The sequence below is a fragment of the Azolla caroliniana genome, unplaced genomic scaffold (genome assembly GCF_043228905.1).
Source record: "Azolla caroliniana isolate FFs.n. ecotype wild unplaced genomic scaffold, voAzoCaro1.0.p SCAF_170, whole genome shotgun sequence".
NCBI classification, from domain to species: Eukaryota; Viridiplantae; Streptophyta; class Polypodiopsida; order Salviniales; family Salviniaceae; genus Azolla; species Azolla caroliniana.
The window spans coordinates 1-61,897 of NW_028230605.1; the positions used below are offsets into that span (position 1 = coordinate 1).

The following is a 61,897-nucleotide window of genomic DNA, read 5'->3' on the forward strand; positions in this document are numbered from 1 at the left end:
AGTCGAAAAAGCCAATCCCAACACGCGCACATTTAATGTTGACAATTCGTTCAAGTCCTATTTCATCAACGGAGAGAGAAGATCTTTCTCCGTCCATTTCTTGGGTTGACGAGATGTATCCAAGTCTTTGTTTTCCGATGCTTTCACAATTACGAGTAATTATGTGCTTGTCTCATACTATGGACAATTGAGGCAGTAATAGTCATCCACTTGATTGAAACGTGTTAGATAATTGTTAGGACCAAGGAAATTTGATGTTGGACAAATAGTTTTCTTGCAAACTAACAACACCAATTGTTATTGCAGTGATTACGATACTCATCAAAGATCTAGGCTTGCCCATTATCCCTTAGAGGAAATACATCCTAAAGTACAAAGTGAAAGCAACACCTTTATACATCATATCATAGACTCCAACGAATCAAAATTCGCAAATGATTGCCATGATAGTCTACTTGGTAAAGCTCAAAATTTGCTATATTTATTTCATGGGTCCAACTCTCTAAAACCGGATTCAATGTAGGGAAAAACTATGGTCGATAACGTATTGGCCGGGGTGGGAAACAAAAGGAATCACCAAACAAAAAGGCGACGATTTGTAACCCAAAGCTCTTAATGGATCCGTAGGTAGGTTCTCTCGTATATGTTCTATTTATTGTCCGATGGATGAGACCATAGAAATTCGAAGGACATGTCTAGGATCCCACATTTTGTACGTTATGAATGTTCTCCTTTTTTTCAGATTCACACATCATCAGGTTATGAATGATATATGACATGAATTTGATTACACACAGATATTTTGATTGCTGGATTGATTACCTGCAGCAAATTTGATTTTGATTGATCAGAATACCGAAATCGAGGGACTAAACACAAATATATGGTGCTGATTTTTGTTGCATTTGCAATCAATTTTGTGCAGCCTTCGCAGCCCGAAGGTGGAGCTAGTTATTGATCTCCAAATACCAATTTGTTAACGAAAATCCACATAAGAAAACAGACAGTGAAGCTTGCGAAGAATGTTGAGACAAATGGTATACAATCTTCAGATAGCATCATGCTTATTGCAAGAACACCGATAGATTAAATCAGACACTCTTCATTCAGCACAGCACAAGCCTAGAATAGAAGAGGAAGAATTTAGGGTTTTACATGTCAAACAATAGGTGTCTTCCTATGACTCATTTGCCATGGCACACCTTAGAGCAGAGCCTACAAAACACTCATCTCATGTCATGATAATTGTAATCACCTTAAGATGACAAACACTTTGAAGGGGTAGGAGGTATGGGTGGCTTCAGATCAGGAAATCTGCAAAACAAAATAAGAGTTCTCATTGCTTTCTATCAACAATATTGTTGCTACATTAGCTATACAATACAGGAGAAAAACAAGAAAGGCTTCAAATCCTGAAACTTACCCTGCATAGGGAGACAGAGGAGTAGATGATGATGAGCTTGGCAGTGCTTCCACTACCATTTTTTCAAGCTCTTGCTTGGCAGGTGGAGAAGATCTTGGTGAACTTGGGGGCTTGAGATCGGGAAACCTAAGCACAACCATTTCAAAAAAGTTGGGAATTTCTTAATCGCTCTTCAATGGAAAACAAGAAGAAAAAAGAGCGTGTAAACGTGAATTGACAATCTTCCTTTCTGCAATCTAAAAATAATTGTTTTCTGTGGATTCTACGTACTGCGTGTAAGGTGAAAGAGGCCTTGAACATGATAGAAGTATATCAGTCACATTTTCCGAAGGTGAAGGTGCAGGTGAAGGTGCGTCTTCTTCTTTTTCTTCCTCAAGAGGTTTAGGTTTCTGCCAAGGCCAAACAAAAGAAGTTGCTGCCATTGCCTTTGCCAGCGCTTCTTCTTCCCTCGCTGCAACCTCTTTTATCAACAATTTCCTTGCTTCTAGGTCTTCTATTGATCCTGGTATGCTCTCCTTATCTTCCTTGGTGTTCTTAACTGGTGATATGGATTCATCCTTCTGTTCAGTTTGTTCTATGTCTTTTGGCTCATACACCTGTTCACTTTTTGATGCAGGGGGGCTTGGTGTTGGAGGACGGGGTGGCTTCAATCCAGGAAACCTGTGTAAGAGTAATTTTCTTTCAGTAAACGTCTTCGGAAACCATTCCAAAAATCATTAACTGAATGAGAGAATTTAGATGGATGAGACATGGAAATGAAACTCTTATAATCTACCTTTATTTTTCATAATGTAGATGTGTGTAGATGAAGATTTTAGTCTTAATCACACAGAAACAGAGTGTACTAGAGGTGTTGAGGATAAAATTGCGGACTCCCATAAAAAAGGTAGAGTTGAATGATAATGAAACTTTATACATGTCAATCTAGGATTTGAAAACTTTATGGCCCTGCCGGCTCCCATAAAAAAGATAGAGCTCAAGTATGATGATTTTGATCTAGATGTGACTCTGATTGCAAGGTATGTTCTCTGAATGACTGAGAATGTCTATGGTTCAAATCCGTATATCCCTAATGACATACGTTACCATTCTAATGTTAAATCTATAACAATAAGTATCTACCTATGGAGTTAGAGATAGTTCTAACTTATAGAGTTTTTGTTCGTGCTACATGTTATCTTACAAAGAAGTCTGGCTAAATGAAGATTACAAACACCCGGATTAGCCATTCTTAGACAAGATTTCTATGTAGTTGTGGAAGATGGATTAAATCATGGATATGCAAAATCAGGGGCAGTTATCAGTAACTAATATACAGGTGTCTGGTTTATGGCTCTTCATCCTAATATGGTATGCAGAATGCGATGTGGTGCATTGGAATTTGAACATTGAAGTGGAGGAAATAAAGAGAGGATGTAAAGGTGTTGACGATTTGGTAGAGCTGGAATATTAGAATCCTTTATGACAATGATTTCTTGGACGATACACAGAAAGGATACTATCCCACGAGATTATGGCATTAGAGGCTTCTCTTTGCCACAAATAGTTCAAATTAGGTTATTGAGACAGTTGGCATTTGTATTATGGTCATTAGAGTGTGGGAATTTGTTTTGGCTTTCATGAGTATGCAAAGTGGTGCTCAGGATGCCTCGCCAATTGACAGTAGTACATTACATATAAAAACAGGACATGGACTGGACTGGAAGGCTTCCACCACATCAAAAAAATGCTCAATATGATGACATGGGCATGTATTCTAACATGAGATGCTCTTTGAAGGGGGTGGAGGTGTGGGTGCGTTTGGATTAGGAATCTGCAATGGAAAGAAATAGTTTTCATTGCTTTCATTGCTTTCTATCAGTAACAATGTAGACATGAGCTATATACAATCCATGAGAAAAATAAATAAATTCTGTAAGGATTAAAACATACCCTGCATATGGAGACAGAGAAGTAGATGATGATAATCTTGGCAGTGCTTCCACTACCTGTACAGCTGGAGATGGTGAACTTGGTGGCTTGAGATCTGGAAACCTAGGAACAACCATTTCAAACAGGCTGAGAATTCTTAATTGCTCTTCAATGGAAAAAAAGAAGGCCAAGTTACATAGACATGCATTGACAATCTTCTTTTCCAGCTATGTAAAAAAATTGTTTTCCGAGGATAATGCATACTGTGTGTAAGGTGAAAGAGGCCTTGACCAGGATGGAAGTATATCAGTCACATTTTCCGAAGGTGAAGCTGACGGCGAAGGTGCAACTTCTTCTTTTTCTTCCTCAAGAGGTTTAGGTTTCTGCCAAGGCCAAACAAACGAAGTTGCTTCCAGTGCCTTTGCCAACGCTTCTTCTTCCCTTGTTGCAATCTCTTGTGTCAACAATTTCCTTGCTTCTATGTCTTCTATTGATCCTGTTATGATCTCCTTATCTTCCTTGGTGTTCTTAACTGGTGATATGGATTCATCCTTCTGTTCAGTTTGTTCTATGACTTTTGGCTCAGTCACCTGTTCACTTTTTGATGCAGGGGGGCTTGGTGTTGGAGGACGGGGTGGCTTCAGTCCAGGAAACCTGTGTAAGAGTAATTTTCTTTCAGTAAACATCTTGGGAAACCGATTGAGAGAATTCATTTGATTTAACAGGGAATTCATTCTTTCAGTAAACATCTTGAAAATCATTAACCGAATGAGAAAATTTTGATGGATGAGACATGAAAATGAAATTCTGATTTTTCATAATGAGGATATATGTAGATGAAGAATTTAATCTAAAACATGTAGAAAGAGAGTACTAGAGGTATAGAGGATGACATTGCAGACTCCCGTAATAACGGTAGAGCTGAAACTCTTTGCATGTCAATCTAGGATCTGAAAACTTTATGTCCTTGCGGGCTCCCATTAAAATGGTAGAGCTCAATAATAATGATTGTGATTTAGAAGTGACTTCGATTGCAAGGTATGCCCTTAATAGAATTTTTCTTCGCACTACAAGTTACTATACAAACAAGCCAGGAAAATTGAAGATTATACAATGCTAAACTCTCACCATTTCTGCCAGGTTTTTTTCTTGCTTGCAATTCGTCTCCTGTATGGCTTGAGCCCAGGCAACTTACATGCATCATGCAAGAATATGATGAATATGAATATGTATACATCAACAAATCTAAGATGGATTCCTTGGTTTATTTTGAACAAATTGTATTGCATACTATCTTTTGCGAACATAAACGACAGAACACTTGGCATCTCAAAGAAGAATACTATCATTTCAAACCTATTCAGAGAAATCATTAATACCTATTATTCAAGTCAATATAAATGATTTAGACGCATGAAGTAGAGATTACCCAATATATGGTGATAGTACTGCATAAGCTTGCTTCTTTGTTTGGTTATCTTTATCTACCTTAGCAGCTTCTGCTGCCTTTTCTGCTGTGAGTGTAGCCTTCTTCTCCACTTCCTCATCTTTCTTTTTCTGATCTGCTGCTTTTTGCTCTTCTTCCTCCCTCTTAGCATTTTGCTCCTTCAAATCCCTTGCTTCAATTTCTGATTTATCTAGTTCTTCCTTTTTCCCAGTTTCCAGCCTAGCAAGTTTCGCTGCATCTTGCTTCTTTGTTTCCTCTGCTTGTTTCTTCTCTACAATCTTTGCCACTGCTAGTTTTTCAACTTGTTCCTCAGTTTCGATTGCTGATGGTTGTGAATCATTTGATCCACCGTCATCAGCAACGGTTTCAGTGCCTAGTGTTGGCAGCTTGAAGAAGGAGAATATATTTTTAGATTCTTCTTTCAACTCTTTACTACTTGAAACATTTTGCAGACTTTCAATTTTCACTGATTCCAGTATCTTTCGCTTTTCCTCGTCTGAAAGTCTGCATTGAGAGGCAATGAAAGTAATATTGTGACCAAACAATCTTATGGGTGCATGCATGACGCATAAATATGAATGGGAAATATTAGCCTTAATGAACTCACACATTGCCTTTTCTAGCTGCTGCTAGAATGGCCGCCTCAAGAGCCTTAGCTTGCTTTGCAGCCAAAGCAGCAGCTTCTGCCTTTGCTCGGATATCTGCTGCTTTATCTTCCAATTCAGCTTTCTCTGCAAGTGCAGCTTTTGCCTCATTCTCCCTTTCTTTTGCGGCTTCAATCTCAACCTCATATCTTTCCCGTAATGCCTTCAACTCAAGCTTTTCATCTTCATTCACATTGTTCAGCCTCTTACTTTCCTGAATTACAAATTAGGAAGCATTTTTTATCCTCATTCATGTGTGTGATGTTTTTGACATAGGAACATCTAAATGAGTGACAATTTAATTTTTACCTCTTTTCTATTTCTGGATATGGTGGGACGAGGCTTTTTGCTTTGAGAAATTGGAACTGTTTGTGCACCATAAGTTGGAATTTCTTCTAGTAACTCTCTGATGGGTCTCAATGGAGCTGTTGTCTCAGCAACGACTTCAACAATCTTGTCTCTTGAGATATCTGGATTCTCAACAATGCTTGCTATAAGCTCAGCCACCTGATTCAATTATCAATGTGAGCGTGAGTATGAGAAACATTAATTCTGATTTGTTTATGCTTGCTAAGCGCAGCCACATGATTCAATTATCAATTGGAGCATGAGCATGAGGAACATTAATTCTGATTTGTTTTTTGTCATCGTGGTTTGGAGTTCAAAGTCAAGAACCTGTAGATTAGATACTTGACCACCAAACAGCTTATCAGCCTCTGCAAGAGTGAGGTTGTGAGTCTCTTTATATGAATCAGTGGGTCGCTCCATGCCACCTGGCCGAACAATCTGGATGTACAATTTTGGTATTTTGAGTTGAGATTTCAAGGTATGTGTACAATGTTGATTGAGAGAGCACATTACAATGCAGATTACTCACTGTGTATGGAAGTCCACTTTCAACCAGAGCCTTTTCAGCCTTGGCTTTCCATAGAAGAACTCCCCAAAAAAGGCTGCGCCACAAATCAGTTTTTCAATGGGTTAAAAACACCAGATATTTATTGAGTGAAATTGAACATTTTGGGTTAAAGTTCAAAATGGACTAACTTCAACACCGCTGCTGGAAAGCCAAATTTTTGGGTTCCCAAAGAAGTCAATAGCACAAAATGATTTACTTCAGCTGCAGAAGCTGTACAAAGAAAACTTGTAGACCTTAAAAAGGAATTAGAATACACATGTGAAGGATATGTTAAGACAATAAAAGCCAACAAAATAAATGAATCCTAATTCGACATGCGTTATAGGGGAAAATCATGTTTCATGATTACCAGCATTTATCAAGTTCTCTGTAGCTTTGTAGTCAATACGGTAAGGACCGGTAACATCAAGTATCTCTTTCTCACTTGCACCAATACAACACACTACAACACCAGCATTTCCTAAAGCAGGTGCAATGCTTTCAACCACCTCCAAATCACATTCCACTAAATCCAACTGTGGCTTCACAGATTTGGGCTTAAGAAAAGCAAAAAGCTTTGCTGGCTGCATTTATATTACAGCATGGAATGGTATTGATTTTACGCTTCCATTGAAATAAATTTTCTGCAAAGATTCAAAATACATCGAATAAGACAAAATTACCGAAAAGAGAGTGAAAGAGTTTGTTTCTTCTGGTTGTGCTTCTATAGTGGTGTTCTCCAAAACATCCTAAATAAAAGACAGAGATGAGGTTATTTGCAAATGGCCTGTTTATGTTCAAGTGAAGTACTGGAGTGTTTTAAAAATTTGGAGTGCATACTAACCTGAAACAAAGCCTCAGCTTTCTCTACATTCCTTGCACTTGCACGGACTTGGAAGCCTAACTTCAGGAGTTCTCTGAATGAGATGTGAATTGTTGATCAAAACCACTTTGTTGTGCTAGTAAGACATGCCCAAAAACAAATATTTTTCTAGTGATATAGTATTTTATATTACTGATGGGAAAACCTCAATGCCGGTGAAAAGTCACAAAATAATATCAACATTCCTACATACCTCACTTACCTTACAGTTCTTGAGCCAACCTTTCCAGTCGCTCCTGCCACAAAGACTATTTTGTTGTCTTTTGGAGGCTGGCTTGTGACTTTCAACTTGTTAGTTCCTGGGAACTTAACAAACTTCTTTATTGGCCCCTCAGGTTGTGCTTCTGATTCATCTTCTTCCTCTGCAACCTTCAATGCATCTCTTGCAAAAACTACATGATCCAAGTCATGCTGTTCCTTTAATATGCATACACATACACATACACATTCACACATGCATACGTTACACACATTCGCATATGCATACACACATGTACATGTACACGTACGCCTATAGCTATAGATATACCTATACCTATACCTATACCTATACCTATACCTGGCGTGGTAGAAAGACCAAGTGAAATTATAGTGTGTATCTTTATACATATAGAAATGCAAATGCATGTACTTGAATAAACATAAACATAGACATTGTGTAATGACATCCCAAGTGCGTAAATGTGTGAATTGGGATGACATTTTGTTTTATCTACCTCTTGTTTGTGGTTGAAATGCCCAGTGTAATCTAGATCGTCTCCGGAGATGAATCCTTTTCCTTCCCAATGGGTGGTTAGTATGTGTGAATGTGGTCCATGGCTGGCCAAGTGAATATAACAACTGCCCATGATTCATCACAGTTTCCATTATGTGCGCCAATGATGCTATGATCTATACTGTGGAGCTGAGAATGTTCAAATATAAAGAGGTAATAAGATGAATGTAGAGATGAAATCTGAGAGAATCATCATATCCGGTGTTAGCTAAGCCCTGTGCTGAAATGAGGTCGGATGATCCACCATAGCCAGATTGAGCTCGGATATTAAAATATCCAATCGGTGATCAAAATGAGGGCCAACTTCGGTTTGTGTTATCCTATCCATATCCATTGTTGCTCTCTGTTTTTTATTTTATGTATATTATTAACTTATTTCCATTACCAGGCTTTTGAGCAAAAGATAAACAATATTGATTTTTCTTTGATGTCAAGAGGCCTCTCCTTTTTGGATGGAGGATAAGGGTTCAATGCCTTCCTTTCCTGTTACTATCATTAATCTTCTTCTTCTTCTTGAGGGTCCGCCATGCCACACGGCCCTTCAACCACTTACAATTACTAGATATGAGGATATGGTCGTTGTGCCCGCCTTTGTCGGGGCCGGTTGGATCATACCAAAACTAAGGCTTTGATATGTATACCACTCGTATACTTTTGTGCATGCACGCGACATCATTAAGTTACATGTAGTCCCAACAAAATCATTAGCTTAAATACTCATGAGACTTGTAATCCCCAAATCTAGAAACCCACAAAGTCTTGTCCATGATCATATGTTTTGGCCTCTCTTTGCCTCAATAGTTTAATAATCATTTTTCAATTGTGATTAATTAGTTCAATAGATGCATTGATGATTTGATCCTTACATTGTTAGGATGACTATGACAAACGTGGCATTGCTAGCCCATAGCCTAGAATAACATATGACATTCTCACTTGATGGTTAGAGATAATGAGTCAAGTTCCCTTCATTTGTAAAATTACAAATTTAGACCCCACGGTGCCAAGTGATTCATTGACTTGTGTGATACAATTTTGGCTTTGTCCTACGACGTGTTTGGCTGCAACTAGCTCTTGAGCATTGACGTGTTGTCTTTATGTAAATGCGGACACATGTTTTATTAATCATGCCATGTGGGTATAATATGTTGCTCTAAAATGATTGTTAATTATCGCTGTCAAGATTGAAGTGTGCCATGTGGGCATAATATGTTGCTCTAAAATTATTGTTAATTATCACTATCAAGATTCAAGTGTGCCATGTGGACATAATATGTTGCTCTAAAATGATTGTTAATTATCATTGTCGAGATTGAATTGATTGAATTGTAAGAAGATGGTGCGTGACAATATGAGGAAGGTCACGATGACCCTAAGTTGACATACCTCGCGCGCTTTTTGATAGGCCAAAAAGAGCCATAGTTGCATAGTATTGAATATTGCACATGTTACAATGCCCAACTCTTCATAATATTGAGCAATTGAGAAGTAGGAAGCCATATATACATATGGAAATGATTGAGATTGAAGGTCCCACTTCATGATGATGTAGATCTCTTTGAAGTAGAAGAGCTACATACATTTTTTATAACCAAAATGAAGTTGCATTTTGTGTAGATCCTAAAATCAACCAATATTTACTTATATACAAGTACATTTAATCATATCTCTAGGTTTGCCCATGTAAGTAAATAGCAAGACATTGTGGGGGTGGTGCGTTGCCTCTTATTTGCGAATGTTTTTTTTTTTTTTTCCAAAAAAGAATATACTCCATTAGTTAAAATATACACAAACTCGATCCCTTTCTCGGGTAGGCCGTGCCAAGACTATCCTATCCTACATAAGAGATCTCGTTGATTTATCTTACACTTTCACATATGTCTCTAACCATCCTTTCATACACTTCACCTACATTCACTATCCCACATGCCATGTCTTTCACGCCCCTCGTTCAACGAATGGGAGGGGGAAAACCATCTGGGTACTTCATACTTCCATAGTATATCCATTCCATTTGTTGCGGCCATCGGTGTAGTACGCCATCACTTTCGAAAATTCAGCCTCATTAGTTCAGCAGCATCATCAATACCATCAATCCGCACATATTGAGCTCTAAGTGTAGTTATTAATGTGTGTCAGATTAGCTTAATCGATTCAGCTGGAGGGTGTTTGTGTGCTGAAAATACCCTGGTACACCTTGTTGTCCATATACACCATATAGTAATGGGGGCAAGCAACATCCAAAAATCTCCAAGTTTTTGATTCTGTGCACAAGATGTAGGTACCCTGTTGTCAGTGATCAACCGAACAATGCCATTCTCTCCTCTATACTGAGCATCGCATGTTCTATCGTACAGAGGGTGAACGAACTAGAGGCAAGGCAAAGCAAACGTAGTGTCCTTCCCCATATAGCCACTGCCTCGCGACATTCCCATAGACAATGGGAAATTCTTTCTATCTGTCCACATGCAATACATCTAGGGTCTACATTGGGGCCTTTACCCCACATCCCTACCGACAAGGCTCTATGTGCAATAAGCCATAAGCACATCATTATCTTGCAGTCATATTTGTCATGCCATATCATTTTCCAAAATTTATCTAGTCTCATTTCACTAATGCCCTCCTGTATCCAAAATTTCTTTGCCGCAATCTTGTCGTGTTCTTGTTCTAGAATAATTTGCCTCCCAATCTTCGTGTTATACCTGAAAATTTGAACAAGCTTTTCCCCATCAGTTTGTCCTTGAGTTCTCCAAAAATACATCGTTGGGTCCCATGATAGTAGATCCAAATGCCCTTCTATAGGCCAACACACCGTCGCCAGTGTGATCTCCCTTGGCTTAGGGTCAATAATCATATTCTTGCCATTTTTTGCGATTGGCCTAATCGGCCTTTCTCTTTGAAAGGTTGTTGCTCAACTCTTACCATTCCGTGCTCTAGTTTGTAGTAGCATACCTCATTTGATTCTACTTTCATTCCCTTAATGCCAATTAAACAATTTTCAATATCTATAAGACCTGTCCACGCAATTTCAGAGGTTGTTACTTCTTCCTTTTCCAAAGTATTCCTGTAGCATGCAATGACATATGTAATTCTCTTGAGCATGCCTTTACCCCTGCTTATTCTCCATATTCTAGCCTTTTGAGTGCCCACCTCATTGGACAAAAACCTCTCCCATTCCACTAATGCATTCCCTTGGGCATTGATTAACTCAGCCCATTTGAAACCGGTTTTTTGTCCTATCATCAGCCCATCCACATCTCTAATCAATGGGTTCCACACAATTGGCATGTACATCCGCCCATATGCATCATTTCTCCACCTACATGTGATCCCCTTTCTGATTTCTTGCCATGCTTTCATAATTCCAATAGCACAAAGACTCTGCATACTTCCCCAATATTTGGGTCTCATTTTTGGCACAAAGCCCCAAAATGGGTTGCTTGGCCAACGTCCACCTTGTCTTGGCAACCACATCTTCCATCTACGTCGCCATAGAACTTTCCAAGGTGCCTCAAGAGGTTGTAGGCTCCTGACCACTAGTTTGCCTAGCAATGCCTTCGTTTGCACCACGGATCTATCAATCCCACCCCCCTTGCACTTTTCCTTTTTATAAGCGTGGTCCAAGCAACCTTTGCACAAGCTTGTTTTTCCTATGTGCCCCCCCATAAGAAATTTCTGATAATCCTTTTTATCAATTTCATCAACTTGGGCACGATTATCCAGCATGCAGCAGATAGTGGCCATTAGATGAATTATGTTTTGATGAATATTTTTATTTGCGAATGTTTTGATGAATTATGTTCGCACATATAAACCTTAGTACTAATAATGTTTTTTATTTTGTATCATGACCATTATATTTTATAAGAGAATGCCACAATAAAACCTTGAGTTATTTTTAGTAAAGACAAAGGCATTGCCTACAATGTACGTGTGATGCATTATTTCCTATATTTTGTCTACTGTACTGATGAATTATGAAGTTCGAGAGCTTATAGTTACAACAATGGTTATGATAAGTTTTCATGCTATTCACCCACTCGATGAAAAATGAAGCCTAGAAAAGGAACAATAGTTCTCAAAATAGTAAATTTAGCCTTTGCAATAAGTACCTTTCAAACTCAAAGCTCTTATAACTTGTTGAAGTTATTATGCTAGTCCAACACGTTGGAGGTCTCCACTTCGAGAGGCTCAAAGTTGCACACCAACTCTTGCATTAAATCATACCTATTTGGTATTTGTAACTTTATATAACTCAGTTCATAATGAATAGATAAACTTTAACTATCCATGTTTGTAAAATATAATAGCTCATCATAAATTTGATATGAAAATCTTCAACAACTTTCAAAGTGGTTCAACACCATTTCACCAAGATTTCCAATGTTTTGTACAAGAAGTAGACATGAATGATGAAGAGGCCTTGTCAATCACCTCAAAGAATTATTGTATTTGCTAAAATTCTTTTGTGAATAGGTATTCTTTTAGGAGTACATATAATGAGGATATCTTCCTAGCAACTTTGCCTATAGCTCTCGATGAGTGAATAAATAAATAAATAAATTTGTTTTATTCATACTTCATCAATTTTGCAATGATTCCTATAGCCAAGTGGGAAAGCTTGATGAAAGAGACCTTTGTAGTTACTTTGGTGATAAAATGATGTGTTATGCTAACAATTTGGTCTTATTGTGTATTTATGGAACCCCTTTCCGTTGAACTCTTATGTTGAGTTTATTGATTTAGATAATTCTCTATTTTCTTGTAGAAATATGGGTTAGGCTCCTCTACCTTAATTATTTTTGCCGCCATTATCTTTAAGAGACAATGTTATTGTTCTAAACCCTTTTATAAATGTCAACCTCAATTTTGGAATGCCATTTGTTTTAGAGAAAATTGTTAATATCCCTAATCTACAAACTTTACAACCACACAATGAGACTGATCTTATGATGTTCCAAACCAATAAGGCTTTACCTATCTTCGATCATGTTAGTAAACCAAGTTTGTTGATTTTACTCAAATCCTCAGAACAATCCCTTTATTGATGAATTATGCAAAAGCATAAGAAAACAATGATATATACACAAGATCTTAGCCTTTCTTTTGAACTTGATACCAACTCTTGTTCATCGAATAGAGCTTCTTTAGAGTCTTTTGGGAAGGTTGGCTAGAAAAAAATAACGAAAAGGAAATATTGGAAGCTAAATAACACTTTGTTGAAAATATTAAAGACAAACAACATCAGAGAAACTAGAAAAAAGATTTACATTTGGTTGAAGGATTGTATAATTGAGATTTTCACATTATGTGTTGTACACATTATTCTTACTCAAACACTTCCAATTTAGGACCACTTATCACATTTATGACATGGATCCTTGACATATCCTCAAAAAGACATAAACAATAAATTGTTGTTGCAAGGCAAAGAGTGTGATTCCTACATAAACACTTAACGTAAAGCTAATTACATATCACAAACGTATTTAAATGCAAACATTAACAGCATGTGTCCTTCACGTATGGTCAAATGTCGGTTCTTATTAAACACATGTGCTACCATAAACTCATCATGGGCATAGTAAAGGAAATATTGAAGCCCTTACGTGAATATGTTGACACAAACGAAGACGAATACATTATTAGTCACCATCTTGAAAATGTTGATCAATAGATATAATCTCTAAAAATACACAACATGTTGTTTGAGTATTATTAGGCTCCCTTAAAAAGAGGAAACATCGACGCACATTCTGCATCCGTTGTAGCTTGAGTTACCATCTTGCCAACATATACTGATCAGTGATGATACCATGACACATACATGTCACAACACTTATTTTTACAAAAGCTCTCACAAACTACACATTGAGAAACGAAAATGGATATTTGTAGTGATAAATGAAAGATATTGCTTACTATGCAATACAAATATGGTGGAGAATGAATAACCTTTTGTAACCAAATTCACGTAATCAAGGATATTAAGTGTAGGTTTCTCTAAAGTTAAGAGAGTTTTTCAGAGAGGTTTAATAAACAAAATACATTTCGAGTTGTTCTAAATATGCCTTCAAACTTATGGGGCATTCCAATTTGGGGAGAAAGTTTGCTTAGCATAAACATGATGCAATCAAGGCACACTACAATTAATATGTATATACTTGAGAAATTAAATGATGAATGCACATATTTTTATCACGAAGAACATGATCAATAGTCAATCATGTTCACTCCCCCCTAGCAAAAGCTTTTGTGGGGAAGGTCTTTGTGATGCCACCATAGCTCCTAAACTTGAGCCGCTCCCCATCGTCCAAGACCAAGACATCACTAACGGGTGCCCACAAGAAGAGCTCCTTCGCTTTCACACCCGAGAGCCCATGAAGACGATGATGTGCGACACGCACATGTATCTCAGTGTCAAAGCTCACCATGCGTCCAATGCGACGGAAGTAATGTTGGGTCTTCTCCTTTTGTCGTATCCACAATATGCCTGACTCCTTGTTGAAGCTACAATCAAGCACATCCTCCATCGCTAGGAGGCCGCCAGGAAGGCCCATCGATTCGAGAAGATCAACAGCATTGTCGAATGAGAAATCATGACTATAGTCTTTGCCCATAAATGTTTTGGGTTTAAGTTCTCCTCCAAGCTCAAACTCACATTCCTCTAGAGCCATTCTTTCTTCCTCTAAATATATGTATCGGTAGATGTTTACTAAACAAGAGTAGGCACATGGTATTTATACCCATGAACACTTAAGGGTCGTTTTCACATTAGTAACCAAGAGTGGGTATGTGGTGGTTGGAACAATAATTATTACTTGTCATTATACCCGTAGCCAAAACATATCTTCATACTGACCTCATAAAATGACACTCATTTTTGTCCTAAAACGCGTTCATATAGTATTCAAGGAAACTTTTTCTTTCTCGGATTGATCTCATTTTCCATGGATGCAATAATACATAACATGTGCTATATTTCTCTCAAATAAGGTTCCCTTTATAAATGTTTGGGCCTATCAATTTTCAAATGACAAATTCCACCTTAAGCAAGGTGGGTTCTACCGTTATTCCTACACATGCTTGCAATTGATCAATGATAATATTGACGTATCAATCACCATATAATCATGTATTACATATTGTATGTGGTTGCATTCACAAGGCAGTCTAGTTCTTATTTGCAAATTTGCATTGATGGAAGGGAAGAAATCATGAATGCATCACAACGTTCTATAGTAAATTGTGAAATAAATAGGCCATGCTCTTCAAATCCTTGGCTATAGAACGGAGTCGGACAGACCATTCATGTTTGAGGAAGATTTAGTACTTTGTGAATGCAAAAGCAAACCTCACTGAATGATTGGATCATTTATTTGTGACTCACATAAAATAATTTATATCATAATTAATAAAGAATTAGGTTTACAATATAAAACAACAAAAATTTAAAAATTAAACATATCATCAAATTCATAAATTCTATAAAATCAACATGACGATAAGACAATTAACAAGTTCTAATAAAGAAAATTAAGTAACTTAAGTCTAAATCACACGTTTCTCATAAAACACACATGAAAACAAGACGAAGAAAAAATAGTAAAATAGAATGACCTTAAACATTTAAATAAATCGAAAACATTTTCAGTCCAAATGTTGAAGAAAAGAACTATAACCTTACACATAAAATGATTGAAAAAGAACAACAAATTAGAAAAGATAAAAAAATTCAACACAAATAAAGTAACTTTATGCATAAAAAATTACACATAAACAAAAGGATATCCATTACATGTATATACCTATTAAGTGTACATTATAAATAAACATAGATATAACGAGAACAAAAGAGATCAGTTAGATGAAATAACCTTATAAAAACTCATAACAATAAGCAATCAATCAATTTTCTATTATTTATGGTCCAAACACTAAGGCGACCATTTTATCTAGATCTTTTTGTTGTGCATTTGCAAGTAAAGTTTCCCAAACAACACTATCTTGGTTCTTAGCATGAGAAAAGCATTCTTGCTTTACCATGACCAAACTTGCATAGTTTTGAGGTCTCTTTAGCTCCACAATCCTCCATTTCCATCTTTGATAACACGTGAGGTGCATAGATTTATTGTGTAGAGTTCCTAAAGAGATACTCATCAAGTATCGATTATCAATGTACAACCTTGTAAATTTGTTGATTGCTTGAATTTGTGTATGCAAATGAACAAGCATGAGGTGTATGAAGAGATACACGAAATATCATTGATGATCTTACATTAGTACGTTATGAAGACGCTCTTACATGAGCTAATCAATTGCAAACAATTTGTTCTTTCGACCATGATTTAGGACACTACATTAGCTTTACAAATTGAACCATGTTTAACAACAAATTTTGGGCTTCATTAGCGAAGAGGTTTGTACACTCAACTTTGTTTATTGATGATTCTCACGTGTCATAATACTATACTTTGACTTTCTAGAAGCAACAACTTGTTGAATGTAACTTCTCCCAATGACCCTACCCTCATCCCATAAAACTTATTTTATTATGTAAATAAAATTTGAACTAGACTTCATTATGAGAACTTACCAAGATTAAAAATTCCCATAAATTTATGATGATGATTAGAATGATATGTGAAAACATGAAAACAGACCAATCCCATAAAACAGTGACCTTTTAAACCTACTTCTTACTATGCTCAATGATGGATTTGGTGATGGTTAATGTTAGGATCAGTTGAGAGAAGGGCGAACAAGAGTATTGAGAAACAAGAGGTATACTCATAAAAGTGTAAATGTATGCAGATCAACATGTTTTCACTTAGCAACACTTTAGTATGCAAACAAAGAAAATCAATATGTCTTTGATTATCAATCGATGCATATCAGTCCTCCCTTATAATTCCACATTTCTGATGCTTGCAATGCCAAAACATTGACAAGGAAAAAACAGTAACAACAATATTCAAGGGAATTTTTCAAGATATAGTGAAGAGGAGCTCCAAATCAACCTGAGCATGGGGGTCACCACACTCTGTCTCAGCCCAATTCTTCTTGAGATGACCCTTGTTGAAGCTTCAGTGCATGGTGGAACTAACCTATACAAACATACACATGCCTTTGATCTTTGTATTTTGAATGCAACCGAAACTTTTTTGCCTTTGTTATCTCCTTCATGGTGCAGATAGATATATGGATGCAGATGCTACATGTTAAGGAAAGCCCATGATAAAAGATTATCGAGAGATATGTCAGCCAACACTTCAAACATGTTGATCATTAACAGATGTTCATGATACTTGAATGATCTCGATATAAACTTACATTATGCAATGCATTGTTACATAGCCTTGAGAAAAGGTCAATTCTGTAAAACTACAATACCTTATAGCAAATGTTTGAATTTAATTCAAGAAACCACATACACCTACATTTCAAGTCGGGATGTCTGACAACTTCCCAGTGTTTTTATCTCCCATAACAAGGGCAATATTATATGTCCTTCTTAATGCAACCACACATCGAGCATTCTTCTTTATCCTCCTCCTTGATGTTCTAACACCAGATCTAACATTTTCATATTCATTTAGCAAGCATGCTAATGTGCATATAAAGCTACTTCACTCACCCCTAGCAAATGCATCTGCACAGAAGGTTCTCAAAATACCACCATAGGTTCGAAACTTGATCTTATCTTCGATAGCCGACACATCGAAAATAGGCGTCCAAACAAGGAACTCCTTGGCTTTCACACCTGAGATGGAGTGGAGGCGGTGGTCCCCAATTTGGGCACGTATCTCAGTGTCATAACTGACCATGCGGCCGATGCGACGGAAGTAATGTTGGGTCTTCTTCTTCTGGCGTATCCACATTGCGCCCAATGCCTTGTCGAAGCCGCAATCGATGACATTCTCGAGGGGGAGGAGACCACCAGGGAGGCCCATGGCTTCCAGAAGATCTGCAGCGTTCCTGAAGCAAAGATCGTGGCCGTCCATGGAGATGGGCCCTGCTGGAACGTCCCCTATGCTCCTCCATTTCAAGCTCTTGGCCTGCCCTTCACCATCTCCTCCTGCCATGGCTATCTATGAGCAGTGGCTTTCCCTTCCCTTTCCTTTTTCTCTTCCTCTTCCTCTTGGGAAGCAATATGTACAAGATAACAAACCTTATCAAACTCCTCTGTTTCCTCTGCACACACACAGAAACAAATATAGGTATGTATATACACATATACATACATATACATACTGTTATACATATATATACATATGAATTGTGTTGGTCTCATGTGGTGGTTACACACTCTTCTAAAACACAAGATTCCCATGTTGTTCGCATAGCTCCGCTCTCGTGGGTTCTTGACTGAGGCCACATTCCGGTACATCCTCGTGGATCAGTTCTCTGCTCGATTTCCCCTTTCATGAGTCCTCCAGTTCTATGATACTCCTAGTCATGGGGTTCTTGACTTTCCTTTCACTCATCGGTTTCTCGAACCTCATATTACCAGCTTGCGACTCTCAAGAGATGTTCGAAACTACTTTCACAAGCTACAACATCGCTCTCGTCTCTCTCCTGCTTTCTTGAGTCTAGTCTCCCTTTTTGGCAGTAAATCGTGGTTCCTTCATTCTCTCATAAGAGCTTCTCCACTTGGTCTTTTAGAGATTCTTGTCTCTTCATCATTGGTTGCTTGTGGGCTATCAAGCCTCGTTTGAACCCTAAGACTGTCTCTTTTGGGTGGGTCGCCTGATGGGCTTTTTTCTCTATAAATAATCTTTTTTGGTTCCTCATCCCTCATGTGAATAGCAAAATCAACTCCTTTACATCATGCACCCACAATTAAAGGGAAACTCCCCAAAGTGAACATATTCAATGTGACACCTCAAAGACGAATGCGTCATTTCATAAGTAATCATAAAGTTTATAACAAATAGTTTATCTATGCCATATCATATTGTTGAGACAAAAAGAAGTGAGCCTCTTCGTATGGATTTATTTTATGTAAATATCATCACAACTTTAGGAAGAAAGCTTGATTGAAATGAAAAGAAACACCCAACAATACTTGTGTGTGGTATTGCTTGTGATGAATTACATAATATAAAGTAAAGTTGTTTGCGATAAATTTATGTTTACCAAACTAATAAAACTTTGGACCTTATGAAAATCATTGACTCATTTCAATAAAGTTCTTTTGTCTAATATACATGTTTTTTCTTATCCATATGCCCAATGCACATGGATTATAAGATACTTAATCAATTCTCATTTAAGTTCCATCTGTACGATACTCAATTCTCCATATTTTGAATCTTATTATGTGATCGAACACAAAAAATAAACTCAAGGTGTAAATGGATGTGGGGTGTCACACTAACGAGAATATGTAGGTATGCATGTGGTAGGTTTAATGAGTTGGTGTAAAGGTAAATCAATAAGTGCCAACTTTTGGGAAAGAGTTAACCATGGTTAAACATAAAAGACGGCGAGTTATTGATATCGAAGTACAGCCAAGGGACAACTCAACTCTAGTCATTAACAAAAGGGAGAGCCTTATTCTTGTGACCAATGCTGTAAATTTGGAATGACATCAATATTGAGTTATAACTACAAATGTAAATAAATATGACAGAGACTCGTGAGTCACGATCAAATCAGATGCGCAAGCGATTACTGACATAATTTCATAACATGATCTTGAACTATTGTTTCCTTAGCGGTTGTATGCATTTACAATCACCAACCTTCATTGTGCACACGTACTTTACTTGCACTTGTTGTGTGATTAGAGTGAAAGATAGAGGATAGTAAATGTATGTTTTTGTTGAGGTTGCATACATAGGGGTGACTGCATGATGCATGAAGATGGTAAATGGTCCTAACTAGTTGTTGTAGAATTCAATGCATGATGTACCATCATTCCCTTATTCATGAGTTACTCTATCTTCTCCATTAGTTATAATAATATTAGAAGTATGTATGTTGCTCTCTTCCATTGGGGCCGAAATAGGTGGATTCACAACATAACACTATTTTTACTTCTATGTCATCATTATGAAGCACCTGGTTGTTGAGTGTACCCCTAGCTTGTAAAGCATTACTTGAGTCTAAGGATCAAAGTACCGTGGTGACAAATTTTTGAAAAGCATTAATTGTTTCAAAAATTTTGCTAGCAACCAATTCGGGAAGTAAAATGTTAGTATGCAAACAAGCTAGACTAATAAAGAGAAACTAGAAAACGATGAGTCTTGACGTTTTTTTTCCAACGGGAAATGGTTTATCTTAATGTGGCACTTAAATCGATCATGGGAGGCTCAATTTGTTCATATCGCTATTTCTGGCAAGGTCAACATCCGACACATCAAGTTCTTAGTTGTGGTGCCACATGACATCACTAGGCCTAATAAATCATATGTTTAATGCAACCACATATCGAAACTCTGGTGTCTTGGTGTAATGGCAATTACGATAGGAACCATAAGCCATGGAAGACAACTCAATGCCATGAATTGCCGGTAGATAAACTCTAGTGTGGCCACATTGGCCTACGGAGACAAAGGAAAACGTGAGGGGCATTTACAGAGAAAAAAAGAAACTCAGGGGCATTTTAGAGTTTTTGTTCCACAGAAAACCAGAGCACCAGAGTTTTTAGTGCAAGTCTTGACAAAGCTTTCTAATGTAGCCCTTCAACTTCAATTGCATCATAGAGATAATAAGCTCTGAGCTGTTGGATTATAAAGATTTCGGTCGATATCTCAAGTGGGGTCCTGCAACACATGATGGTTATCTTCTCTGTTGCTGCATCAAGAATATAACAAAAAACATTACATTCACCATATTATATTGCTTTTTTGCCAGATGTACAACATCAAATGTGGAGCATTAGAAGAACATTTTCCGCATTCAGAGATGATAATGTCTCATTTGTTTACTTGCTTTCTTTGACAACATGCTCACATGATGTTATGTCGATCCATGCGTACATAATGCAAAATGATTTGAAGACTGATGTTCGCATAGGGACTGCCCTCATCAATATGTATGGAAAATATGGTCATCCGGAGGATGCAAGGTGGGTGTTTGAAGAAATGCCGGAACGTGATGTGGTTACCTGGAATGTAATGATGCGTGTTTTCTCTCAGCTTGGGTTAGAGAAAGAGGTCTTCAATTTATTCCATCAAATGCAGAATAATTGTGTGAAGCCAACCCGGGTCAGCTTCATTAGTATCATTGATATATGTGGGCATGCAACATTGCCAGAAAGAGGGCATCTCGTGCATGTATGTATCATAGATAGTGACTGTCACCTTGATATGGTAGTTAACAATGCTTTGGTTAATATGTATGTAAAATCAAATGCATTAGAGGATGCACATAGGGTGTTTGTGATGATGATCCATCATAATGTGATTTCGTGGACGACGCTGATCTTAGGTTATGCTAAGTGTGGAAAAGGCAATGAGGCAATGCAACTTTTCTCCCAGATGCAAGAGAAAGGAATCAATCCCGATGCAGTGACATTCATCACTATTCTTGAGGCGTGTTCGAAGCACAAATTGCAAATTCATGGAATGATTTTGCATTCCTTGATTATAATGAATGGGCTTCACTCGGAATTACATATTGGAAACTCTATCATTCATATGTATGCTAAATGTGGTAGTATGAAAGATGCAATTCGAGTTTTTGACAGTATGCGTGAGAAAGATGTTGTGACATGGACTGCAGTCATTGCAGCATATAGTTATGAAGGTCAAGGATATGAAGCTCTTAAGAGTTTCAAAAACATGAAGCAACAAGGAATGGACCCGAACAAAATCACATTTGTTTGTGTGCTAGATGCATGTACAAGCTATGGGTCATTGATAGAAGGTATGCAAATCCATGTTCATATTTTGGCATCTCCGGTTCTAAAGGATGTGGACATCGGAAGTTCTCTGATTAATATGTATGGCAAATGTGGTAAGTTGCAGCATTCATTGGATTTGTTTACCAGAATGCTGGAGCAAAATGTTATATCTTGGACTGCTATGATTACGGTGTACTCTTCTCATGGGCATGTAGAGGAAGGTGTGCAGATTTTTCACCAGATGTTCCAGGAAGGGATGATTCCAAATGAGGTAACATATGTTTCCATTTTTGGTGCCTGCAGAAAGGAGGCCACATTTTCCCTGGGCAAACAATTACATTCCTGCATTGTGAATGGTGACCATGAGAGGGACGTTAATGTTCAGAATGCCCTCATCAGTATGTATGGGAATAGTGGTAGCATACATAATGCAGAGACAGTTTTCCGAGGTATGACTGAACGTAATATAGTCTCTTGGACTTCCATGATGGGTGTTTATGTAGAGAATGGTGAAGGTGTTAAGGCTTTGGCATTCTATGAGTTGATGCAAAGGGAAGCAATACAACCTGATAGGACCATGTTCCTTTGCGTGTTGGATGCATGCACATTGTGCTTAGATTTAGGTCGAGGTGAACAAGAGCTTCATGGATTTCTAGAGTGTGGCTCTGAGATTGATTCAGTTACTGGAACAGCTCTGATTAACTTCTATGGAAAATGTGGACGACTGGATGATGCTAAAACGATGTTCTACAAATTACCTGATCGAGGTCTGGTGTCATGGACTGTGATAATTGCAGTCTGTGCACAACATGGTGAATGTCTAGTAGTGTTTAGGTTGTTTCATCAAATGCAACAACTTGGCATTTACCCAGATGATTTGACCTTCATATGTATGCTCTATGCTTGTAGCCACGCTGGTCTAATAGATGAAGGCCAGTATCTCTTCCTTTGTATGGTTCATGGGCACAATATTACACCATCCATAGACCATTATGTATGCATTGTCGATCTCCTTGGAAGGGCAGGCTGTCTGGATGAGGCCAACATATTGATGAATAATTTATCATTGCAACCTACAAGTGAGTTGTTGATGGCTTTTCTTGGAGCATGTAGGTACAAAGGTGATGTAGAACATGGGGAGAACTATGCAAACAAGATGTTCGGGATAGATCCAACAAATGCTGCACCGTATGTGATTCTCTCAAACATTTATTCCTGTTGGAGCTGATGCAGAATCTATAGGTTCAGCCTCTGAGGCATTGCACCTATAGGTTCTGAGTCATTGCACCTGAGGCTATGATCATGTTGAGAAGAACCTTGGGAGCTTAAATAAAAGGATGTCCAAGTTGGTACTAAGGGTATATTCTAAGGTTGAGCACATTGTGATATTGCATCAAATTGGAGAGACTAGAATAGATATCCCTAAAACTTCAACGTTTTGGGATGTATGGGTAGACCAATTTGGTGAACCTTGCAGTTAAAGCCCATAAGCGTGATGACCTTTGGAGAAGTTTTTTCTTCCAATATACAGAACAATGTGGGTGCTGATTTTACCCCTTCTATGCTTAACGGTCAGTTGGCATATAGTTTTATTATAAAAGAATCAGTACCTTGATTTCGTTAATCCTAGTTGTTGACATATGGATCAAAGTTTGATTGCCTTGGAATGAATCATAGGTTAACTTCGACTTATATGATAAGGCTCACAAATATGTAGAGCTATCTCGAATGTTTATCACAGGGAAAGGTATTTAGATTCTCGAAATCTTATTTGGTAAAGGAGAGGAAATCTGGCTCTTCATCATTCCCAAGATACTTTTTGTAAAACTAATCCATATGCTATCTAACAGGTTATGAAGAGGTAAATTTTGAAGAAGAAATATCCCTCCAATTCATAATAATAAATAAAACCGGTCCATTTCTTCACCTGCCTCTATTGATTTGTCTTGTTCCATCTCTGTACTTCATACCAGGAAATTGAGGGCCTTATTTGTTTACAACAATGGGGTGCAACTTTGAACTGGGCCCAAATTGTGATGCTTATAGATTTTGTATTGATTTCATAAATGCAACAATATGGATCCTAGTATCTGCATGTCAAATGCAACTTATGGAACTACATATGTTTGCATTAATGGCAGTTTGTTTCATTCTTTGAAGAAAGATGGTATTGATGTGTAACTTTTTCCACCATTCAAAAGAAGGTAAATGCTGGTGGCATCATGAAAATTGTTTGTTTGGAATTTACTTCAAGTAAAGCAAAACGGCGTTGCTTTTGAAGGATCTTGATTCCAACCACCATGATCTTATGCACTCTCAATCTGCACTGACCTTGTAACCAATTATACTGAGAAAGATATTCAAGGAGAAATTGAACTGTTAAAACATCTAAAGAAACCATTTAATAATAGAGCATTTGCCTCAACATTAGTGAACATAGAAAGGAGGCCATTTGCTAAAAAGCATTTCATGATGCCTACCATAACACCCATGAACCTTCAAAATTGCCAAGTTTGAGCTTTTTGTTAAGATAATGACTTTTGCCAATTGAATCCATGCTTCCAAATTAACTCCAACAAAGAGGTATCAATTCTTTAGATACAGGCTAGAAATGATAGTCTAATGGAGCGGGAGCTAATCACAGCCCAACATTTAGATGTGGACTTATTTTGGGTCACCATACAAAAATTTGAAATACATTTCAAAGATTTTTTTTGCTCTAGCTAGTAATAGGTAGTACGAATATGAGATGAACCTTTCAAATTCTTCATACAATATGTTAAGGTGAAGATTGCTAGAAGGCTTAAGCGTTGAGTACTTTTACACTAACATCAAGGGGTGTGATGTTTTATATTTGAAAAACAGGGGTATGACTGATTCACACTTGCTATACACTCCTTACATCTACCATATCGTCCATTCATAGCTATATAACAATAATAATAATAATATATGGAGAGAACATGACCAAAAAATGTAGTTAACCCACTTATAGGCAGAAATGCAGACTGAGAGCTTAGATGAATTTAATTACATTGGAACCTTTGCAGCATTGCCAAAAAACGATGTGCCAAAATGCATTTAACCTCCATAACCTTCAGGTGGTGATCATGAATTGAACTTGTAGAATCTGGTGGATTACAAGGACGTCATGTAATCTACCTGTACATTCTGAGGACTTAGTGAATCTGTACATTAATCATCTTAAGGGCAGAACTTCCCCTGACAATAAATACTCAGGACCTTTAGAGGATTGCCAGCAAACGGTCAGCAAAATGGAAGCAAAATGATTTACATGTGAGAATTTTGGAATAGTCAAAGAGCCAACACAACCTCGCTAATCTGATAGAATCCATGGACTTTGTGAACCTAATGGACTCCACAGACTTCATGAATCCAATTGACTCTACAGAACTCGCAAATCTGATAGATTCCATTGAACTTGTAAATCCCATAACTTCCACTGACCTCCAGAATCTGAGAGCCTTCATGGACAATGCAAATTTGATAGATTCCAGGAACACCTTGAATCTAGTAAATCATGATTCAATTTCAGTCCATGGACGTTGTGATCCCATGGTCTTCATGATTCTGGTACATGAGATGGGCTTCTCTTGCTTCTGCTAAGCCTCAGTCCCGATGCAGATGCTTTTGCCTTGGCTGAGCAAACCTCACAGAAATAAATCTCGCTAGGACTCATTTCTCTCGTTTGTCTTCTTCTCTTAGAATTCTCATTGCCGTAGCTATATTCAATCCTATCTCTTGATAACTCTTCTTCCTTTTCGTCATCCCCTTCATCGTCTTCACGATAAAGGTGATTCCTTTCTCCTCCTTCTTTCTCATCATTACATTCATCATCAGTGCCCTCTTCTTCGAGTTTAGGCCTCTTTTTGAGAGCTTCTTTAGGCTGATGACGATGATAATGTTGTTGTTGTTGTTGATGATGATGATGACTGTGATGAACCTTCTTGTTAACCTTGAAGCTTTCATGATCACCTTTTCTAGTCGAAGACACAGTAGCTGAGTATAAGAGCTGGCTATGGCTACCACTGCGGGGTCTGGATCCGAGCTCTGGTTGACCTTCTTCAATGGCATAACGCCAGGTACAGGGGCTCCATCTCCTCTTGGAAGAAGAAGGAGCAATGGAATCTGAGGCTGGAGCTGGCGCAGGAGCAAGGGCAAGGGCAGGGGCAGGGGTGGGTTGAGGAGGATCGAACACAGGTGCTTCTTCTGATGCTGGCGCCATAGCCAAACCCTAAGGGAGTTTTTGCTTTCTACTACACGAGCGCAGAGACAGGGATGGATGGATGCTCCTCCTCTGGGCGCAAATTGCTGAAAAATGTGAAAGCTCCTCTAATGAGGTATTCCTTTGCTTGCCATGGTCAAGCTTCTTCTTCTTCTTTTATTATTCCTCGTGTTCCATAACCCATCTCTCTCTCTCTCTCTCTCTCTCTCTCTCTCTCTCTTCCCACATGTATGTGTCGGAACCCCGCTCCCGCATGTCCTTTTCATGCAGCCTGTCGAGAAATGGGATCGGTCTCCAGGTACCCAGAGAATCTAACATGGTCATATGCCCCGACATGTTCTCCAACGATGATATTTATTCCTTTTCAAGATACCTACGTTTGGCTTGACCCTGTTGTGCTCTCGCTGGTTCGCCACATTCTACCCACCGCCTTCGCTAGGATCCCCCCACATCTCCGAACTAACAAAGACTTCCGTGTGATATGTCCTAACTATGTTGGCATTTGTCAATGCAACATCCCCTCATTCTCGTTGCTTTTCCATTTAATCGTGCAAGACACTAGTCTCGTGTCGATGCACGACGGACGACATGGAGTGGTTGGTCCCACAGTCACTCCTAGCACCATTGTCGATAGTTGTCCAAGTCTTGCATGCAAGGCGAACGGAAGAAAAATGAATCCTTCAATATTTCACTCGCTTTTTGTTCATCAAGTTCAATCAATGTTGTCAATTTGGAGGGCCAAACCACATGAGTGTCTCACTCAGCCAACACCTTGTTGCTTGAGGAGGAAAAGGAATTGAAGTTTATCCTTCTCTTGGCATGCAACTTGCATGTTAGCTTAACCCATGTGTAACTAAGCGTGATACAAAAAGATACATGTCCATTAGTATGTAACATTATGATATGCTAAAGAGGTTGCATGTTGGAGAATCAACCATAACTAGGGCAATGGATGTCTTGGAGTGTAACCTACAAGAATCAAGACTATTTTGATTTAAAAAGTTTGTAGTCATTAACATAAGTCCAAATATTTATGGCAATGAATTCTTAGGAAACAAAAATGTAAGTGCTTGTGGGATAATGCACACATGTTTTTCAATACCATACACTTGCATGTTAGGAACTTGAGTTTTGAAGCCAAAGGTTCATTGTTACAAATGACATTGAGGTTGTGACAATGTGTATTGATAATTGAAGATTCACATTGCCCATTCTAAAAGTGTACAAGTTTGAGGAGTAATAATTGCATGAAGTAGTGATAAATCCACATTAGACTCTTCCTTGAGTGTAGAACGACGCATACTCAAGAGTGACTTCATTAGATAGGGTTATTAGTTTGTGTTTGATACATGATTCTTGACCGAGCCATTACAATTATTTACAATCTCGACCCTTGAGAAGTTCCTAATATCATTCATGTATTATTAAGATAAGGCTACAAAGGTTGAAATCCATGTTGAATAGAATGTAGGATCAAGATCATTGGGCCTATGCAAGGACTAGTATAGGGCTAAGAAGGCTAGAACAATCTCTTGTTGAGATCCATGTTGAATACAACATAGGGTCAAGATCCCAATGTTTACGCATCTCTATTTCAATCAAAATCGAATATATTTTTATTGTTTTTTATTCCTATTTGAGGGAACATTAGATTATGTTGTTATAATCAATAGTTTTCAAGAAATGGAAGTTAGCTTCTATGGTAGTGAAGGCATTCGATCAAGAACCTATATCTTTGGAAAGCCAAGTTTAGTAACATTCTTGACCATAAACATGTTGTTACTCTCTGTCTCTCTTGAGCAATTTACTTTAATGCCTTTTTTATTATAATTTTTTTAAAGCAAATCGATTTTTCATGAGCTAGGACTTTGGAGCTTGATGACTCAAGAGTGAGACGAAGTTTGTATTAGACATCATAAACCATGCCTACTTCAAGTAACCTCTCATGTGGTATTATTAGTGCCACACTAGGTCTCCTACAATTCCGTCTCAACATGTCATAGACGTAGTCCACCACCACCTTCTTCACACCGGATGCACCTTCTCTCGCTTTGACCTCTGAGTTCCCGAGCAAGTAGACAACACCTGCAGCCTTGCATCTTCTCAAGAAAGCTATCTCCTCCATGGATTCTTGCATCAAGATATGGCTACCATCCCCCATGTCATGTAAAGAAGTTGATATTATGCCGTGGCTAGCATTGTCAAATACAATCTTAGTGTTTGTCCTACACATTTCACTTTGTCCGCCTAGTGACTCCTCTACTTCTTGAGTGATAAACTCTTCGAGATTTTGTAGAAGCTCTAGCTCAAAGTGATCACTATCTTGGCGCACTTCCTTGTATCCATACCTGGCCACACATCGGAACATGTGGATATCCCTTTGACCAACACGACAGAAGAGAAACCGCTCCTTGTCCATAACAGTCGTCACGGGAAGGAACTTCACACACACGAAAACCACAACGGCATGTAAGGCAGGGAGGTTCTTCACGGAGTGAGAGAAGATGCACGGTATCCCACTTGCCAGCTCGGTATATAGCAAGGAAATCCCGTCAATCCGGGCCGTCCATCGTACGAGGTCTTGCACATCGGATTCCGACACCTGGTGCTGCAACTCATAGTTGTGCCGCCATGTGGCACCATAGTGCCATGTATACATGATGAATAGAAGCCCGACCGAGAATGCTAATGGTAGGTATCCACCCTGGACAAATTTAAACAAGACGGAGCTGAAGTAGACCATGTCTATGAAACCAAACACCATCAAGAAGGCAAGGATCGCTGGCAACGGGGTTTGCCAAATCATGATCATGATCAGTGTGATAAAGCTTGTTGTAACAATCATCACGCCAACAACGGCAATACCTGAATAAGAGGAAAGTTAGCATTTTCCCGGCTGCTATTTACAAAAAATGCCATCTTTAACTTAACATTAAAAGATGCAACTGCATCATACAGATATAGGTACGTGCAAACATATTATATAACTATAGATGCAAACATGTCATACCATATGCATTCCCTAGCTTATTTGTTGATTGGAACGCTGCTGTCACTACGATCGCAGCTATCATCAGCACCCAGTTCACTTCGGGAACATACACTTGTCCTACAACTTTACTTGATGTATGAACAACTTTTACTGTTGGAAAACAGCTCAGATCCATCGATTGCTTCACAATCGAGAACGTGGCCGACACCATCGCTTGGCTAGCTATAACCGCAGCCGCTATTGCTACAGCAAATATCGGCCAATACAAAGGTTCTGAGAAAAGAAAAGAAAAAGATCATGTGTGAATGCCAGCTTCGTAAATCATCTAACAGATCAGATTGATGTAGTGAAGATATGATGATGATGATGATGAACCACCTGGGATGGACCTGTAAAATGTATTAGTGACGTCTTCAGGACACTTCATAAGGTATGCTGCTTGTCCGAGATAAGCTAAAAGACAACAAGGGTAAACAACAAACCCAAAAGCAATCTGCATTCAACAAAACAATAGAAAGAATCTTTTACAACCTAAACCAAAAAATGAAAGGCCTTTTCTGTGTAGATTGATTTTCTTTTTATTACTTGTATTGATGGAACAGAAAAATGACCAAGATCAGCAAACATGGCTTCTACACCTGCAATCAAAATGAAGCAAACATCAAATTTTGAGATGCAAATATATGCTGCCCATGTTTACACTCAAAAAACCAACCATCAAAACAATTCAGAAAAGAAAAGTTTACTATAAATTTATTGTGTCGGTTAGTTACATCCAGCAAAAGTTAGATGACTTGATAGAGACCTGTTATGCAAAGCACAATCCCTCCAAGTGAGATCCACCCCTTCCTCAAGTTCCCCTGGAAATAGTCATAGATACACATCGGGTTGAATGCCTTAAATATCGTGTGGTCGTATTTGAAGATGTTAAAAAGACCTATCGAGCCTATGGCGATGAACCATGTTAGAACCACAGGAGCAAACACAATTCCCACTTTGGATGTTCCAAACCTTTGCACTGAGAACAATCCTATGAGGATGAGGATTGATACTATGACGACAACATCTGCAGGATGAGATATCCAAAACCGTAAGTGTTAATAGCAAAATCCAAATTAATTGTTTGGAACCAACTTCTAGGTAACACATCTTATTTGCAAAATTTATTCAAAATTCTTACCTTGATGTAGGCTAGATATGGCCGCCTGAATTCCTGAAACTGCAGAAAGCACTGCAGAAAGCTGTGAGGCCTGCATTAGTGAGAACCCCTAAGAATACATGCAATAAGTTTGCATTGCTATTATTATTATAACTGTAGAAAAACACAGTCATTAAATTTTGTATATGTAGCTTGAACCTGAGATTGCCGGTGTAAGCACGCCATCACCAATAACCATGCATGTACCCAACAGAGCCATGAAAAGGAGACCCGTTTTTGCACCATGGCTTTTCTCCAATGCATTCTTTAACTTCATGGCTCTCTTCAACTGCCGACTAGGCATCTTGAGTTTATAAAACGAAAGGTCTCTATCTTCTATTTGTTGATTCGGTAGGAGACTAACATTTGCACTACGGCATATCAACGAATATAGTGCAAACGTCCCACCTAGAAATCACATAAAAAACTTTAATACTATGAAATTCTCGTGAAGGAAATTTACATAAGATAACAGAGTATATACCATCTCCATTATCGTTTGCCCATAGAACCACACATATGTATTTGATGAGAGGAATCAAAGTTAGGGTATAAATGATAAGAGACAGAGATCCAAGAATCTCTGTTTGGTATCTTGTCGGGTGGAGACCATCTGGGAAAGTGCTTGCAAATACATATAATGGTGATGTACCCACGTCTCCATATACAACTCCAATGCTTTGGTACGCCAATTGAAGAATAACATACGTCGAGAGAGCCTGTACATGCATCGTCCATACCAAAATTCCATGAGATTAATTGTGTTTTTGGTTTGTTTTACAAAATAAAATGATTCTACGAAGAACTTTTCATAGAGGAACATAGTTGAATGCAAATCTCTTAAAAAACTACATTTTTCTTAGAGAATATAGATTCAGAAACCCAGAAATGTTCATGTACTAGTGTTTTTCCTTTGATAAAAATAAACACAAGAAGCATAGAAATATACATTAAGAGCTAGGTTTGTTGTTTGATGGAGAGCATACGAACCTCTCTTCTGTGATGGGGCATGCCAGAGACATGGCTGGCTTCTGCCTCAAGAGAACTGTGACGAGTGTTGGTTGTACTACCATCATGTTCATTCTCAAGGTTTAGGGTTATGTCATGAGAGGAATTAACCTCACCATCTTCGTCCTCATCATCATCATCATCATCATCATCGCTATGGGTCGGGCTCAAGTTAAGGCTCATCGCACAGAGTTACTTGGCAGACAGGCAGCCACGGGATGTGAGATTTGGACAGAGAGTAACCGAAATAACTAACATAGATAGAGATAGCACCTGAATTGCATTGTTGGTTTGCCATGAACACATTGCTATCTTCTTGGTCATGGTGAAACAAAGCTCCCAAAGTTTGCTAAGGAAGAGAAGTTGTTGCTACCACAAGAGTGGTTCCATGGTAGATGATGTTACAACACTTTAGTAACTATAACTATTACCCATGGCTAGATTCTAGTAATATCACGCCCTCGCAATCGTAACTACTACTATTCTATAGATGATGTTTCCGTGATTTGGTAACTTAAAATGTTGTTGATGACAATCTGGCTTTGTCCAGCTCAAGGTTGCCTGTTCAACCACCAAATTAGCCAATGGATGGCTCACGGGGTAAATAAGGCCTAGAACAACTTTGTAGTATAGAACTCGATTCCACAACTCATATAACATGTCATCATGTGCGGTGTTTGTTAGGCCATGGGTACATGTCAATTTTATCTTTATCTAGATCTATATTTCTACACGCCCATTGGTCTTCTCTCACTCTTTATTTGCTCCTTTTGATTTGTCCTTCACCCTCATCTTCATTCTTATCCTCCATGCATTGTCCCAATTCTTGATAGGTTGATCAACTCGACAATCAGCTAGCGGAAAATAACAATTGGCTCAATTACCTCTCGCGTCTCTTTTCATCCGAAGGGTCAACCATTGACCTTCGACTTTAGTGTCACTTGACTCTAGGCTAATCTTTTGTGATCGATCATCAACTCATCTATCGTCCCACATATTTATTATGTGCTCTTTCATGAGTGCTTGTCCAACAATGATGCAATCACCTTCATAGCTTACACCATTAATGGGCAACGATATCTCATTCACATGAGGGGTGTCCCAATAGCACAAAACCCCCCCATCTCGCAAAAGTTATACAAGTTAGATCCTCAAACTTATTTATATTATTCTCTATTATTCATAATAAGAGCATCAAGAGTAATGTATGGATGCTTTCCTCTTGCATTATTATGAATCAACAAATTATATAGTAGAAGAATTTCACCATTGAAATCATTGACTTTTTACTTCATCAAGGATAAGGCTTTTGTCCCTAGTTGTCATATGCTTCTTAGTGTCAAGATAGTTCAAGCGTTGGACATCTCAAGATATGTAAAATGTAATTCCATGTACATCTCTCTATATATGAATCCCAATGCATTGAGGTTATGTTGTTGATGTGCAAACAAAAAGTCAAGGTTTTTCCCTAAGAATTTCTTTTTCTCAAATGTTTTAGTAAAGTTATTTATTAGAAAATGTTCAAGAGTATTTATCATTCGTTCCATTAAATTGAATCTGAATATTAACAAATTGGGATGTATTTGTGACATGTTCAATATTTGTGTCACATAATGATGGGATGGCGTCCAATGAATTTAGATGATCAAACACTTAAGAGCCCTACTCAGATGTGAAGTTCTCTTTATGGTATTGCTTTGTTTAGTTGTAAGTGTAGATCATTGGAAGGCTCTCGTTTGGAGAAATGCATGACATTAACGTGCAAAGAGGCCATAGTCATGCAGATTTGTCAAAGAGGAATGAATTTAATTCCAACTTATGACATAGTATTAGTATTTGCGTCCAGATACACGTTGTTGGCAAGACATTTTTTACCATTAGGACCTAGAACTTGAAATGATATGAAGAAGAAAATTGCACTGAGGTATAGTTTTACTATTTAGCATCTCATCAAAAACTAGAGATGCTTAGCCAAAGTCAAGGCTCCAATATTGTATATACATACATACTTGGTCAAATTCAATGCACTAATATAGGTATGCTTAGTCAAAGTGGAAGTGCCTACTCACTATAATTAAGAAAAATAACATGTCATGCTTAAAGGATCAATAGAGGTAGGATTATACACGAACTTGATCATTCTAATCATCAATCAATTTTCGCTACTTTTCAATGCCATTGATTAATCAATCAATTAAGCTTTGATCGAATAGAAGTGAAGTTTTTTGAACATTAAGCTCCTAAGTCTCACAATCACATATAATGTCCCACTTTCAAATATATATGATCGTAATTAGCGAATCAAGCTTTGAAGCTCATGAGATCACTTGAATTTCGCATTGATATTTTTTTTGGTGATTACTAGTGTTGGTACCAAGAAATCTTTTGAACTTGTTCCTCGTTCATGACAAAATATGGGTACTATTGGGGTCATTCAATCCCATATGGACTTAATGGCAACATTGAAGCCTAGCCATTAGGGTAGCTTGAGAGCCATGAAGTTCGATGGATTTGGTGGTTGAAAATCTTATACTACACATGCGTGTTGTAAGAATGTTGATTCATACCCCAAGGTATCCTCATTGAAAGCCTGCACCACCTCCTACGCACGCTTGAATGCCTCTTAGTGTTGCACTATGGACTTTTCTAGCGTCTAGGAGATTAGCCTATATACATATACATGCTATAAGTGGGAAAGTATCTCCATTAACTTTAGTTTTTGGTACAACACACTCCAGAATTATTTCTATGGATTTTATTGTTGGTTTAATCTTCTCTTGACTAGTTATTAAATGACGTGATGAGCCAATGGTTCTCCTATCATATGATGCCACAAAATATTGATGCTTATTTGGGTCATCCCACATCACATCATTGGTATCAGCTATTATATTTTCCCTAAAAAAAGGTTTGGGTGCCAATTGGCTAATGGGACCTTAGTAGTCTAGTTGCCAAGATACTAAATCCCGAATAAAGACATGACACTTGCAAGTATATGCTCATACAAACAAAGGGGTGAAACTAATATAAGAGACATTTAGTGTCTAGTTACTATTAGTAGTAGTAACTAGATATACATGTAAGAATATTTGTGACTATACCATAAACTAAATAAGGAGATTTTGCATACTTGAGGTCTTATGTATGTATATATATCCATCTCAAATAAAGCAAGTTATATATATATTTATTTATTTATTTAAAAACCTAACTTTCAATTGTAGTTGCCTCGTTTCAAGAGACATAAGACCCCACATACTAGATCCCCATCCCAATTTGACATTGTGGTGGTCATGGTGAGGCCACAAATGTAACGTTACTACATCAAGTTTTTTGGAATGTCAGTTTTGGATTTGCTCGAATATTCTTTGTCTTCATCTATAATTTCTAAACCTTTGTACACAAAGTTGGTCATTCAACATACCCAACTTTAACTCATCACACCATGTTTTCACCCAAACCCTCACCTATATTAGTTTCTTTCTTTGTCATTATCAATATCTAATTAGCTTGGCATTTTATGATTAATGCCTACCAACTTATGGTTCTTGGCCCATTCACAGACATTATAGCAAAATAAACGAAGGGTATTAGTGTTGTGAGATCATTTTAGCTAGTGTATGTCAATGTTTTATCATCATTTGAACTTGTTCTAAAGTCATTGTAGCAATCACAAAATGTCACTTTTGGATGATGTAACTATAAAATTGTATGTCATTGTGATTCTCCACATTAGGACATATGTGTCATTGTGTCACTCTTGGATGGTATAGCTATAAATATTGTCAAATTTACTTATTGGGCCCACCCACATTCCTATAGGAAACTAGAATGTATAATAACTAACCATTCATACATCCAACAATATCTCCCTATATCCATAAATGTCAACCACATGAAAGACAACAGTAAGTAGCTCAATAATTCAGAGCTTATCAGCATTCCTGCCTTCAAACCACCTAACCAATTCCATACATATATCCAAAAAAATTACACTTGGACACCTTATTCAAAGGTTCTTCATGCATACATTGCTCTGATTCCCAAGATTAGACCTAGTGCAATGGCCTCTTGACCTTGGATAGCCAAACACCCACACTCCAGTGCATTAAACAAGTAATAGTAAATGCCTGTGGGAATGACAATGCTAATTCTCAAACAATTTATGTAATTTGCATCATGCTTTATTAGATTCCACAATATCTATAAATAGGTACAAAATGGTAGAGAGATTTTTATGAATACTCGCAATATGCTTACAGTGGAATATACTCATAAATAAAAAACTAAGTCGATCAATACATTTGTTTATTCAAAACTTGAGCCCCAATAAAGGGATTATACTGTAGTTCACAATACTACCACGCAAACGTACAAATTCCCCAGAGACTTCATGAATATTCTCAAGTTAAAAAAAAGAGTATTCCAAGTCTATCTTCATCTCGTGAATAGAGATGACTTGAGACTAAATCTCAAATGAATGGAGAAGTGTTCGAATTTTGCTTACATTTACCTCAAATGTATGATAGCATTTCTATTATAAATTAAATACATTCCTAGCACTAGTACGGATAATTGGATTTACATACCCACCACCCACCACCCCCCAATAAGGTCTTTCGAAAGAATTCCAAAATGGATCCATCCTTTGTTAGCTCATATTTTGAACACAACCACCTATTTGGTGACCTTAGTTCGGTGTGTACAAATCATCAAAGCTTGTTGGGAGACAGTGAAAAACTAGAAGAAGAAAAAAGAAAAAGAAAAAATAGAAGTAAAAATCTGGATTCAAAACCTCGATGCCTCCCCATGCTAGAACTGACTGTACATGTACTTACCCAGTACATCCTCCATATTCTAAAAAAATGCAAATCCCGAAAACACAATTCTACCTCATCTCCAACCTTTGATTGGAAACCAGATCCTTCCTTTTGGTTAAAACCATGGATAATAAGATCATATATCTCATAGTTCTCTTTTTGGCCACCATAACTTGCAAAAATAGTTACAGCCTTCTGATCAGCTCCCCGATTGACTCGAGCCAACTCGGTGTTGCCGCTGAAAAGCAGAGTTACGAAGCTACATTTCCTGAAAATAGAAAGAGATGTCAAATTGTCTTTAATAAAATGGAAGATCACTTATGGATACCAAAATTTTGTAGAAATAGAAGTACCTCCATAGCATCCTGACCCTCCTCTGACTTGCCTCCGGCAGCTGAGGGGAAATATACAGTTTCAACTGACGAGAGTAAATTCGTGGATTCTTCGAAGACTCCACGACTTGTTGGTGTTTCTTGTTCAAAGCTCGAGAGATCATCAAAACTTGTTATTGAGCTATTGAAAGAGCCATAATGACAAGGTAAAGTCGTTTGAAAACCACATGGAGTTTCCTCTTCTACCCTTAGACTTTGGAGCCCATTTTCAAGGCTCTCTAGAATATCACTTCTGTTACCACATTCACAATTCAATGTAGGATGGTCGTCATCATCATATTTTACCTTTTTCTTCTGCAGCCATCGGTTCTTTACTTCAGTTCGTGCTGCCTCATGCTTGCGCTGAAGCTCTTGCATCTCCTGTTGATGACGAACTTCAAGTTCAGCCAGTTCTTGGGATACATCATCATCATCACCATTCAGGCCGTGTTGCAAGACAGGAAGTTTAGACATAAGTTCTTGACCATTGCCTTCTTGCCGATAACACTCAGGCTGTAGAGATGGCCCGAAGACTCTAGCCACACCATTATCATCATCACCCCTGTCACAAGGATGCAAATGGACTATATCCTCCCATATCTTGTGCACAAAATTTGCATATCCAGCCTTCCATTTGGACTCTACAAGCTCGGTAAATGCAACCGTGGTAGTAGATTCCCTCGTATTTGTAATAACACCTGAGCATTCCTCGAAGGCTGGCTTATTCATTGGTAATAGTATTTGATACTCATGAGAACTCATGCTATCTGTCAAGCTCCAATCGGCATCATGGGAAACTTCACTTGCCTCACTAGATGCAGTGCATTCTTCAGCTTCCTGGGCAGGAATCTCAGACCTATGACATTGGTAAGTAACTTCTTCAAATCTCCCATACATGAGACCCTCAACTCGCGATGGAGAAACAGTTTCTTCTCTAGCAGAATAGGATGGATTTTCTTCTATGGTCCCTTCAGACGGCACATTTTTCATCGGATCATGGACACCAACCATACCATCATTGCCTTCATTGTCTACGTCTTCACCATCACAGCAAGTCTCATCAATAGCCACACCTGGTTTCCACTCTGGGACAAGGGCCAAAATTGCTGCATCAATCATTTCTGCGATTTTAGTAACATCTTGGTCTGTTAGATCCAACTCAGCAACCATCTCACTTGCCACACACATGGCTGTGTCTATTTCCACATCAAATGGGAAATGAATGTTACGAACCTGACCTGCATTAAAACATATCTGATTGATATATCTGCAGAGCCATAAAAATGGGGCAAAGAAGAAATTCAAAGCATGCGATTGTTTTATTTTTCACTTCACAACTGCAAAACTTGTTAGACTGTTTGTACTCTCAAGCAGATAGTCAGGATACAGATACGGATGTGTCTTGTGAGGATACACCTACAGATACAAGTTTTGTGGGGAAATATCTATGGATAAAAATCCCACATCACGAATTAAGCATGAGTGTTTTATGTTATGAAAACAGCTTTCCTACTGCAGATAATGGATACATACATAAACATCTATAACACTGGATTGCTTCAAAGCGTAATTGTAGGTTTTTGTGATTTGTTAATTAAAAAACACACACATCTTTAGTTTCAATGGATTGAATCGACAAGACAACTTGTTTCATGTTAACTGGATTCTATGTGACTGACTCTTTTAAACAAGCGAAAAACGCAAATAGTGTCAGAATAACATGTTACCTTCCGATCCTGATATCTGCAATTTTAGAAAGACATTGTCATCTTCCCTTAATTTTCCATTTACTCTGAAATCTACACTTCTGGCCCTCTCTTCTTTACAGTAAGGAAACGGTGAAGGTTCTGTGCTTTCTGTTTGGCTGACTTTCGAGTCACATGCCGCCGAACAGGTGCATCCATCACTACCATCATACACATAAGCAGGTAATGTTTCCTTCAGTACGTAACTTATCTGCACCGTCGCAGATACACCAAGTGCCTCCTCATTACTAACTGCTTTGTCATCTGTACCATTGGCCATGCGTATTCGCCTTCCTAAATGTGGTGATGATTCTAATGATACTCGACTACCATCGCATTGAAGAAAAGGGTCCACCAAAAGCTCTCTCGCTGGAAGCCTCTCTGAGGCTGGAGCCAAACATTTCTCGATAAATTGACATAATTCAGGATCCTTGATCTGCTTCAGAGCTTCTGGTTTTTTCCCCTGAAATGATTAACCACTCTGAATAGGGTCAGATGAAAGATCAGAAAAGCCATTCTTAAAATGTTTGCCTGCATTTGAAATCTAGTGGATTCAGACATAGTTCACGCGCACCATCATAACTTTCTTGTAAATTTGGGCAGCATTACTGCACTCGCTATATGGATATTCTGATGTGACCATCTCGAGGAGACACATTCCAAATGAATAGACATCTACCAACTCTGTGTATTCCTCCTCATAGAGCTCTGGTGCCATAAACTCCGGTGTCCCTGGACAAATTATGCACATACAAGAAAGTGAAAACATTGTAATGGTGGTGGACTTTATTCAAGTGATATTACATTAAAATGGCTAACATTTAAATGGTTGAGAAAAACAGGACGATAAAATTTATTCTACATACATCCAAGGATGGACAATCACAAAGAATTATAATTCTTTGATGTAAAGATTAAGAGCTTGTGATGGAGCAGCAAATAATACTCAATGTTTGGGTAAAAAGGTATTCCCATTTACTAAAACTTCAGTTGAATTATTGAACTCTAGTTGTTGAGGATATGTATAGTGGGAATAGAATCTGATGAAATTATATCAAATTCCAATCCAACATTCCTATAGATTTGTTATCTGTTTTTAGGTATTTTAAGCCATGGAAAGGAAATTTGGTTGATTAGTAAAGACAAATAGTTTCCCTAAACATTAGTCCCACCTATGACACTTCGAGCATGGGCATGTTGTAGGATAGCCGCAAGACCAAGATCTCCAATTTTGACCTCCCCTTGATTGCCATTGATGAATATATTGTCACATTTCAAATCTCGATGAATTATGGGAGGGTCATGACTATGCAAGTAAAGCAAACCCCGAAGAATCTGACGAGACCAGTTTTTGACCGCTTTGATGTCCACATGCTTGTGCCTTTTCCGATACCTTATGAAAATGACAACCAGAGGATAGACATATCACCAACACAACATCAAGATCGAAAAATTGGCAAAAAAATGGGGAGGTGGTAACATAGCATACTGTCTTAGTGTTCCCGAGGTGAATATCTCTGTAATAAAATTGACTGTATTCGACGTCTTATCTACCCACGAGTGATAGAGCTTTATGATGTTCTTGTGCTTTAATGTGCTTAGTAAATGCACCTCTGAATACAATCGGTCCATGTCCTCAGGTGTTTGTAAAAGGACACCTTGAACTTGATTCCATGCAACCTCAATTCCATCTTCTTGATCAAAAGCCCTATACCTATAGTAGCATGTCAAGGCACAAACATTTGGAGAAATAACTGAAATTTTATAGGACGGATGAACCCAACATGCAAAACATTTATTTTAGGATACACAGTCTTGAAGGCTCCTTTGCCCAGCACTTCTTTGTACTATACAAACCAACATCAAAGAAAAGCAATTAGCACACCATTTAATGTACAAGAATATATCTTCTACGATTCAAAGAAAAACTATGAAAAAGCAAGAACTAATGAACAAGAAAATATCTTCTACTATAGGAAAAGATAAATCAAAAACTCCATTCAATGAAACAACCATGATTGGAGATATAAACAATCAAAAAACTCCATTCAATGAACAAAGAAGACATCTTTGATGAAAAAGCAAGAACTAATGAACAAGAAAATATCTTCTACTATAGGAAAAGATAAATCAAAAACTCCATTCAATGAAACAACCATGATTGGAGATATAAACAATCAAAAAACTCCATTCAATGAACAAAGAAGACATCTTTGATGAAAAAGCAAGAACTAATGAACAAGAAAATATCTTCTACTATAGGAAAAGATAAATCAAAAACTCCATTCAATGAAACAACCATGATTGGAGATATAAACAATCAAAAAACTCCATTCAATGAACAAAGAAGACATCTTTGATGACTCTTCAACATAAGGTAACCAACGAATTGGATTTTGGATTTATGGCAGAGACTAAAAATTTGAAAGCCATTCATTGAAGGAGCATTTAAACTTGAAATGAACTCTCTCTCTCTATGTATGTATGTATAACCTACAGACATGCATGCATGGATATATATATGCATGTGATTTCAAGCAATTAGAGATCTCATATTCAATTGCAAAACATGATGATTGACTGTCTCATGAGACATTGAGAGACCATCGCCTTGGGCTTCAAGCTTAGAACACTACAGCATGATGCTTATAAAATATTAACTATACGTTAGATGATTTTGAGTAATAAGAAGGTGCATATCGAAACAATTTAAAACTGGATCATTGTATGCAAAAGCTTACATTGGACTCCAAGGTTAGACCATGATGCATGAGCATACAAAATCCACCTCTTAAAAGTTAATTGGTATAATTGAAAAAACACGCTGACAAAGAAGACGAGGATGTATGATGATAATGATGAATAATTACCCGTCCATAACGTCCACTCGGATCAACTTCGAGATACTCGAAATCACTGGCATCATCTTCTCTCGTACCTGCTCCGCCACTGCTGCCGAGCTCATGTAAACACAAAACACTGCTACCACATTTGTGAACCGGCATTTTGATGACGAAGAAGAAGATATGAGCAATTTGAGGGGTATATTTGGCGTTCAGTGAGCGTCCAGTGAAGAAGAAGCAGAAGAAATGAATGTTTGTTTTATTTCTCTAAAGAACAAATGACGAGCGATGGTGAAGATATTTCAAACAAGTACACTGTCTGCGACCAGTATGATAGAGATCAAAAAAACAAGGTATTTTTCCTCCATGCTCAAATGTAGCTGGATTGGAGGGTGAGATAGAAAACCCTAATCTCATGCCTGCTTACCTATCTCTATCCTTCTCTTTCGCTGTTGTCTACTATATATAAAAAAATCCTAAATTTGAAGAAATCGCTTGCAAATACAATCAAATATGTGCAGAGAAACGCAGGAACGAACAGAAAACCAATTTTCAGGCAGAGAAGGCAGAGCAGGGCAGAAGGTAGTTCTGTTGACTTGGATTTCTCCTGTTGATGGAGTTTTTATGACATGGAAAAACAAATAAATCCGTGGAGATCCGAAGCAGAAACCAGAGAAGAAAGAGGAGGAGGAGGAGGAAGGGGAGGAAGGGGGGATCTTCTGCAGAGAGACAGAGACGGAGACAGACGATGAGAGTTGCCGTGAAGTGGCCGTCAAAACTAACGGCGTCTCTATTGTCCTCTCTTTTGTTTTTGTTTAGTTGTGTCTCCATAACTTCTAAGTTCTGAGAGCTCTCAAAACCCTAATGTCCTCACGGGAAACTTCCAACACTTGTCATCTTATTGCCTTCCACCACCCATCCCACCCATCTTTCCCTTTTGACCCCCACTCTACTCCACTCCTATCATGTCCTCTCCTCCCTAGTCTGGTGGCCACTCAATCACCTCTTGCACTCTACTGTGTGTATCAACCGAATTTACTATGTCCCCTTCGTCTGTGTGTGTGTGTGTGTGCCTACTCATGCCAATCTGTTGGCCATTCTTGACTTCCACAGAGGGTGAAATCGCACATGCCCACAATGGACATACAAACTGCTCTTCGTAATTGGTTATATATGGTGGTGGCAACAACAGTACAAGAATCGTCAAGGAGATCAAGGTTAGTCGGATCCATTCACATTAGGTTTTCTAGCCAATAATCATATTCACGTGGTCTCTACACATGGTTGGGATCCCACACATGTTTATGACATGGCGATCATGTTGGTTTCTTCGATGGATTGTCACGTTGCATGATGCGTCAAATGTATACCAGTGGATCATGTCTTCCACATGTATTGTTGTGTCTTTAGCATTTTCCGATCCTCTATGTTCATTGAAGTAGTGTCCATCACATCTATTATGTCCTTAAATATATCACAATGTTTGTTAACATTACATTTTCACAACCACAATTCATTGCAAGTGAAACTTATATTGTCTAATTGGTGTACCACACATGTCAGAAAGCGATGCTTTGTTGCCTCTGAGAACTAACAAGTTGCCATGCATGAATATGTAACTAAGTTTCCCTCAAGGACATCTATTTTTGGCAAGAAATGTAGTTATGACGATTCCCCCGAGTACATCGAGGGAGTGCATCACAATCATGTGAACATGATTTCCCAATTGCTATACATTAAAACAATGAGAACACATCCATCAAATAAAGAAGCGCATTTATCGACAAGAAATGCATAAGATATTCTTATTCTCGTATGGCTATGCCATTTTTGTTGTTATATGCTTTTAACCACATGCAATTTGTTCACCTATATGCATGGCATCAATTTAAGGATTATTGGATGAAACATGTGGCCTTCAACCATGTAGCCCGACAAGTTAGCACCCACAAACATACAATTGTTCAAGTTCGAGTTTCATACAATGCATTGTTAAATTGTACTTAAGGGGCAAAATATCATGATTTTATATAAGACTTTTGGCCATGTCCATCTATCTCTTCACAGAGAACCAAACAATGATAGCCAACTACTCGTAAGAATAGGTTCAAGTCCACCTATTTCAATTTATGAACATTGAGCATACAATGTGTATACACACAACTTTTTTATGTCCATTGATTTGGGCTCTCCTTCTCAGTCAATTGCTAAATGTTCCTATATATTCTTCATCTTGGCATGTTACTCATTCCTCAATATTAAGCACTTATCTACAATACTTTATGTATACTTGGATTATTAAGTTGCCTTTTTTCTATATCCAATAATGTGAATTTGTAATATATGTAGTCGCACGTAAGTATGGTATAAAAAGGCAATAAACATCTTCGAAACTTTTCCTTTTGCGGTGTAGTTGCAACGATAGGTAACGATGCATATTATCAAAAGGTCAAACTATTGTGAAGATTCGATTTGATAATATGCATCCATCATGCACAAGCTTTTAAAATAGGAGTTGGTCTTAATCAAGTGAGTATATATGGATATTTGTATGTTTCGCATCTACAAGAATAAATCATGTGAATGTACTTATGATGTCTCTTTGGTTTCCTTGGAAAAAAATTAAGTCTATGTTCTCTTGTGATCATTTGTTTATTATTACGATGCCTCTCCCCTTGAATAAAGTCGTAATTTAGCATATTTATTTAGGATTCAACGTCCAATGCACCATTTTCTAGTTCTTTGTAGATTCCAACACTTTAGAGAGTGAAGTATTAGTTGGAGGACAAGAACAACAAAGTGTGTACGAATTCTTAAACAGCCTTATGTTTATTTTGTTTAAACTTTAAACAATACCATTTATTTCATTACATTGCTATCAAACAAATAATAGCATGGCAAGGTAGTTCCCACCCCTTTGTTAGGCATTTAGAATTATATTGAATATGTACTTCAAAGAAAACTAAGCATGAGTTAATGTAACCATAAAGGTAGAATTCACATCATGGATATTGAGTTTTGGTATCTGTCTTGTCCAACTTTGAGATAGGTGCTTCAAAATACATTCACTTACTAGTGAAACATTTTGAGATGATAATGAGCACTTTTGATCAATTGACTCGTGTATACGCCACAACTTCCACACTTTGAGAATATTTTATCTACCCTTTGTTGCTTAAGGGCTCTAGATGCATGCTCCACGATATCATCCTTTTGATATCAATTCTATAAAGATGTTATCTTTATTCTTATGATAATTAGATGTTATAAAAACTTGTTAATGTTTGTGAAAGAAAGAGCATTCACCAAAATGAGTCACAAGGATATTCAGGATATGAAGTAGTTTAGCATACGAATGGACATGTAGAAGGGAAAAAATCCAAGCTCTCTTCCCAGTAGACGTATTGTTTGACTGCTCTCAAGAAAACACCTTCGTGGGGTGGAAGAAGTTTTTTGCTTTTGGGTTTTGTGAGGAGAGAAGAATATTCTATGTGTTTTAACATGAACTATATGCCTAACAATGATCTCAACAAGTCACAAAACTCATTTCCACGATCCCATGGTCTATTCGTAGGATATCCTCACTCCCTCTTCCAAATCCAAAATATTCGTTGTGCAGCGTGTCTATTAAGGCAAAAGAGAGGTTATGTATCAACAATATGATTGTTGAACACTTGCATTTGCTGAGAAGGAGAAGAAAACAAGAATAAGATTCCCCGATCTATGTATAAGCCTCCTTGTACAATCTCTTTGTAATAATCCTTCCTAACTAATGGGAAAGTAGCTTCATTTTGGGGGAAAAAAAAAGAATAAGATTGAGATATCATTGTGCTTTATTACCAACTTGTGTTGATCCGGTTGAAGGTGAAATTCTAGTCCTTTTATCATAAATTTAAGAAACCATTATGCTATTTTGAAAAGAACAATCAATTAAGAAAAATTAAACTTAAGGGTGTTTATACTAGAAAAGGCTCAGGTTTCAACAATTCATGAAGCATCCGAAGACATGTTGAAGATAAATGAACATTATGAAATTCATTTTTTTGTTCTAAAAAGAAGGAGAACATGAAATAATGAGAGTTGTGACGCTCATAAGGCATGTAATTATTCAACTATTATAAACAGGCTAGATGCTAAACCCGTAGATTTGTCGACACTGTAGTCCTAATATTCAATATTTCTCACAAATATATACTTCTAAATTATACACATATGACATTCGTTTTATTATTACAAAACATAAGACGTTAATTTTCAAGAGAAAAGCATAAACATAAATTTAGACATTGCTTAAAAAACAAAAGAGGACATTTTCAATTTTCAGAAAGGAGATCATTTAACAAATAAAATATGGTTATATATGTATATGTGCACATACATATGGACTATTTTGTGGGTTTATTATTTCAATTTGAGGTTTTTCATGTGTAATACAAGGTATTACTAAAACAAGCACGTATTTATGTCTCCTATGTGCATTCGTGTATATGCAAAGTATGTGCAAGAACGAAAGAGCTTATTATGCATGACAACATCATCATACCAGGTAGCACTAGTATGCTCCCGTCACATGGCCCCTTGTGTTGGGTAAAACATCCATATGTCTCTTGGTCTCCCTTTCTATGTTTCGCCTTTGTTTCTTTTAGTAATAAGCGTTTGTCTTTGTACTTTGTCATGACACCAATAAATCAAATGTTTCGCTATGATGCTAAGCTTCTCAAGTGTAACACCTATCACATATTCGACCTTATCCCCATGCTAATATAGTCGTCCATGCTTTCTTCAATTAAATTGTAACCTTATGAAAAGAGGCGTCGTGCCAATCTCTTCTGCATTCTATTACAAGCAAACTCATAATTTATTTTTCTTGAAGTGTGGAGTATATGTATATGTGTATAAAAGTAAGATACAAAAGTTCAAAGAGGTGGCAAGACGTTGATTTCTATTTGTTCAATAATGCATAACGTTGGGACTAATTTATACTAGAATGAGGCTTTAAACTTTTGGGATGGAAGATCGCCTTTGTGACCCATTCATTTCACATACGCTAGAAACAAATTCTGTACTCACTTCTATACTTGAGATCTCTTTATCATATATAATATAAATGTCCTCTTTCTACATTAATGAGCAACCTAGACAAGATCCAAGTGAAGTAGCACAATGTGTAGTTGTCACCTTTCAAATCATAAATAAGTTCACTTTTAATAGCACATAATGTTTTGAACTTGATTTATTCACTACATAAGGAGTGAGGATTATAAAACCCAAGAGTTATGTATGATATATGTAATGAGCCTTATTAGGTCCATTATGCCACCCATGGGCATGCAACTAGAATTTCAAATATTTGGAAACATTGTTCATAAGACCCTTACATTGTCTCTCAAATTAACTCCATGGACCACACCGCTATTGTAGAGCTTGAAATAATGAATGTTACACCCAATTAAGAGGTGAAATAATAATAATATATGTTGTGAAAAGTACAAATATTCGAAACTATTATGGGTGTGTGTGATGGGGAGCCCCTATACAAGGGAAAACAATAATGCATGTCTAAAAAGAATTCAAACATTGTTTTTAGTTTGTGACTTAGATCCTATGACAAAAGCGTGTGAAGTGCACTTATCCTAATGCAAAAGCATATGTCCTTTTCGTAACATGAAAGTTATTGACCTCAAATCAATTTCATGTTCAAATATATATCATATGCCACACATATACTTGCAATTAAAATTTAACCCTTGAAATTATCCTCAATGTCAAGAATGTTGATATATGTGAATGGTAAGGTGATTGGGTGGTTGAAAATTGTTACCCATGTAGCCCTCATAACTGTGACCAATGAGATTGGTTTTGCAAATACAATGTTACATTGACCTCACAATGACATAACATTGACTCTCTATGGTTACCATATATAGTCATGTCGTTCATTTGTTTCTTGAGTTTCGCACATGGTGATTGCATATAGATCCTTGAGCTTTGAAGTTTGTACACATGTACGCACACTAGTCATGCTTGGATTACATTAATTCTCACATTACTCCCCTGACTTGAAATGGTTCATGACTCAAAAAAATATTGTTGACCACCCAAATCCTCTAATCAAATATATGAATTCATTCATTCTTCAATTGAATTCACTCATCAAAATCATTCACCCTCTCATCCATCCACCCCATTGTGCGAGCTCTTGGCGTTTGACACCAATCCTTACATGTGAAATAGAATATTCCTTTTGCAAGTTTCTATATGTCATGTCTATGTTGCCAAATCTTGGTACAGACAAACCACAACCAAAAATCAATTTGCCAAAATCACTTCAATGGAATGCAAATTAGTTTTCACAGGTTCATCACACAACTTCGACTCATTATGAAATTCCGTCCTCGATTCTACCCTGATTTGTACTAGTTGTAGAGACTTTCTCACTTCTCCTCGAGGATTACCCTAATTTCATTACAAAATTGGAATATAGAGAAAGGAAAGGATTACAACAATGTCCACAATGCATAAAACTAAAGGCACAATGCACAATTACATTTGTTTTTTCAGTCTATTTTAGAACTTGGGCCTTGTAAATTGCGTTCCTTGATTCATAACTATAAACATGCTTATTTACTAAATTTGAACCCCACATTCTCTAAATCATCCAATGGAATAGCTTTAGCAAGATGAACTAATCTCGCATATGCATGATAGCTTAACATTAATGTTTTGACCTTCAAATGAAGGTCATTAGGTTAAATTAACTCTTGGTCAAATGTGGATATTTGAGTTCCTCTATCTTTTCCTAAATGCAAGCATATGAATGAATGCAAATTGGATGTGACCACCCACTAAGAATTGCCTAATGCAAGTGCTATGTTTATTGCTTCTTTGTTTGGAATTGCCCAATGAACATTTATTATGTTTGTTTGCGTTATAAGATATCCATTCATGAGTATAAACATATATACATAGAAATTTGCTTCTCAAGTGACTAGTGGAGGGAACAACCCACTTGGTGGTTGAAAATGTCAATAAGGGTACCACCTTTACAAGGCAAATGCGGAGTATCTTTCCAAAGACTAATAAATTGGAGACATTGAGCAAATTTAGGATATGGATCCCCATTAAAATCATACCATTGTCCTTTTAATGTATGGACCATGTCAAACGAAATGTTACACACCACTTCAACTCGTGAGCCCCTAATTTGATGATAAATGGAGGAGTATCGAGCCTTCCAAATGTAGTAATTTGTGTACTACTCAGTAATTCATGTAAGGGTTGCATCTCCTTTGTTCTTCCAAATAACTACACAATCACAAACGGAATTGCCTGAATTGTTCTGAACCAAGCGCTAAAAGCATGGTCTAGAGACTCATCATCATAATGGAACATAGAGCAGACAACTGATGTCCAAACCACCATTCTCCATGTGAATAATGATTGTGATTGGTAGTTGGCAAAGATTCACAATTGACGTTTCCATACCAATTGAGACTCAAGGCAATCCCATAGACAATGTTCGTGTGATTCATTCAGCAAATAACACTAATCACACTTAAAGGATACAATCATTTTGTGTAGTCACATACTAACAAGCAAGGCTCGGTGCAAAATCATCCACCACACATGAAGTACTTTATGTGATTGTTTAATTTGTTTGTGGTCTATATGGCAGGATGCTTGATGGAAGGAAATCAAGGACATGACAAGCCAAATTTTGGTGCCGATTAGCGAGAAGGCGAGATGGTTGTTATGGATGTAAGAAGCAATTTCTTCTGAGCGATAAGGATGAGTGTAGATGGTGTGGGGGTTGATGAAACAATTATCATGAGTTGGAATTTGGCGGTAATCGGCGAGATGGTTGATGTGGACGTAAGAAGGATTTTTTGAGGGATAAGGATGAGCAAAGACGGTGTGGGGGGTGAAGCAGAATATTATGAGTAGGTATAGGAAATTGTTGAAAACGAGCAGTGATTGCCAAGATGGATGTTGTGGAAAAGGAAGCTGTTTATTTTTTTGAAAGGATGAGCGAGAATGTTGTTAACGTCATGAGTGGATTGGGACAGCTAAATTTTTCTTGGTTGTCTATGCAGGAATTTCAAGGAAAATGGAGAGATGGCTGATGTGGAAATATTTGAAGCACATTTTTGTTTATAGTTTATATAACGATGAGCAAAGATGGTGGCGGAGGCAGAAGCAAAGTTTAGTGAGGGTCTGAGGAGAGTGGATTTTAGTAGAGAACTAGTCTTTTCATATGCTTGAGGAAATTAAGATTCTTGCTCACATGAATCATGAAAATGTTCTTGCAGTGAGAGAATTTATACAACTTGCTCCGAGGATTAAAATACATTCATTTGGCAAATGTACTTCACCAAGATTTGAAGCCAGACAATCTGTTAGTGAATGAAGACTGTGATTTAAAGATTGCTGATTTCAGCTTAATTCGAATATGTGGTAATAACATGTTACAGATAATCAGAATTGCTTCTGAATGCGAGAGCTTACAGTGCGACTGTGGACATTTGGTTGGCTGCATCCCCTTTTTCCTGCCAAAGATTGTGTACATCAGTTCAACTCAATCACAGAGTTGCTGGGTACTCCAACGGATGCTGAATTATCATAGTTTTCTGCAGGCATTTTGAAAGCTTGTGGGTGCATTAGATCCACAAACAAGGGCGAGGAGATACATTTCAATTCAGAGAGGAAAGAGCTTTTCTGAAAAAGCCAACTTGTTGGAAATACACTAGTAGATATGATGTGAAATGTGGCATGAGCAAAAGGCAGTGCTTGACATGGAATACACTAACATGGAATACATTGTTTACAGGTTATGTGCACTAGGAGCTTGAAGAGCAGACTCTTAATGCTTTTGAGTAGATGCAAAAGAAGAAAATCTCTCTCCTAATTCTGTCACATTTGCAGGGTATGGCCAGATGAGAAGAAATGGAGTTTTAGCAAATCCGGTTGGAAAGCTTGTAGTCATACAACCATGGTAGATAAAGGTCAAACATATTGTGAAGCCTTGGTGATGACATGGAATACATTGACATGCTTGACATGGAATACACTGACATGGAATACATTGTTTACAGGTTATGTGCACTAGGAGCTTGAAGAGTAGACTCTTAATGCTTTTGAGTGGATGCAAAAGAAGAGAATCTCTCTCCTAATTCCGTCAAATTTGTAGGGTATGGCCAGATGAGAAGAAATGGAGTTTTAGCAAATCCGGTTGGAAAGCTTGTAGTCATACAACCATGGTAGATAAAGGTCAAACATATTGTGAAGCCATGGTGATGACATGGAATACATTGACATGCTTGACATGGAATACATTGACATGCTTGACATGGAATACATTGACATGCTTGACATGGAATACATTGACATGCTTGACATGGAATACACTGACATGGAATACATTGTTTACAGATTATGTGCACTAGGAGCTTGAAGAGTAGACTCTTAATGCTTTTGAGTGGATGCAAAAGAAGAGAATCTCTCTCCTAATTCTGTCACATTTGCAGGGTATGGCCAGATGAGAAGAAATGGAGTTTTAGCAAATCCGGTTGGAAAGCTTGTAGTCATACAACCATGGTAGATAAAGATCAAACATATTGTGAAGCCATGGTGATGAGCGTTTATTGGTATGCTGATCAGCATGCGAGAATGGAAGAAGATGGAGGAACATCGGGTCTTAGCCAATGATCACATGAGATGGGAAGAAGAGTCATGTATGTGTGTCCACCGTTCTTTGTAGTCTTCTACTTTGAGTCTTTGAGTTTTTTATTGGCCTATCACGGCCACAACTTCTACGATGTTGTCAGACTAATCATTTTCTCATGTATGAAGAATTTATACTAATGAAGAATATTGTTTTGGAAAAAAAAAAGTACTTTATGTGATTGTTTCATTTCTCATAGCTCACCCATAAACTTAGAAAGAAATTTTGGGGAACGACCTAGGTGAAAACGTCTCCTGAACTAGAAATTATATGTCTACCTAACAACACAAAAATATTGGAAAATATTGAATTTATTGCTAGTAAATGGATATGTCCATGAATAATTAGCTATGTCCCCATGCCAACATAAACAAAGGTTGCTTATTGTACACAACTACAAAATTTTATTAAGTTGTTGAAGGTTGCCTTATTATTAAAGCTTCATCTCCCTTTTTTTGGAAATAAATAAATAAATAAAAATAAATCCTCATCTCATATTCACTAACATAAGCTAATAGAGTATTAAGTGAGGGAAAGTAGTTGAGGATCCTAAAATATAAGGCATAAAATCTCTTTCTCATATAAATAAACATGCGTGCATACATACATAAAATTAGGTGTGTGCAATCCCTAGTAGTTGTTTTGAAGGTTCTCATATACAAGTTGTTTTTTAAGGTTCTCGTATACAAGCCATCAAGAAACCCTCATCTATTGTTATTGAAAATGCGAAGCATGCTCATCATGTTAGTATTTACGTTTTAGGAACAATGATTTTTTAAATGGGTTCAAAGCTTCACATTTAAGTGGTGGTGATGGGTCGATGTCATATTACTATTGTTTAACCTTGGGCTATATAATAGAAAATGAATACACCATTATCCAATTATGGTCTCTAGACAATATCTTACGTGTTCTTGGTACACTATTGTGAGTGTAAACTCTTTAAGTATAGTCCATGATTTAGCAATGACACTAGGATTTACACTATAGTTCCACTTTAGGTTTAGAAATAAACAACGATATAGATGCACATTCATCTACATTGAATGTGAAAAAACATAGCATATGCAAATTGTTGGATGAGACAATGTTGGTTGAGTTTATTGATCCATCATAATGGAAGAATACAACCTCGGGAGTTACATCAAATCAACATACCATTAAGCACATGCTAGTTGATGAACAAAACTTCATTATCCTTCGAGTTTTCTTGAAAATATGATAGTCTAGATTTCCTTTCATTTTTCTATTATGAAAGTGGATATCATGTACCTCTCATTGGGCATTGCCATTAAATGCTATCCTACTATTATTTATTTATTTTCTTGCCCCAGTGTCACGTGTGTAGGGTTTTACACTCTCCCCTTTCATTCAAGGGAAGTGGGCAATATAAATGAGGGGAGGGGCTAGACTACTTATCCTCTGATATTTGATCACCTTGAGATCAAGTGTGACATCATTTTCAATAGCTCCTAAAATCATACGTTGTTTAACCTTATGAGAGTAAATATAGAGCATAATTTTGAGTACCCATCAAGGCCCTTTCTTGTCGATTGCATATTTAATTTAGTGCTTCTGCCCTCGACGAAACCAAGAAAAAGGGCCTTGTTTAGATAGGAGGGTACTATGAACCTTATGTCATCCATTGCAAATAAACAAACAAGATACCAACATTTTGTTTTCATCATGTAGATTGCAAAAAAAAACAATCATTGCAGGCACATAAGGGCCAAGCAAATTTGGTGTCACTTCTCTCTCAAACAAATGTTCGTAACAACATAAGGGAGGATTAGTATAACTTTGAGTGGCAATGTAAAACCACAAGATATACAATCAAGGAAGCAAACAAAGCCAAACCTTTAGACCATTAACTCATTTTGGTCCAAACCTTCCACAACTATGACCGTCACAATACTTGGGAGGAGGTAAGCCTCCAAGAGATGTGAAGGATGTATACCACTTATTAGCCAATCTAAGGTGAAGTTGACACTTGATGAATGCCAAGTAGAAAACAAGGGCATATGCATTCATTATGCGTGGAATTCAAATTAAATGAATAAGAAAAAGACGATCAAGTTCAATTAATTGAAAAGCCACTTTCCTTTTTGCAAGTTCTATGAGAGAGTGGCCAGAGGTCTTTAAGAAATCATAAATCATGTTTCCTAAGAAGGAAAGGAAAAGAGAAATCGTGCAGAAGTTTTTATCCCCTTACATTGGTCTCCAATGTTAAACAATGCCTAAATAAAGTGCAATTGGAGAGCATGTAATGGGAAACTATTTTGCATCATTTGGAGAACGTACTTACAATGGTTTCTCCTCAACAAAAGAACATGGGCAAAAAGCGTAGAGAGCACATATTGACTTCCCTACAGAATTCGTAAACATGATGATACTAATATCAAATTATCTTTTGATGGTGTCAAGTAACCATCTGTCGATTGTTGAAATTGCCTGTGATATCTTCCATAGATTCTTTCTCTTGCAAATTGAGTAGGATTTGTAAGTTTGCAACTTGCAAACTTTTGGAAATGGTTGTGGAGTATGCAGTTGTTGAAAAAAGTTAATTGCTTTCGTTGGTTGTTAATTCATTATGCTCTTCCTATTGGTGATTGGTTGAGGCAACATCAACAATATGCTTGTGGAATGCATTGCGGTGCACCAATTGAATCTATTTTGCATGTGTTTTGGTTATGTCCCAAGATCAAGCAATTTTGGAATAAGTTGTTTTTGCTGCTTAGACAACATTATTCTCGTTCAATTTTCTCTCGGGGTGCAATATTATGGGGTGTCCTCCATGGAGATGTTATGAGGTATGAAAGTACGCGTGCTTCTCATGTCTTTCTTTTCCTTTGGACACCTCTCTCTCAACTCATTTCCTTCTTTTATTCGATGGTTCAAGATTAAAATTTTGGTTATTTGGTGTACTATTATGTCGTTGTCTCTTTGGATAATATGGAAAGCAAGATGTGATTATGTTTTTAACGATGTTCACATACATCTCCACACTATGCTTATTGAATTTTGGATTTATTTGTCCACACACTAAGTGGTCAATATGATTATTTGCAAGATTCGGATGATGTTCAGTGGCAACGAGAAGTGGCCTTTAAGGACCGATGACAAGGACTTCACTTATTTTCGAATACAATTGTTGGTCTAAGGTGGAATTATGCCATACCTTCTTTTATGTTGCATAATTGATAGTATTGTTCTAATTGTTTGATATATGACATCGTTTGTTTGATCAGATTCTTATACAATAGAAGTGAGATGAAATGTCTCCAGTTTTCTCCATATACGATTTTCAAGTAATATACCAAGGTGCATCTTTCTTTAAAAAAGAAGAAGTTTGGCACTTTCATGGCTTTTTTTGAAGTCTTTACCTTGAACCTTGAATTAAATAATTGTATATAGTTAAAGGTACCAATATACCCATGACTTTTGCAACCGTGGAGGGATGCCTATCGTTTAAAGTTATCAGTCACTTAAATATTTTATTAGGCACAAACTAAACAGTCAACCTATTAATCACCATGAGTGAAACTAAATAATTAGAAAATAAGTAAATGATTTATTAGTATTGAGTCAACATAAACAAAAAAAATCAACCTAGTTGCTAATCTAAACAACCAACCAACATCTTGTTAATGTCAAAAAATTGAGGAATATCCTAGTAAGTATACAATTAGGGTGTATTTGTGTGATTAATGCAATTAGGGGTATATCAATGTTTCCATTGTCTCTTCTTTGAACTTGTTTATAATCCCTTTGAGTTTTACATCGTTCCCAAAAATACTAGTTTAATGATTTCTCTAAGCTCCTTTATTCCATATGTAAAATAATTATGTTGCTTGCAAATTTGCAATACCTCTAATACTATGAACTAATAAACCACTTGCATACTTAGTGCCTTCACACGAGCTTGCTTTGTTATTATGGAATTATTTCATGACTAACATGTATACTAGTGGGATAGAACTAAAACATAGACACAAGAAATGATAATCACGTTCAAATGTTTGGCCCTATACTTTGATTGTATGTATGGGCATTGCATAGGGACATTCCATATACGTACATAGATATGAATATATGATGCTATATTTACATTGCATTACATGTAAGCTTATATGGTCCTTTGATGAGACACAACACAAAAGAAGAAGAAATGTAGAAACAATGTCAATGTTTGCGAGGCCATGATTCGAGGCACAAACATGAGTTGATTTGATCAAAACAATAACGCACCTAAGAAAAATAAATATATAGTTGGATAGTAGTTAAGAATGACAAAAAATCTCATAGATATTGCGAGGAGTGGGGTCTCTCTTTCTTCTCTATTGGGCGTTGGGATACGACCAAAAGTTACTCTTTTCTTCACGTCAATTGAGTGATTGATAATTCTCATATTCCCAAGCGAGAGAACAAGTCATTAAGAATGGATGGATGTATTGTCTCGGTCTCAACAAGCTACACTGGCTTTGGTAGAGACGATGAGATGACACACGTTAATAAAATACACTTGTTCGCGGTTGATCCTTTTTATGAGCTATGTATATATACAGTGCAAAGGATATTATGTGTTCTGTCTCTTTTAATAAAGGCCATTGCATTGGGTTTCAAAGCCCCGAGATTCGTGCTTCCTTTATTACACTATAAGGTTTTCCCTATAGATTTACTAGGGGGTGCAATGTAGGGGTTGAATGCATGACCTTGCTACTACTACTACTACTACTACTACTACTACTACTACTAGTGCTGCGGAATGCATGGCTTGAACCCATGACCTTGTAGTCTCTGCCTCTGGACGACTCACCGGACAAGCTTACCGTCCGTCCGTCTTGTCTCTTCTTTTCTATTCTCATCTCATCTCATCTCTGCTAGACCAAAGCCAGTGTGTTTATCTCCTAATTATATATAACCTTTTTACCCTAAAAAACATTTCTCCTCCCTCCTTCTCTCTGTCTCTGTCTCTGTCTCTGTCTCTCTCATCGTCAAAAGTTCATTCTATTTTTGAGGAGCCTAGCTTTAATGCCCCCCCCCCTCTCCACATTTAGTGTGGGTTCTTTCGCACAAGAGCAGAAGATGGATTGCATTGATCTCTCGTGAGCCTCTTCTTCTCAGCCTAACCCGCCTAACCTTGGGTGCTTTGTAGAGGTTAAGGAAATTACGGTTTTCTGTAGAGATCAAAAAGAGAAGTTGGGGTTTCCTTAGAGATAAAAAAAAGAATACAAGGATTTTCTGCAGAGGGTGAAAGATAATTAGGGTTTTCTGCAGGGAGTGAAAGAGAGTCAGGTTTTTTCGACAGAGAATTTGAAGAAAAAAAAATGTTGAGGAGATTAATAGGGAGGAAGAAGAAAGCAGGAGTTCCGATCTATCTCAATGTATACGATCTGACGCCCATGAACGGCTATCTCTACTGGTTTGGGATTGGCATATACCACTCTGCTGTTGAAGGTAAATCGCATATCTTCCTTCTGTATGATTCTACCCGTTCTCTCATTTTCTGTGATTTTATGCTATACTTTTTAATTATTTTCTCTCGAGTGTTGATTTTTTTCCATATTTCTGGGTTTTTTTCTTTTACATTGCGTCTTCTCTATGACTACGAATTTTCTATCTTCTTTATTGCGTTTTTTGGCGCTACCTTCTGGCATTTCCATATTTTCTATCTTCTTTTTACGTTTGCATTTTTTGGCGCTACATTCTGGCATTTTCGGCGTTTCGTTTCTTACTTACTCTCTGTTTCTTTCCTTATCAGTGTGTTCTGTTTTACATTTTCTTTGTTTTCTTTTGGAATTTTCTAATCTACTTTTGCTTCTCATTTTTTGTATATCTTTCAAGAATATTAGTAGATTATGGCAGATTTCCTGTGTGTAAGAGATTTGCTTGTATGTTGATCTCACTTGAAGGACAGAGATATAGCACTACTATTTAAAATGCACAATTTTAAGCAAGATATGATGATGATATGGGTGAAAATATACTTGTATAGAGAATTGGGCGAGAAACTATTGCCTTAATGACACAGTCAATCCTTTATATCTCGGATAAAACAATGAACTGATGCACTGAGATTGTTACATACACAATCTCTTGTGTTGTGTAGCTTCTTGTTGTCTGGCGTCTATTATTGTGGATTCTGGTTTTTGTGATGGTATTCTATGCTCTAAAAGTTTCCAGGTGTCTTTATTTTAGGTTCTTTAGGGTTTTCATTCTATGCCCTAAAATTGGCCATGAGCCAATTGATATCTACTTGAATAACTAGGCTCTCAAGGGTTGCATTTTAATCTACTTGAATCGAGCAAAAACCTTGAATAAACAAATGCATGATGCTCTAATGCATATTATACTGTTGTTTTCATTTCAGCTCACGGTGTGGAGTATGCATTTGGAGCACATGATTTCTCTTCAAGTGGCGTGTTTGAGGTCGAACCTCGTAGCTGTCCCGGGTTCAGTTTTCGGAAGTCTATTCAACTAGGAACAATTGATCTTGATTCCAAGGAATTCCGAGAGTTTATGGTTCGTATAGCCAATGAATATAATGGTGACACCTATCATCTTATGGCGAAGAATTGCAACCATTTCTGCAACGATGTTTCAGTTAGGTTGACTGGTATTCCGATACCTGCTTGGGTGAATCGTCTGGCTACATTAGGTTAGTGGTAATTGGATACCTTTTTTTGGTCTCTTTATCACTTACCTTTATTATCTTGGAAGTAAACTTAAACCCACTACATTAGATTTTTGGCAATGTATATTTTGTTTTCTGTTTAAATTTGACCTCTAGATAAATTTAACTTCAAATGATCCTATACCCTAAACCTTACTACTGTTATGGGCAATGTAGATTTCGTTGGACTTTAAATACAGTCTCTGAACGCTTATACCTCTAAGTTAAACCTAAACCATGTGACATTAGGTTAATGGCAACAGAGTTTCATTTTTTTTACTCTATAAACACTTTCGGCTACAAACTACTAAACCTTCTCTTACCAGGGAATTAAGTTTTGTGTCTAAGCATATTCTGCTCTGAGAGGACCCTAAACCCTTGATCAGATTACATTTAAGTTAGTGACAATGGAGTTCTGGCCTCTAAACACTTTTAGCTCTGAACTAACCCAAAACAAATAGTGGTAAAGGATACAAGCTAAACCCTATTACATTAGATTAGTTTTATGGGGTTTTATTTTTTAAACATCTGTTTTAGCTTCAAATTAACCTGAAAGCCTAAACCATAACAGGTACATTATGCAGTTGCTTGCTCCCTGATAGTCTGGGTGCACCGACAATTCGGTATCCACGTGAAATTGAAGGCCATAAAAGAGGATGCAAAAGCAAAGTGTGCAAAGGATGTATACATTTCACAGATTCCTTGGCCATAGCATCACCCAAAAAACATCAGCTTTTGGTTTCCTCATTCTTACAACCTTTGAAAAGAAGAGTCTCACCATGGAATTCGAAACGGCCTGCCCCTGTTGAGTGCAAATTCATGCAACTATGATGTGTTGCGTGATGGTATCACTTTACTTCCCATCGTAAACACAACAAGAATATCAACAACAACAAGAATATCAACATGGAATCAGAGTAAATATTGAAGAAAAGTCACTTGGGAAGCCCTACACCATAAAATGCCCAATTCCCTAGATAACCAAAACACTAAGAAACCCAAAACCCCCCAAACCGTAAACATCTGTAGTAAAGAAAGAAGCCTTGGGCGTTCTTATGTTGCAAATCCTTGTTGATACTTGGAAGCAAATCTTATTGAGACTATTCCAAGTTATATATAACATTTATATGATTGTCATTGATGATTTGCGAAAGGTTAATATGTGGCGGGCCAAGTGGTCTATAAGGTGTTTTGAAGACAATGTAAGGGGATTTGGTCTTGGTTATGATTCTTATGAGGAAATACCAAAAAAATGTTTTGAGGGTAGCACTTCATTTTTTTATTTGATGGCTTACAAAATTGATAAGTATGTGGTATTTGATATATGTGATGAGATGTTTTGATATATGTTGATGGATAGGTACCGCGCAATACTAATGTTTATCTTCTTTTGGCAATTTTATCATATTAAATAGTTCATCCTGAAGTGAGGAATTGTCTACATTTCTGCCTTTCATGGAAGCGTAGTGTAGCCAATGTGATTGCATGAGCCATGTAATTTGTGCATTCAAGAATGTGAGTGAGGTTTGCCCCCTTTCTTGACCATACTAGGTTTTTTGAGATTTTATTATTGTTATGGAGAAGATGTAAACCAAGGATAGCCTTGGACACTGTCCCTAAGGTATTATTATACATGCCTTTAGTTTGTTCATAAGTATATTATCATTAGGTACCATTACTTAATTTGAGGAATTGTCTTGATTGTGGGCCCAAACGAAGTTACGGTGATAACTTGACATGACAGTGGTGCTAATTGTTTGTAAACCTTTATGACTCTTACATCATTTGGAAAATGTATCACAATCGTACTGAGATGAACTTTTGCTAATCGAGACAAAAGATATTGATGTAAACCAAGAATAGCCTTGGACATTGTTCCTAAGGTATTATACATGCATTTAGGCTTATTGATAAGTATATTATCATTAGATATCATTAATTAATTTGAGGAACTGTCTTGATTGTGGGCCCAAACGAACTTAAGGTGATAACTTGACATGACATGGATGCCAATTGTTTGTAGACCTTTAGGATCTCTTGCATGATTCGGAAAAAGGTTTCAGAATAGGTACTAAGATGACCTTTTGCTAATCAAGAGGAAAGATATTGATGATCCAAGGGCGTTTAAAGAATTAACATACTTGTGACTATTAGAGAGAAATGAAGAGGCTTGAGGGCATCATGTGTTTGATTGTAAGGAATAGTACTTCCAAAAACAAGTTAATTGAGAGGGGGTAAGATGCTCATTCTACAAATTGGATGTGCAAAACCCCTTACGTACACTTTAGAAATTAATTGTCAGTGATTTAAAAACTTACTACTTATGCATTTGATTTAAAAACGTACCACTAAAAATCTAATTGTAATTTGTAAGTATTAAGCAAAAGAAGCATTTATAGAGAAGCATAGCTAAAGCCTAAGATCCATTGTGACGTCTAATATTTGAGATATGAACCAAAATGTAAATCTTACAAAAAACGTAGCTTACTGCTAAGGGTGTAGCAACTTAAAAACTATTGAGAGAAACATAAAGAAAATAAATCTCAAATTTGACAAAGCTCATCCATTGTAGTTTTAGCCTCCAACAATTTCTTTGATATCCAAGCACGCCCATTATGTTTCATGATGAATTGCATTTCTATTTCTTTGTCCTTTCTATAGCTATTGTAACAATTCCTATGAACTAACATTATACACTATGAATGGACATAATTTGGCGTTGATATTTAATTGAGTTTCATATTTAAAAGTAAATGTAGACATTTACTTTAAATATGAAATATCATTTTTCCACGATTGGCTGTTAATATCATTTTTCTCATTGATAAACATATGAAATAACCATGATTGGCTGTTAATATCATTTTTCTCATTGATAGACATATGAAATAACCATGATTGGCTGTCAATATCATTTTTCTCATTGATATAGACATGAAATAACCAATGATCGTTCATTCTCATTGACATCAGACATATATACGAGATAAAACTGATTATTCTTTCATTGACATTAGACATATATGAAATTGTAATTGTAGACATTGCACATCAATACCAAATTGTTGTTTCATGATTGGATCAAAACAAATGGATTCAAGTATACCAGGGGTTTACAAATTACCGCCTAACTTTCGAATGATACAAAGACATGCTGAATATATTGAAGATAGAAAAATTTAAGAGAGAGGTTCCATGCTTATTCGTAGGCCATTCCGCATTGTGGGAAATGTGAGTCCAGACACCTCATCAAGTTGTCCATCTTTGTTATCTATTCGTTCCCATCTGCAATGTGAAAACAAGACAAAGTGGGACATCAAATAAAAAGATATTGGTAAAGCATTACCAAGTAATGTAAGAAAATTGAAACTTTACATTTGCCCAATACATCAAATGAAAAGATCTTTGTAGAATTTCTTCTTCATCACTTACCTGTAATGTGTTATCAAGTAATGTAAGAAAACTGAAACTTTACATTTGGCCATTGCAGAACCAAGGCAGCTTCGAATTCCTCCACCAAAAGGCATTAACAAGTGAGGACTGTTATTGGCAATGTCCTGGGCCAATTGCAAAATTGAAACATAATGATGCATCCAGATAATTTGTGATGTGTCCATGTAACAAATCAATCTAGATATATTTGACATGTAGGTCTAGATTCTTCCTTCACCTTCCATCGCCATGGATCAAACTTGAGGGGATTAGGGTAGTAGTTGGGATTGAGATGCACCATAGAGAAATTAAGCAACACCATCCATCCCTTCGGAATGACCATATCTAATGCAAATTCTTACTGTTAACACCATCCTATATAACTGTCATACCAATGAAAAGAAAAATCGAGGAACATTGGAACAGTCGAAATTTTTTACCTTGAAATTGAATATCTTGGAGCGTTTCTCGTGTTACGTAGTGCACTATACTCGCAAGCCGTAGTGTCTCCTTCAATACCTATGATTCACATGTATTGAGTGCTTTGGTCTCTATCAATGAGTGATGATATGACAGACAATTGACCACATTACAATGTTCTTACCAGATCCGTGAAGTGCATTTGTTTGTAATCGTTCCATGTCAAAAGCTCCCCATCCTTTTTACACTCCCGAATGCCCAAGTGTTCTTTCTGCATGTGTAAGGAACCAATAATGCTTTTGTATAAGGAATCCACACACACACAGAGGCATGTGCACAAACTTTCTTGCCCTCATGGAAGACAAAGTGTTCCTTCTACATATTTATAGAACAAATAATCTTCTTTGAATATGCAATAATCATACACAAATGAAAGCATGCACCCAGGCACAAACAACTGTCGCCAGATCCGGCGTACTCACAAACACATAAATATATTGATACAGGCACACATGCATGCATTCGTATACACATTCACACATAATCATCACTGCCTAGTACATTTCATTGATATGTGAAGAACTGTACATTAATT

The 61,897-nt window shown here is 37.2% G+C and overlaps 9 protein-coding genes across 12 annotated transcripts; 2 read left to right on the top strand and 7 right to left on the bottom strand.

Moving 5' to 3' along the window:
- Positions 1-1,040: 1,040 nt before the first annotated feature.
- Positions 1,041-8,323, bottom strand: LOC147848932 (uncharacterized). 3 transcript variants are annotated; one of them, XM_087337943.1, is made up of 16 exons: positions 7,920-8,323; positions 7,406-7,595; positions 7,165-7,237; positions 7,004-7,069; positions 6,691-6,904; positions 6,470-6,551; positions 6,303-6,375; positions 6,101-6,211; positions 5,735-5,932; positions 5,389-5,639; positions 4,764-5,285; positions 3,599-3,988; positions 3,356-3,457; positions 1,694-2,083; positions 1,424-1,549; positions 1,041-1,314 (listed from the first exon to the last, which is right to left on the bottom strand). In XM_087337943.1, exons 1-16 carry the CDS (start codon positions 8,068-8,070, stop codon positions 1,257-1,259), a joined length of 2,997 nt encoding a protein of 998 aa, XP_087194069.1. In that variant the 5' UTR covers positions 8,071-8,323; the 3' UTR covers positions 1,041-1,256. The 3 variants fall into 3 exon arrangements, with proteins under 3 accessions (XP_087194069.1, XP_087194070.1, XP_087194071.1); XM_087337944.1 differs by lacking the exon at positions 3,356-3,457 and having other exon boundaries at positions 1,694-1,772; positions 3,660-3,988; positions 7,920-8,322; XM_087337945.1 differs by lacking the exons at positions 1,694-2,083; positions 3,356-3,457 and having other exon boundaries at positions 7,920-8,321.
- Positions 8,324-13,852: 5,529 nt separating this feature from the next.
- Positions 13,853-14,709, bottom strand: LOC147848933 (uncharacterized). Its single transcript, XM_087337939.1, has one exon. It carries the CDS (start codon positions 14,656-14,658, stop codon positions 14,212-14,214), a length of 447 nt encoding a protein of 148 aa, XP_087194065.1. The 5' UTR covers positions 14,659-14,709; the 3' UTR covers positions 13,853-14,211.
- A 2,585-nt stretch (positions 14,710-17,294) lies between these two features.
- LOC147848934 (uncharacterized) lies at positions 17,295-18,166 on the bottom strand. The gene has a single exon (XM_087337942.1). The coding sequence runs from the start codon at positions 18,064-18,066 to the stop codon at positions 17,611-17,613; it is 456 nt and encodes a 151-aa protein (XP_087194068.1). The 5' UTR covers positions 18,067-18,166; the 3' UTR covers positions 17,295-17,610.
- Positions 18,167-20,638: 2,472 nt separating this feature from the next.
- On the top strand, positions 20,639-23,064 carry LOC147848935 (pentatricopeptide repeat-containing protein At3g09040, mitochondrial-like). Of its 2 annotated transcripts, none has more exons than XM_087337936.1 (2): positions 20,639-20,743; positions 20,843-23,064. In XM_087337936.1, the coding sequence occupies exon 2, from the start codon at positions 20,857-20,859 to the stop codon at positions 23,059-23,061; it is 2,205 nt and encodes a 734-aa protein (XP_087194062.1). In that variant the 5' UTR covers positions 20,639-20,743; positions 20,843-20,856; the 3' UTR covers positions 23,062-23,064. The 2 variants fall into 2 exon arrangements, with proteins under 2 accessions (XP_087194062.1, XP_087194063.1); XM_087337937.1 differs by having other exon boundaries at positions 20,646-21,056; positions 21,127-23,064.
- A 1,837-nt stretch (positions 23,065-24,901) lies between these two features.
- On the bottom strand, positions 24,902-26,188 carry LOC147848936 (uncharacterized). Its single transcript, XM_087337938.1, has one exon. It carries the CDS (start codon positions 26,077-26,079, stop codon positions 25,417-25,419), a length of 663 nt encoding a protein of 220 aa, XP_087194064.1. The 5' UTR covers positions 26,080-26,188; the 3' UTR covers positions 24,902-25,416.
- Positions 26,189-27,985: 1,797 nt separating this feature from the next.
- Positions 27,986-31,460, bottom strand: LOC147848937 (potassium transporter 23-like). Its single transcript, XM_087337948.1, has 10 exons — positions 31,260-31,460; positions 30,754-30,988; positions 30,429-30,677; positions 30,252-30,302; positions 29,877-30,137; positions 29,657-29,709; positions 29,450-29,564; positions 29,090-29,344; positions 28,311-28,944; positions 27,986-28,271 (listed from the first exon to the last, which is right to left on the bottom strand). Exons 1-10 carry the CDS (start codon positions 31,458-31,460, stop codon positions 27,986-27,988), a joined length of 2,340 nt encoding a protein of 779 aa, XP_087194074.1.
- Positions 31,461-35,570: 4,110 nt separating this feature from the next.
- On the bottom strand, positions 35,571-41,741 carry LOC147848938 (putative serine/threonine-protein kinase WNK9). The gene is made up of 8 exons (XM_087337941.1): positions 41,084-41,741; positions 40,023-40,060; positions 39,703-39,927; positions 39,386-39,606; positions 38,788-38,945; positions 38,196-38,676; positions 36,451-37,706; positions 35,571-36,365 (listed from the first exon to the last, which is right to left on the bottom strand). Exons 1-8 carry the CDS (start codon positions 41,216-41,218, stop codon positions 36,357-36,359), a joined length of 2,523 nt encoding a protein of 840 aa, XP_087194067.1. The 5' UTR covers positions 41,219-41,741; the 3' UTR covers positions 35,571-36,356.
- Positions 41,742-55,761: 14,020 nt separating this feature from the next.
- LOC147848939 (deSI-like protein At4g17486) lies at positions 55,762-58,572 on the top strand. Its single transcript, XM_087337947.1, has 3 exons — positions 55,762-56,234; positions 57,148-57,435; positions 58,022-58,572. The coding sequence occupies exons 1-3, from the start codon at positions 56,105-56,107 to the stop codon at positions 58,279-58,281; spliced, it is 678 nt and encodes a 225-aa protein (XP_087194073.1). The 5' UTR covers positions 55,762-56,104; the 3' UTR covers positions 58,282-58,572.
- A 1,926-nt stretch (positions 58,573-60,498) lies between these two features.
- LOC147848940 (cholesterol 16,22-dihydroxylase CYP90G4-like) lies at positions 60,499-61,621 on the bottom strand. Its single transcript, XM_087337946.1, has 5 exons — positions 61,487-61,621; positions 61,323-61,401; positions 61,121-61,227; positions 60,883-61,007; positions 60,499-60,735 (listed from the first exon to the last, which is right to left on the bottom strand). Exons 1-5 carry the CDS (start codon positions 61,577-61,579, stop codon positions 60,630-60,632), a joined length of 510 nt encoding a protein of 169 aa, XP_087194072.1. The 5' UTR covers positions 61,580-61,621; the 3' UTR covers positions 60,499-60,629.
- Positions 61,622-61,897: the final 276 nt, after the last annotated feature.

Bases quoted from the DNA above. Each gene is read 5' to 3' on its own strand.
- LOC147848932 (XM_087337943.1), bottom strand. From the start codon at position 8,070: ATGGAAACTGTGATGAATCATGGGCAGTTGTTATATTCACTTGGCCAG. The intron at 6,552-6,690 runs GTAATCATGAAA...TTCTTTGTACAG, and splicing joins AGAGAACTTGATAAATGCTG to CTTCTGCAGCTGAAGTAAAT. The intron at 2,084-3,355 runs GTATGTTTTAAT...ACTCTTACACAG, and splicing joins TCTCTGTCTCCATATGCAGG to GTTTCCTGGATTGAAGCCAC.
- LOC147848933 (XM_087337939.1), bottom strand. From the start codon at position 14,658: ATGGCTCTAGAGGAATGTGAGTTTGAGCTTGGAGGAGAACTTAAACCC.
- LOC147848934 (XM_087337942.1), bottom strand. From the start codon at position 18,066: ATGGCAGGAGGAGATGGTGAAGGGCAGGCCAAGAGCTTGAAATGGAGG.
- LOC147848935 (XM_087337936.1), top strand. From the start codon at position 20,857: ATGTGGAGCATTAGAAGAACATTTTCCGCATTCAGAGATGATAATGTC.
- LOC147848936 (XM_087337938.1), bottom strand. From the start codon at position 26,079: ATGGCGCCAGCATCAGAAGAAGCACCTGTGTTCGATCCTCCTCAACCC.
- LOC147848937 (XM_087337948.1), bottom strand. From the start codon at position 31,460: ATGAGCCTTAACTTGAGCCCGACCCATAGCGATGATGATGATGATGAT. The intron at 30,303-30,428 runs GTTCAAGCTACA...AGCTTTCTGCAG, and splicing joins GCTTACACCGGCAATCTCAG to TGCTTTCTGCAGTTTCAGGA. The intron at 28,945-29,089 runs GTATGACATGTT...CCTCTTATTCAG, and splicing joins TAAGCTAGGGAATGCATATG to GTATTGCCGTTGTTGGCGTG.
- LOC147848938 (XM_087337941.1), bottom strand. From the start codon at position 41,218: ATGCCGGTTCACAAATGTGGTAGCAGTGTTTTGTGTTTACATGAGCTC. The intron at 40,061-41,083 runs GTAATTATTCAT...TGGTTTGTATAG, and splicing joins CGAGTGGACGTTATGGACGG to TACAAAGAAGTGCTGGGCAA. The intron at 38,677-38,787 runs GTGCGCGTGAAC...TAATCATTTCAG, and splicing joins TTTACAAGAAAGTTATGATG to GGGAAAAAACCAGAAGCTCT.
- LOC147848939 (XM_087337947.1), top strand. From the start codon at position 56,105: ATGTTGAGGAGATTAATAGGGAGGAAGAAGAAAGCAGGAGTTCCGATC. The intron at 56,235-57,147 runs GTAAATCGCATA...TTTTCATTTCAG, and splicing joins ATACCACTCTGCTGTTGAAG to CTCACGGTGTGGAGTATGCA. The intron at 57,436-58,021 runs GTTAGTGGTAAT...AAACCATAACAG, and splicing joins GAATCGTCTGGCTACATTAG to GTACATTATGCAGTTGCTTG.
- LOC147848940 (XM_087337946.1), bottom strand. From the start codon at position 61,579: ATGCAGAAAGAACACTTGGGCATTCGGGAGTGTAAAAAGGATGGGGAG. The intron at 61,008-61,120 runs GTGAAGGAAGAA...CAATTGGCCCAG, and splicing joins TTGATCCATGGCGATGGAAG to GACATTGCCAATAACAGTCC. The intron at 60,736-60,882 runs GTAAGTGATGAA...TTCACATTGCAG, and splicing joins TACTTGATAACACATTACAG to ATGGGAACGAATAGATAACA.